This window comes from Ascaphus truei, chromosome 20 (genome assembly GCF_040206685.1).
Source record: "Ascaphus truei isolate aAscTru1 chromosome 20, aAscTru1.hap1, whole genome shotgun sequence".
NCBI lineage: Eukaryota > Metazoa > Chordata > Amphibia > Anura > Ascaphidae > Ascaphus > Ascaphus truei.
Window position 1 is genome coordinate 28146218 of NC_134502.1, and position 71050 is coordinate 28217267.

General features: G+C 50.7%; 2 protein-coding genes across 2 annotated transcripts; both read left to right on the plus strand.

Moving 5' to 3' along the window:
- Positions 1–10315: 10315 nt before the first annotated feature.
- Positions 10316–36888, plus strand: LOC142470834 (voltage-gated potassium channel subunit beta-3). Its single transcript, XM_075577607.1, has 14 exons — positions 10316–10641; positions 11561–11604; positions 15490–15527; positions 17847–17926; positions 18626–18670; positions 25820–25864; positions 26058–26101; positions 27209–27295; positions 30576–30661; positions 33768–33888; positions 34232–34326; positions 34941–35061; positions 35268–35356; positions 35576–36888. Exons 1-14 carry the CDS (start codon positions 10421–10423, stop codon positions 35663–35665), a joined length of 1206 nt encoding a protein of 401 aa, XP_075433722.1. The 5' UTR covers positions 10316–10420; the 3' UTR covers positions 35666–36888.
- Positions 36889–48181: 11293 nt separating this feature from the next.
- On the plus strand, positions 48182–49291 carry LOC142471398 (RING finger protein 227-like). The gene is made up of 2 exons (XM_075578204.1): positions 48182–48507; positions 48839–49291. Exons 1-2 carry the CDS (start codon positions 48216–48218, stop codon positions 48898–48900), a joined length of 354 nt encoding a protein of 117 aa, XP_075434319.1. The 5' UTR covers positions 48182–48215; the 3' UTR covers positions 48901–49291.
- Positions 49292–71050: the final 21759 nt, after the last annotated feature.

Below are 71050 nucleotides of genomic sequence, written 5' to 3' on the forward strand. Positions count from 1 at the left end.
CTGCATTCTCTCTGCAGAGATTCCTTGTGTTACCAGGAAGTGATACTTTGGGAGTTACCGCTCGTTCTCACGTGTGTCCTGGGCACAGAGTTATAGTGACAGATACTTGGTTACAATACATAGTTATATAAGTGAGCAGGGTATACATTATATACAGGACATTGCATGCACAGTAAGAGATAATATATATTATAGGCGTATGTAACAGTTACAGATAATATATATTATAGGCGTATGTAACAGTTAGAGATAATATATATTATAGGTGTATGTAACAGTTACAGATAATATATATTATAGGCGTATGTAACAGTTACAGATAATATATGTTATAGGTGTATGTAACAGTTACAGATAATATATATTATAGGCGTATGTAACAGTTACAGATAATATATATTATAGGCGTATGTAACAGTACCAGATAATATATATTATAGGTGTATGTAACAGTTACAGATAATATATATTATAGGCGTATGTAACAGTTACAGATAATATATGTTATAGGTGTATGTAACAGTTACAGATAATATATATTATAGGCGTATGTAACAGTTACAGATAATATATATTATGAGCGTATGTAACAGTTACAGATAATATATATTATAGGGGTATGTAACAGTTACAGATAATATATATTATAGGCGTATGTAACAGTTACAGATAATATATATTATAGGCGTATGTAACAGTTACAGATAATATATATTATAGGCGTATGTAACAGTTACAGATAATATATATTATAGGTGTATGTAACAGTTACAGATAATATATATTATAGGCGTATGTAACAGTTACAGATAATATATGTTATAGGTGTATGTAACAGTTACAGATAATATATATTATAGGCGTATGTAACAGTTACAGATAATATATATTATAGGCGTATGTAACAGTACCAGATAATATATATTATAGGCGTATGTAACAGTTACAGATAATATATATTATAGGCGTATGTAACAGTTACAGATAATATATGTTATAGGCGTATGTAACAGTTACAGATAATATATATTATAGGCGTGTGTAACAGTTACAGATAATATATATTATAGGCGTGTGTCCCATTTCTCCTCTCTCCCATTTCTCCCCTCTCTCTCCCCTTTTTCTCATCTTTCCCCTTTTTACTTTCTCTTTTCTCTCTCTCCCCTTTCTCCTCTCTCCCTCCTTTCTCCTCTCTCCCTCCTTTCTCCTCTCTCCCATTTCTCCTCTCTCCCCTTTTTCTCATCTTTCCCCTTTTTACTTTCCCTTTTCTCTCTCCCCCTTTCTCCTCTCTCTCCCCCATTTTCTCCTCTTGCCCCTTTTCTCTTATCTCTCTCCCCCTTTCTCCTCTCTTTCTCTTTCCTTTCTCCCTTCTCTATCCCCCCTCTCCCTTCTCTCTCCCCCTCTCCCACCCCCTCCCCCTCTCTCTGCATCCTAAATGAAAATCCCTTCTGAGACCCAAACACAATGTAAAATCTCCCAAACCATGTTATCCTGTAAGACCCTCCAAGCTTTGCGTAACCCTTCGCACTCCCCTCCCCCTTTCACCCCATTTTTTTGTCTCTCCCTTTTCTCTCTTCCCCTCTCTCTGTCTCACTTTCTCTCACCCCTCTTTCTCTCTCTCCTCCCCTCTCTGTCTCACTTTCCCTCACCCCTCTTTCTCTCACCCCCTCTCTCTCACTCTCACCCCTCTTTCTCTCCTCCCCTCTCTGTCTCACTCTCCCTCACCCCTCTCTCTCTCACCTTTCCTCACCCTCTTTCTCTCTCTCTCACCCCTCTATCTCACTTTCCCTCACACCTCTTTCTCTCTCCTCCCCCTCTCTCACTCCTCTTTCTCTCTCCCCTCTCTCTGTCTCACTATCTCTCTTCTCCCCCCTCTCTCTCACTTTCTCTCACCCCTCTTTCTCTCTTCTCCCCTCTCTCTGTCTCACTTTCTCTCACCTCCCCTTCTCTCTATCTCACTTTCTCTCACCCCTCTTTCTCTCTCTCCTCCCCCTCTGTCTCACTTTCTCTCACCTCCCCTTCTCTCTATCTCACTTTCCCTCACCCCCTCTCTCTCCTCCCCCTCTCACACTTTCCCTCACTCCTCTCTCTCTCTCCTCCCCCTCTCTCTGTCTCACTTTCCCTCACCCCTCTTTCTCTCCTCCCCCTCTCTCCGTCTCACTTTCCCTCACCCCTCTTTCTCGCTCTCTCCTCCCCCTCTCTCTGTCTCACTTTCCCTCACCCTTCTTTCTCTCTCCTCTCCCCCCTCTCTCTGTCTCACTTTCCCTCACCCCTCTTTCCCTCTCTCCTCCTCCTCTGTCTCACTTTCCCTCACCCCTCTTTCTCTCTCTCCTCCCCTCTCTCTGTCTCACTTTCTCTCACCCTCTTTCTCTCTCTCCTCCCCTCTCTCTGTCTCACTTTCTCTCACCCTCTTTCTCTCTCTATCTTCCCCCTCTTTCTTTCTCTCTCTTCCCCCTCTCTCTGTCTCACTTTCCCTCCCCCCCTCTCTCCTCCCCCTCTTTCTCTCTCACTTCCCCTCACCCCTCTTTCTCTCCTCTGTCTCCCACCCCTTCCCCACCCCTCTCTCCTTCCTTCCTCTATGTACAGTTATAAGTCCACCTGCAATGGCATCTTTGGGAGTCCCCAGCGCAGGGGGGCCGGCTGGAAACGTAGGGTCCCAGGTCTTGGCCTTGCAGAACCCCTCTCTCCACCTCACTGGAGGGTGTCCCCACAGCATGGAGACTGTGAGTGACCCAGAGTCCTGCGGACGCACGGAGTGTCCTTGACAGAGAAGGGCATGAGATACAGGTAACACAGGCTGACCTTATCCTCTAGGACTGTACACTGACTTCATGCCACTAGGTCTGTACTGTTAAAGAGCCTGTAGGACCTCTATGACCACACATTGAGTGATTTTAACGAGTGTGTAGCCACCGTAATTACATGATACATCTTCCTCTTTCCAGGGGCTGGATTTATATATATATATATATAGCCTCTAGCCATCAAACTTCTAGGACTCCAGCGAATTAGCGAATGTTTACAGCCTCCCTTCTGTTCAAAGCCCAGTGTCCATGAAAGAAAGGCCGTATTGGGCTGAAATTTGGCAGATTCGGGGCAGGCGCACGTCTGAAGGCGCGTGCTAATTTTGGCGCAGATTGGACTAGGAGATTTTGAGAAAACGGACAACAAAGCAATGGCCATTTTGAGCTCATTCCTACTCGCTATTCCAATAAGTGGCTGGCACGGAGAGCTCAGAGCCAAGGCAAAGGTTGGGTTTGGGTCGAAATGTGGCAGGTTTGGGGAAAGGCAAAAGAAAACGTTTTCTTTGGCCAACTTTGGTGCAAATCGGAGCCGACGAATTTTTAGGAAAGGGCCAACAAACGAATGGCATTTTTCAGCATTCACCCCAAAGATAATGTCAGATACAGAGGTTAGATTGCAGAATAGGATGGGACATTGTGGGAAGGGGTTAAGGAAGTTGACAGTCGTGGTGAATGGCGGGTGATCGGAGGTCGGGGGGATCGGAGGCCGGGGGGATCGGAGGCCGGGGGGATTAGAGGTCGGGGGGATTGGAGGTCGGGGGGGATTGGAGCCCGGGAGGGATTGGAGGCCGGGGGGGATTGGAGGCCGGGGGGGATTGGAGGCCGGGGGGGATTGGAGGCCGGGGGGATTGGAGGCCGGGGGGCATCCTAGGCCGGGGGGGATCGTAGGCCGGGGGGATCGTGGGCCGGGGGGATCATAGGCCGGGGGGATCAGAACTTTGCACCAATTTTGTGCAAATTGGATGAGTAATTTGTGTAAAAACAGTGTAAAAAAAAAATCAGTGTATAGATACTCAGCATCATTATACAGGCTGTGTGTTCATTATCAACGATGAGGCTGTATATTTACTTGTTTTAGTCTCTGGTGCCATCTTGTGGTAACTGTCACAAACTACAATTAGTTGTGTAATTATATAATTGCATTTTAATCACATTCAAATTAATTACAGTATTTCCAACAGCATTAATTGGCCTTGTACTCTCTAACTACGCAGTCATCATTAACTATGTATATAAAAAAAATTGAATTCAATTATATGGTCTGGATTTAGTTATTAACCTGTTCATTAATAAATACGGTATGTATTGTATGTCTTTATTTATATAGCGCCATTAATGTACATAGCGCTTTACAGCAGTAATACACAGGGTAATCATATAAATAACAATTAATACAAATAACAGATCAAGGGAATAAGCGCTTCAGACATAAAAGTAACATTTAGGAAGAGGAGTCCCTGCTCCGATGAGCTTACAATCTAATTGGTAGGTAGGGAGAACGTACAGAGACAGTAGGAGGTAGTTCTGGTAAGTGCGTCTGCAGGGGGCCAAGCTTTATGTATCATGTGTATAGTATTATCCACGGTGTTACTCATATGCTTCTTTAAGCAAGTGTGTCTTATGTTGGGTCTTAAAAGTGGATAGAGAGGGTGCTAGTCGGGTATTGAGGGGAAGGGCATTCCAGAGGTGCGGGGCAGTCAGTGAGAAAGGTTTAAGGCGGGAGAGGGCTTTAGATACAAAGGGGGTAGAAAGAAGACATCCTTGAGTGAAACACAAGAGTCGGGATGATGCATAGCGAGAAATTAGGGCTGAGATGTAAGGAGGGGCAGAAGAGTGTAAAGCTTTAAAAGTGAGGCGGAGAATGGAGTGCGAGATGCGGGATTTGATAGGAAGCCAGGAGAGGAATTTCAGCAGGGGAGACGCAGAGACAGATTTAGGAAAGAGTAGAGTGATTCTGGCAGCAGCGTTTAGGATAGATTGTAGAGGACACAGGTGAGAGGCAGGAAGGCCGGACAGTAGGAGGTTACAGTAGTCGAGACGGGAGAGAATGAGGGCCTGAGTCAGAGTTTTAGCAGTCGAGCAAAAAGCGACAGGTTTTAGAAATGTTTTGAATGTGAGGGGCGAATGTGAGAGAGGAGTCGAGTGTGACCCCTAGGCAGCGTGCTTGGGCTACTGGGTGAATGATCGTACTTCCAACAGTAATGTGGAAGGAGGTAGTAGGGCCAGCTTTGGGAGAAGTATGAGGAGCTCTGTTTTAGCCATGTTGAGTTTAAGGCGACGGAGGGCCATCCAGGATGATTTCACAGAGAGACATTCAGAAACTTTGGTCTGTACAGGGGGTGTTAGCAGAAGAGACACTGAAAGTACGATGGGAGAGGTAGGATGAGATCCAGGATAGAGCTTTGTTACGAATACCAAGAGTACGGAGAATGTGCAGGAGAAGAGGGTGGTCCACAGTATCAAAATCAAAATCTGTTTTAAATTGTATTAAGAAGAGTGTGATTAACAGAACAAAATCCAAAATATTGACAAATAAAATCGTTATTTTAATTACAAAGTATATCATTGAGTCTCTTAGTGTGCTGAGTTGATGAGGGGTTCATTAATTAACATTCTGTAGGAATTAATTAAACATTACATATCGTGTGCATTAATAGTTTTAATTAGGATCTAGTATTAACTGGGATTATTTGGTACAGTATTAAGTAATATAAGGTGTTTATATGGTGTCAATGATATATATTTTCCATTTAATTAGACCTCCGCGTATGGCACACCTGTGAGCAGGTGACCTGCAGGCGGGACAAGGGTTAATACACTACTCTCTTGCGCTCCCACTTTCCACCTTCACAAAGGTCCCTCAAATAAACAATACCCCCCCCTCACTCCGTCCCCATATACCACCTGTCACGAACAGCACACTTGTGAGCGCGTCACTTAGATATGCAACAGGGGTTAATACACACGGCTACTCTAGCCAACTCACCTTCTTTCTTCTGTGCAAAGCACCTCCAATTAGTTAATATTAACCCCTTACTTAATTGCAATCATATCTATACGCTTCCACCACCCAATAATGATTTAAAAATATGTAAATTAATATATGCTAGGGTCTCAGATCCCTGTTTATAATAGAAAAAAAAACTATGTACTTAACACACACAAATCTGTTGTAGCAAAATGTGTCCGAAATTGTAAATACTCTCTCCTGAGCGTTCAACAGTTCATTCACAGCCCCAAAGCTTCACTTATTAAAGAATTGCTTAATATGTATACAAATGCAGTGCTTCAGCTGACAGAAAAAGATATTTACAAGAACACGCAATTAGAGCAAATGCAAAACAGTTTCTTAAAATAACAGGATAAAACAGAAATCAATAAAGTGCGTTCCCATATGTCATAGGATTTCCCCAGAGAGGTCACTGGCGTAGAAATATGAGCGTTCACGTGTTTGGTTCCAAAACACACCTCTGTTGAATTCTGATTTCGTAACTCCAGGACAAGCCCTATACACTATGCGTCTCACACTGACACAACATAAGCCCACCACTGTCGTAAGTCAGCTGTTAGGTTGATGGTTTTACGACAAAGGGAACCCCCCCTTCTGACGTTTAAAAAGTTTTACCTCGATATACAAACGCCCACAACTTAATTTCCCCAATACTTAGACACCCGTGAGTCATGTCAATAGATTCAGGCGATTATGACAGACATACCGAGACTAAACTCTTGCTCCTAAATTTGAGTGACAAATGGATATCTGCCCTCGGCCCCTCTTACCCCTGTAGTGTGGGGGTTACGGTTTGGTTTGTCCTTTGGCCACGATGACATATATGTACCTGTTGTTACGCAGAGAAGTTGATCTCGCACGGGTACGCTCATTTCTAATAAAGTCGCCCCTTGGTGGAATACTTCCTTAGCCACGGCCCCCTTGAACCGTGCAGAACCCTGCGGAGAATGCCTTTGAAAGCAGCTCTGGAAGGATCCTGTTTATAACGTTGTCAAGAGAGCCATATATTATATTCCCATTCTCTGGCCAAACAACTGCCCTTACCCTGACACTGTATCAGCCCCGTACAACCCATCTTGTACTTCTAGTAGCCCCAAGTGGTAACCCACCATTGAGGTCCTCGTTGAAGCTCTGGACAGAGCCTGGAAGAGTCTTGACCAATCGTAAACCCAACATGTTGTCTTCTTATAATCAAACTGTAGCTACATTAACCCCAGATAAGCACCAGATTGAGTCAAATAATTAATATCCGTGGTGACATTGTTTAATCGTCGGTAAGTAAAGTCATTAGAGTTGAATAGTCGTTAGCAAGTTGAACACTCCGTGCTAGGGCTGTGGGGCTTAGATCCCTAATTTAAAACACAGTGGGATATTTCATGGGCTAAACGACGTGATACTAACGAGGATGAGAAGTGTGTGCCCCTCTCTCTATCTCTCCCCCTCCCCCCTCTCTAGCTCGCCCCCTCTCTATCTCTCCCCCCTCTTTCTCTCCCCCCTCTTTTTCTCCCCCTCTGTATCTCATTCTCTCTGTCTCACCCCTCTCTCTCCCCCCTCTCTATCTCTCCCTTTCTTTCTCCCCCCCTCTCTATCTCCCCCCTCTCTCCCCCCTCTATCGCTCCATCTCCTTCTCTCTCTGTCTCGTCCCTCTTGCCTCCCCATCTCCCCCCTCTCTTTCTTTCTCTCTCCCTTCCCCCCTCACCCTTTTCTCTCCACTCTCTCTCTCTTGCGCTCTCTCTCCTTCTTCCTTTCACGCTCCCTCTCTACCCATGACTCCTCTCTCCCTTTCTGCCTCCCTCTGTCTTTTCACCCACCCTCCCTCCTACCTCTCCCTCCCTCCTACCTCTCCCTCCCTCCTACCTCTCCCTCTCTCTCCTTCTCGCTCCCCCTCCCTATCCCTTCCCCTCTCCTCCCTCTCTCCCTCCTCCCCGCACTCCTCCCTCTCTCTCTCCTCCCTCTCTCTTCATCTCTCCCTCCTTCCACTCTTTCCCTCTCTCCTCCTCCTTCTCTCTCTCCTCCTTCTCTATCCCCCTCTCCTCCCTTTCTCAACCTCCCTCTCTCCTTCCTCCTCCCTCCCCTTCCTTCCTCTCTCCTCCTCCTCTCTCTTTATCCCCCCCTCTCTCCCCTCCCTTTTTCTCCTCCCCCTCTCTCCCTCTCCTCCTTATCTCCATCTCTCTCCTCCCTCTCTCCTCTCTCCCTTCTCCCTCTCTCTTTTCTCCCTCTCCTCTCTCTCCCTTCTCTCTCTCCTCATTCTCTCTCTCTCCTCCTTCTCTATTCCCCTCTCTCTCCTCCCTTTTTCTCCTCCCTCTCTCTCTCTCCCTTTCTCCTCCTCTCCCTCTCCTCATTATCTCCATCTCTCTCCTCCCTCCCTCTCTCTCTTCTCCCTCTCTCTCTCTCTCCCTCACCTCCCTCCCTCCCTCTCTCTCTTCTCCCTCTCTCTCTCTCCCTCCCTCTCTCTTCTCCCTCTCTCTCCCTCTCTCTTCTTCCTCTCCCTCTCTCTCTCCCTCCCTCACTGCGTCAGAATAAGCTGAGTCAGACTTGTCACAGTGGCTTTGCCTGGTCCTGCAGTCCTCTCTCTGCTGCATTAAATCTCCTCTCGCTCATTCATCTTCCTCTTCCCCACTAACACATCTCTCGTTAGAAAGTTTCCTCCGGAGTTATGTGGTCTTGTAGACCGTCGCTGACTTAACCCCTCTCCTGCCAGAGACCTGCAGAGCGTCGCTCCCTTAACCCCTCTCCCTGCCAGAGACCTGCAGAGCGTCGCTCCCTTAACCCCTCTCCCTGCCAGAGACCTGCAGAGCATCGCTCCCTTAACCCCTCTCCCTGCCAGAGACCTGCAGAGCGTCGCTCCCTTAACCCCTCTCCCTGCCAGAGACCTGCAGAGCATCCCTCCCTTAACCCCTCTCCCTGCCAGAGACTTGCAGAGCATCCCTCCCTTAACCCCTCTCCCTGCTAGACACCTGCAGTGTGTCGCTCCCTTAACCCCTCTCCCTGCCAGAGACCTGCAGAGCGTCGCTCCCTTATCCCCTCTCCCTGCCAGACCTGCAGAGCATCGCTCCCTTAACCCCTCTCCCTGCCAGAGACATGCAGTGTCACTCCCTTAACCCCTCTCCATGGCAGAAACCTGCAGAGCATCGCTCCCTTAACCCCTCTCCCTGCTAGACACCTGCAGTGTGTCGCTCCCTTAACCCCTCTCCCTGCCAGAGACTTGCAGAGCGTCGCTCCCTTAACCCCTCTCCCTGCCAGACACCTGCAGAGCGTCGCTCCCTTAACCCCTCTCCCTGCCAGACACCTGCAGAGCGTCGCTCCCTTAACCCCTCTCCCTTTATAAGCTCCCTATATATATATATATATATACACACACTGTATATACAGTGTAATGAATAGAGCAGGGAGGAGGAGCATGCAGTAGCTGCATCGGTGCAGAGAGAGAAGGGAGGGAGAGGGAAGGAGAGGGAAGGAGAGAGGGGGAGAGGGGGATGTGTGCGACGGGCGCTGAAGGGTACCAGTGATAACTGCAGACCTGTCCCAGCACTGCACACAGCTCCTCTCCTCCTCTGCCTCCATCCCTTACCATTACCTCTCTGCCACGGCCGCCACACTCCTCCACACATTATTATAGTCACCTCCCGCGCTCTCCTTCCCCCTATCCCCCTCTCCCCCTCTCCCCCTCTCTCTCTCTCTCTCTCTCACTCCTCTCTCTCTGACTCTGTCACTCTCTCTCCTTCCCCCTCTCCCCCTCTCTCTGTCTCTCTCTCTCTCTCTGATCCTCTCTGACTCTGTCACTCTCTTCTTCTTCTCATCCCCTCTCTCTTATCTCTCCGTCAGTCTCTCTCCACCCCCCTCTGTCTCACTTACACTGACCTTCATCCTGTTTCCCACCTCTCTTCCCCTCTCTCTCCCTCTCCCCACCTCTCCGTTACATTCTCTTCTTCTCATTTCCTTTCTCTCCTTTTTTACATCCCGCTTTTGCTCTCTCTCCCCCTTTCCCTTATCTCTCCTCACTTTTCTCCCCTCTTCCTTTCATCTCTCTTCCTCATCTCTCATATTTCTCTCCCCCCTCTCTCTCCCTCTTTCCTTCTCTCACCCCCCCCTCCCCCTCTATCCCCTCCCCCTCTATCTCTCTCCCCCTTTCTCCCTCTTCTTCTCTCTCTCTCCCCCCTCCCCCTCTCTCCCATTCTTCCCCTCTCTCTCCCACTCTTCATTTCTCTCCCCCTCTCTCTCCCACCCTTCCCCTCTCTCTCCCACTCTTCCCCTCTCTCTCCCACTCTTCCCCTCTCTCTCCCACTCTTCCGCTCTCTCCCCCTCCCTCTCTCTCCCCCTCCCTCTCTCCCCCACTCTTCCCCTCTCTCTCCCACTCCTCCCCCCTCTCTCTCCCACTCCTCCCCCCTCTCTCTCCCACTCCTCCCCCTCTCTCTCCCACTCCTCCCCTCTCTCTCTCCCACTCCTCCCCTCTCTCTCTCCCACTCTTCCCCCCCTCTCTCTCCCTTTCCCCCTCTCTCGCTCCCTCTCCCTCTCTCTCTCGCCCACTCTTCCCCTCTCTCTCCCTCCCTCCCCCCCCCCTCTCTCTCCACCTCTCTCTCCCTCCCTCCCCCTCTCTCTCCCCATCATGCAAGTTTCATTTGCTTGTACTGAGCAGACATTAAGAAGTAGGAGCAGTGAGGATCGCCTGTGCCCCAATCGCTCCACCGGGGGGCAGAATGGGGGCCCGACCATACAGGGCAAACAGCGCACCCCCCCTACCGGGGCAAAAAACCCAAATCATGCCCTCCCCCTTCTATCTCACCTCCTGCGGGAGTCCACAGGCAAATCTACAGGCATGAAATACAGGTAAGGGGCGGAATGCACGTATATATATGTATGTGGGACTTCTATAGGGTCTGTGTGTCAGCTTGTAGGATAGAGGCCCCCCATATATCCTATTTATACTACAGGACTTTTATAGGGTCTGTGTCTCAGTTTGTAGGATAGAGGCCCCCCCATATATCCTATTTATACTACAGGACTTTTATAGGGTCTGTGTCTCAGTTTGTAGGATAGAGCCCCCCCCCATATATCCTATTTATACTACAGGACTTCTATAGGGTCTGTGTGTCAGTTTGTAGGATAGAGGCCCCCCCCCATATATCCTATTTATACTACAGGACTTCTATAGGGTCTGTGTGTCAGTTTGTAGGATAGAGGCCCCCCCCATATATCCTATTTATACTACAGGACTTCTATAGGGTCTGTGTGTCAGTTTGTAGGATAAAGGCCCCCCCATATATCCTATTTATACTACATGACATTTATAGGGTCTGTGTCTCAGTTTGTAGGATATATACTACAGGACTTTTATAGGGTCTGTGTCTCAGTTTGTAGGATAGAGGCCCCCCATATATCCTATTTATACTACAGGACTTTTATAGGGTCTGTGTCTCAGTTTGTAGGATAGAGGCCCCCCCATATATCCTATTTATACTACAGGACTTTTATAGGGTCTGTGTCTCAGTTTGTAGGATAGAGCCCCCCCCATATATCCTATTTATACTACAGGACTTTTATAGGGTCTGTGACTCAGTTTGTAGGACGGAGCCTTCCCCATATATCCTATTATTATTACAGGACTTTTATAGGGCCTTCCTCTGTGTTTATAGGACAGAGCCTTCCCTCGTACATAACCTCTTCATATACTGTAGGACATTTAATATAGGGGGCTCGCGGGGAGAAGGACATTGCCGTTCACACTTGTTTTTCTTTCTTTCAACAGGAATTTGGGAAAATCAGGATTACGAGTTTCATGTTTGGGGCTGGGTGAGTGTGATATATATATATATTTTAAGTTATGGTGGGTGAAAAGGGCAACAGAAAACCCTCCACCGTTAGCATACAGCCAATAAAGAATATCACTTGTGAGCACATTCACATGTCTTAGACAGGTCTGCACCCCCCGCCTTTCACCATTATCACCCAGCATACAGTGCTCCCACTGCAGCAAGGGATTCTGGGAAATGACATGCAAATGAGCACACAATGTGTCACCTTTTGCCTGGAATATCCATTCACATGGAGCCTATTTAAGATGATGCATCGCCGTTCACACAGCTTTTAAGCACAGCATGGGATTAGCAAAGCAAGTCAAACCACTCACAGACATGTTTCCACCTTGATGGGTATGATCAGTGTGAGGTTGGTGTATAATGGCTTTGCAATATTTCTAGGCTGGGTAGGTTTACCATATACATTTTGTAAGTTATGGTGGGTGAAAAAGGCGACAGAAAACCTTTCACCCACCATAACTTAAAATGTGTTGTGTGTGTGTGTGTGTGTGTGCAATTAGACATACACAATCTTAGCCAGCTCATAGCCCAGACCCACAATATTGTACATGTATTAGTGTCAGTGGGAACGCCGCTGGGAAAGGAACCTCCAATATTCTACAATCAGCAAAGCAGCCCCAATTACTTAGTGTGTTACTCTCTGTGTGTTACTTAGTGTGTTACTCTCTGTGTGTGTGTTACTTAGTGTGTTACTCTCTGTGTGTGTTACTTAGTGTGTTACTCTCTGTGTGTTACTCTCTCTGTGTGTTACTTAGTGTGTTACTCTCTGTGTGTTACTTAGTGTGTTACATAGTGTGTTACTCTCTGTGTGTTACTTAGTGTGTTACTCTCTGTGTGTTACTCTCTGTGTGTTACTCTCTGTGTGTTACTTAGTGTGTTACTCTCTGTGTGTGTTACTTAGTGTGTTACTCTCTGTGTGTTACGCTCTCTGTGTGTTACTTAGTGTGTTACTCTCTCTGTGTGTTACTTAGTGTGTTACTCTCTTTGTGTGTTACTTAGTGTGTTACTCTCTGTGTGTGTTACTTAGTGTGTTACTCTCTCTGTATGTTACTTGGTATGTTACTCTCTTTGTGTGTTACTTAGTGTGTTACTCTCTGTGTGTGTTACTTAGTGTGTTACTCTCTTTGTGTGTTACTTAGTGTGTTACTCTCTCTGTGTGTTACTTAGTGTGTTACTCTCTGTGTGTGTGTTACTCTCTCTGTGTGTGTTACTTAGTGTGTTACTCTCTGTGTGTGTTACTTAGTGTGTTACTCTCTGTGTGTTACTTAGTGTGTTACTCTCTTTGTGTGTTACTTAGTGTGTTACTCTCTGTGTGTGTTACTTAGTGTGTTACTCTCTTTGTGTGTTACTTAGTGTGTTACTCTCTGTGTGTGTTACTTAGTGTGTTACTCTCTCTCTGTGTTACTTGGTATGTTACTCTCTTTGTGTGTTACTTAGTGTGTTACTCTCTGGTGTTACTTAGTGTGTTACTCTCTGTGTGTTACTTAGTGTGTTGCTCTCTCTGTGTGTGTTACTTAGTGTGTTACTCTCTCTGTGTGTTACTTAGTGTGTTACTCTCTTTGTGTGTTACTTAGTGTGTTACTCTCTGTGTGTGTTACTTAGTGTGTTACTCTCTCTGTGTGTTACTTAGTGTGTTACTCTCTTTGTGTGTTACTTAGTGTGTTACTCTCTGTGTGTGTTACTTAGTGTGTTACTCTCTTTGTGTGTTACTTAGTGTGTTACTCTCTCTGTGTGTTACTTAGTGTGTTACTCTCTGTGTGTTACTTAGTGTGTTACTCTCTTTGTGTGTTACTTAGTGTGTTACTCTCTGTGTGTGTTACTTAGTGTGTTACTCTCTTTGTGTGTTACTTAGTGTGTTACTCTCTGTGTGTGTTACTTAGTGTGTTACTCTCTCTGTGTGTTACTTGGTATGTTACTCTCTTTGTGTGTTACTTAGTGTGTTACTCTCTGGTGTTACTTAGTGTGTTACTCTCTGTGTGTTACTTAGTGTGTTGCTCTCTCTGTGTGTGTTACTTAGTGTGTTACTCTCTCTGTGTGTTACTTAGTGTGTTACTCTCTTTGTGTGTTACTTAGTGTGTTACTCTCTGTGTGTGTTACTTAGTGTGTTACTCTCTCTGTGTGTTACTTAGTGTGTTACTCTCTTTGTGTTTTACTTAGTGTGTTACTCTCTGTGTGTGTTACTTAGTGTGTTACTCTCTTTGTGTGTTACTTAGTGTGTTACTCTCTCTGTGTGTTACTTAGTGTGTTACTCTCTGTGTGTTACTTAGTGTGTTACTCTCTTTGTGTGTTACTTAGTGTGTTACTCTCTGTGTGTGTTACTTAGTGTGTTACTCTCTCTGTGTGTTACTTGGTATGTTACTCTCTTTGTGTGTTACTTAGTGTGTTACTCTCTGGTGTTACTTAGTGTGTTACTCTCTGTGTGTTACTTAGTGTGTTGCTCTCTCTGTGTGTGTTACTTAGTGTGTTACTCTCTCTGTGTGTTACTTAGTGTGCTACTCTCTGTGTGTGTTACTTAGTGTGTTACTCTCTGTGTGTGTTACTTAGTGTGTTACTCTCTGTGTGTGTTACTTAGTGTGTTACTCTCTTTGTGTGTTACTTAGTGTGTTACTCTCTCTCTGTGTGTGTTACTTAGTGTGTTACTCTCTGTGTGTGTTACTTAGTGTGTTACTCTCTGTGTGTGTGTTCTGTGTTTGTTCTTCTCATAACGTTGGGTCACTTAGTTAAGCGGTTCGGCCGAACCCGAAGGCCACAGCTGGGAAGGTTTCGGCCGAAGGACCCAACGTTATGAAAAGATAATACACATAGTAATGCGCTAAATCCTTTGTCATGTTGGGTGTGCATTGGGGCGTCTTTGGTTATTGTTGTGTGTGTATATATATGTGTGTGTGTGTATGCAACATTGGGTTATATGTGTGCTACATTGTGTCAAAATCTGTGTGTGTGTGTGTGCAGCATTGTGTCAGTATGTGTGAGTGTATGTAACATTGTGTTAGTGTGTGTGTGTGTGTGTGTGTGTGTGTGTGTGTGTGTGTGTGTGTGTGTGTGTGTGTGTGTGTGTGTGTGTGTGTGTGTAATATTGTGCTACAATGTGTGTGTAACATTGTGTCAAAAAGTGTGAGTGGGTATGTAAATTTTGTGTGTATGTGTGTGTGTGTGTGTGTGTGTGTGTGTGTGTGTGTGTGTGTGTGTGTGTGTGTGTGTGTGTAATATTGTCAACATTATTTTGTGAGTCTGTGTGTAACATTGTGTCAGAATCTGTGGATATGTGTGTGTGAGAGAGTGTAACATTGTGTGAGAGAGTGTAACATTGTGGCAAAATGTGTGCGTGTAAGAGAGTGCAACACTGTGTCAGTGTGTGTAACATTGTTTCAGAATATGTGTTTTTAACATTGTGTCTAAATGTGTGTGTAACATTGTGTGTGAGAGATTGCAACATTGTGTCAGTGTACAGTATGTGTGTAGCATTGTTTCAGAATCTGTGTTTGTAACATTGTGTCTGTTTATCATTGCATCATTGTCTTGTAACACTGTAAAATTGTAGTTATTATTATTAGTGTCTGATTGTGTGTGTGTGTGTGTCACTGTGCGACTGTCTCAATATGTGTATCTCTCTCCTCTCCCTTTCTCTTCTCCTCTCTCTCTCCCTATCTCCCTCTTGCTACTCTCTCTCTCTTCCCCTCTTTATTCCCCTCTCTCCTCTCCCTCTCTTCTCCCTCTCTCCCTCTTTCTACTCTCTCTCTCTTCCCCTCTTTATCCCCTCCCTCCTCTCTATCTCCTCTCTCCCTCTCCTCTTCTCTCTCGCTCCTCCCTATCCCCTCTCTCTTTCTCCTCTCCCCCCACCCCCACCGCTCTCCTGCAGGTACCTGGGTAACTTTTGGCTCCCAGATCACAAATGAGGTAAGAGGGGAAATAATAACGTGTCACGTACGACCCCCCCGCTATCCCGCGACCTGCATACGGGGCAAGGGTTAATACTGACGCCCGCAGACGCACCCACTCTTCACCCCCAGGAAACAAAAATACAAACCGGTGCCAAAATTGTCCAAAGACAGTCTAATTAGAAGTCCAAATGGAGCGATGTGGAGATTTACTTCAATACTTGCTCTTCCAGAATAGTAGATTATCCACGGCCAGATAAGGCCTCGGGCATGGTCAGCGCGCCGTGCTGACCCGTGCTTAGGCGCGCTTGTACTTACCTGTGAGCCCCTACAGCCGCAACGAGAGCGGCTTTAGTAGGGGCTCGCCTACGCTTCCGCAAGCGCGCGCAAGCGAAGGTCTTAGCAGAATTTTACATTTCAGCGCTCGCCGGAGCGCAGGGCCGGTGACGTGAGCGGTTCGCCCAATGAGGGCGAACCAGCTCCGTGACGTCACTGGCCCGCCCGCCGACACGCCGCCGACACGCCGCCGACACGCCCCCGGACGCCAGCAGGTAACATGGCCGAGGCTTAATGCATCAATGTGGAATACAAACAGAAAACATATCATAGTGTATGCCGCTTGTTAATGGAACATGTAACACAAGACAAACAACAGATACACAACAATAAACAAATATAAACAAGGCTGACTATAAAAACGGAGCTATTTAATACAACAATCAGTATAAAATAACAAAATAAAAACAACTAGCAAGCAACCAAAACCCTACTCACAAAAACTTGAGAGTGAAATCGCAGTGGGCCTGTAGTCTCTGAGGATACCAGCTTGTCCTCCCTTTGGCGTCTGGCGGATCCAAACACCGCGTCGACGCTGTCGCACTTCCTGGATCGACGACTCTTCACTGGAGTGCGCCTAGGAGGAACAACCTCCTCCTACTGCTGCTACGGGACAGTGCGCGTAACCACGGGGCCTGCGTGAGTTATTAGTAGCTCGTACACTGAGATCCTACGCGTTTCGTGCGCATGCGCACTTCATCAGGGGATCACAATTGTTTTGTATCACATTTTATGATTACAATTTAGCTTTTAGCGCTAATCACACCAATCTTTTTCTTTTTGTACTTTTTTTTTCACTCTTCACCCCCGCAAAGGTCCCTCAAATGGACAATATCCCGTCTTACAGGATCAAGGATCAATACACAACCCACAAGCTGCCCCACTCTTCACCCCCCGCAAGGGTCCCTCAAACGAGTTATATCTCTCCTCAATCCGTCCCAATATACCACCCTGACTTAGATCTGCAACCAGGGTTAATACACAAGGCTACTCTAGCCACCCCACCTTTCACCTCGTCCAGGAACCAGCGAGTTAATATTAACCCCTACTCAATTGCAAATCAGATCTATCCACTGCCACCACCTGGGGGTATGCAAATATGATAAAATATATCAGATTAATATTTGCCAGGGCCACAGGTCCCTGTCTATTATAGACAAACTATGCACTTTCACACACCAAAATCAGTTGTGGCAAAAATGTCCGAATACGTAAATACTCTCTCCAGAGCGTGTACCAGTTCATTCAGAGCCCAAAGCATTACTTATTAAATGTTTTTATATATATATATATATTTAAAAATGCAGTGCTTAGATGACAGAAAAGGTATTACAAAATACATACAGTTACAATATAAGGCAGAACAGCTTCTTAAATAAAAGGGGCAAACAGAAAATCCTATGCTTTACCAAATGCTATAGGATTTTCCCCAGAGAGGTTACTGGCTCAGAACAGGAGGTCCCACGTGCTTTGCCCAAAGCATGCCCAGACTTAAATACATTCTTTCCTCATGGCACCGGCATAAGCCCACAATTTGTGGAGGAGGCTTTGAAGCTGCTCTACCCAGACCATGCCTATAGAATTTGGTTAAAACAGTCGACACCTTGAGTGGGCTATCCAGGATGGACCCCGTCCCAAATAAGTCCCTTTGAAGTTCAGAGCAGATCAAAGAAACAGCCCTGACCTGTTTCAAACCCAGCATTTTGTATTTTTGTTAAAACAAGTGTAGCTCATTAATCCCTCTTGCACCAAATGGATTAAATGACCTAATATCTCATGATATTATCATGGAAATAATAATAATAATAATCATTTATTTATAATGCCTAATAATAATACGAAAGAAGAGGGGGGAGGAGAGGTAAGGGGGGGGGGAGGGAGAAAGAAGGAGAGGGGTAAAGAGTGGCGGGGGAATAACAGAGGGGTAGTTGTTGGGCAGAGGGGTATCTAGGCTGTCGTCATGCCCCTTCGCCCTTCCTGACCATGTTTTTACCCCCGCCAGGTGGCAGAAAACATGATGAGTCTGGCGTATGAACGCGGCGTGAATCTATTTGATACCGCAGAGGTGTATGCAGGTGGGAGGTAAAGACAGAGGGGGGGAGAGTGCGGAGAGGGGGGAGAATGGAGAGAGGGAGGAGAGTGGAGAGAGGGAGGAGAGTGGAGAGAGGGTGAGAGAGCAAGAGAGTGAGAGGGAGTGAGAGAGGGAGAGGGCGGAAGAGAGAGAGAGGGTGGTGGGAGAGCGAGAGAGGAGAGAGGGAGGAGGGAGGGGAGAGGGGGTTGGAGGAGGAGAGAGAGGGGGTGGAGGACAAGAGGGAAAGAGAGATGGAGAGGGGGAGATAAGAGAGGGTGCAGGAGAGAGAAGGGGTGGCAGAGCAAGAGAGTGAGAGGGAGAGAAAGAGGGCGCTGGGAGAGAGAGAAAGGGGGTGAGACAGAGAACGAGGGGTTGGGGTAGAGAGGGAAGAGTGAGGGAGAGAGGGAGACAAGAGAGTGTGAAGGGGTGGGGTGGGAGGGAAAGAAGAAGGCGTAAGGGGAGAGAGGGTGGGAGATAAAGGGAGGGAAAGGAGGTGGGAGGGAGAGAGAAGGAGGGGGAGGGAGAGAGAGGAGGAGAAGGAGGCAGGAGGGGTGGGGAGAGAGAGAGTCGAGGCTAAGAGAGGAAGGGAGAGAGCAGGAGGGGGGAGAAAAGAGAGGGAAGGGGGAGAGCAGGAAAGGGAGTGAGAGATGAGAGCAGGGTACCCCTTCCACCCCCCATTAACCCCATCCTAACCCCCCATCTCCTCATAGAGCAGAGAGGACCCTGGGAAATATTCTAAAGAAGAAAGAATGGAGGTGAGAAACCTGTCCGTCTGTCTATCACCGTCTGTCTGTCCATCTGTCTATCACCGTCTGTCTGTCCGTCTGTCTATCATCATCTGTCTGTCCGTCTGTCTATCATCCTTCTATCTATCGTCGTCTGTCCGTCTGTCTATCTATCTAACGTCGTCTGTCTGTCTATCTATCATCCTTCTATCTATCGTCGTCTGTCCGTCTGTCCTTCTATCTAACGTCGTCTGTCTGTCTATCTGTCGCTGTCTGTCTATCCGTCTGTCTATCATCCTTCTATCTATTGTCTGTCCGTCTGTCTATCATCCTTTTATCTATCGTCGTTTTCTGTCTGTCTATCATCCTTCTATCTATCGTCGTCTGTCTATCATCCTTCTATCTATCTATCGTTGTCTGTCTGTCTGTCTGTCTGTCTATCATTGTCTTTCCGTCTATCATCCTTCTATCTATCGTTGTCTGTCCGTCTGTCTATCTATCGTCGTCTGTCCGTCTGTCTATCTATCGTCGTATGTCCATCTGTCCATCATCCTTCTATCTATCGTCGTCTGTCTGTCTATCATCCTTCTATCTATCGTCGTCTGTCCGTCTGTCTATCATCCTTCTATCTATCGTCGTCTGTCTATCATCCTCCTATCTATTGTCGTCTGTCCGTCTGTCTATCATCCTTCTATCTATCGTCGTCTGTCTGTCTATCATCCTTCTATCTATCGTTGTTTGTCTGTCTATCATCCTTCTATCTATCGTCGTCTGTCTGTCCGTCTGTCTATCATCCTTCTATCTATCGTCGTCTGTCTATCATCCTCCTATCTATTGTCGTCTGTCCGTCTGTCTATCATCCTTCTATCTATCGTCGTCTGTCTGTCTATCATCCTTCTATCTATCGTCGTCTGTCTATCATCCTTCTATCTATCGTCGTCTGTCTGTCCGTCTGTCTATCATCCTTCTATCTATCGTCGTCTGTCCGTCTATCTATCATCCTATCTATCGTCGTCTGTCCATCTGTCTATCATCGTCCATCTGTCTGTCTATGTCCGTCTATCTATCGTCGTCTGTCTATCATCCTTCTATGTATCATCGTCTGTCCGTCTGTCTGTCTATGTCCGTCTGTCTGTCTATCTGTCGTCCGTCTGTCTATCACCGTCTGTCTGTCCGTCTGTCTATCATCCTATCTATCGTCGTCTGTCCGTCTGTCTATCATCGTCTGTCCGTCTGTCTATCATCCTTCTATCTATCGTCGTCTGTCCGTCTGTCTATCATCCTTCTATCTATCGTCGTCTGTCCGTCTGTCTATCTATCGTCGTCTGTCCGTCTGTCTGTCTATCATCCTTCTATCTATCATCGTCTGTCCGTCTGTCTATCATCCTTCTATCTATCGTCGTCTGTCCGTCTGTCTGTCCGTCTGTCTATCATCCTTCTATCTATTGTCGTCTGTCTGTCTGTCTATCATCCTTCTATCTATCGTCATCTGTCTGTCTGTCTATCATCCTTCCATCTATCGTCGTCTGTCTGTCTGTCTATCATCCTTCTATGTATCGTCGTCTGTCTGTCTATCTATCATCTTCTATCTATCGTTGTCTGTCCGTCTGTCTATCATCCTTCTATCTATCGTTGTCTGTCCGTCTGTCTATCATCCTTCTATCTATCGTTGTCTGTCCGTCTGTCTATCATCCTTCTATCTATTGTCGTCTTTCCGTCTGTCTATCATCCTTCTATCTATCGTTGTCTGTCCGTCTATCATCCTCCTATCTATCGTCGTCTGTCTGTCTGTCTGTCTGTCTATCATCCTTCTATCTATCGTCGTCTGTCCGTCTGTCTATCTATCGTCGTCCGTCTGTCTATCGTCCTTCTATCTATCGTCGTTTGTCCGTCTGTCTATCTATTGTCGTCTGTCCGTCTGTCTGTCTGTCTGTCTATCATCCTTCTATCTATCATCGTCTGTCCGTCTGTCTATCGTCGTTCTATCTATCGTCGTCTGTCCGTCTGTCTATCTATCGTCGTCTGTCCGTCTGTCTGTCTATCATCCTTCTATCTATCATCGTCTGTCCGTCTATCATCCTTCTATCTATCGTCGTCTGTCTGTCTATCATCCGTCTATCTATCGTCGTCTGTCCGTCTGTCTATCGTCGTCCGTCTGTCCGTCTGTCTATCATCCTTCTATCTATCATCGTCCGTCCGTCTGTCTGTCTATCGTCCTTCTATCTATCGTCGTCTGTCCGTCTGTCTGTCTATCATCCTTCTATCTATCATTGTCCGTCTGTCTGTCTGTCTATGTCCGTCTGTCTATCATCCTTCTATCTATCGTCGTCCGTCCGTCTGTCTATCACCGTCTGTCTGTCTATCATCCTTCTATCTATCGTCGTCCGTCCGTCTGTCTATCATCCTTCTATCTATCATCGTCTGTCCGTCTGTCTGTCTATGTCCGTCTGTCTGTCTATCTATCGTCTGTCCGTCTGTCTATCATCCTTCTATCTATCGTCGTCTGTCCGTCTGTCTATCATCGTCTGTCTGTCCGTCTGTCTATCATCGTCTGTCTGTCTATCATCCTTCTATCTATCATTGTCTGGTCCGTCTGTCTATCATCCTTCTATCTATCGTCGTCTGTCTGTCCGTCTGTCTATCTATCATCGTCTGTCCGTCTGTCTGTCTATGTCCGTCTGTCTGTCTATCTATCGTCTGTCCGTCTGTCTATCATCCTTCTATCTATCGTCGTCTGTCCGTCTGTCTATCATCGTCTGTCTGTCCGTCTGTCTATCATCGTCTGTCTGTCTATCATCCTTCTATCTATCATTGTCTGTCCGTCTGTCTATCATCCTTCTATCTTGTCTATCTATCGTCGTCTGTCCGTCTGTCTATCTATCGTCGTCTGTCCGTCTGTCTATCATCCTTTTATCTATCATCGTCTGTCTGTCTATCATCGTCCATCTGTCTGTCTATGTCCGTCTGTCTATCATCCGTCTGTCTGTCCTCTATCTATAGTCCGTCTTTTGTCTGTCAGTCTGTCTATGCATGCATCTGCCTGTGTATAGTTCTATCTCTGTGTGTGTGTGTGTGTGTGTGTGTATATATGTATGTAAGTATATGTGGGATGCGGGGGGGGGGGGGTATATATATTCTGTGTATCTCTCTATCTCTGATGTTCTCTTTTCTCTGTGTAGTATATATGTGTGTGTGTGTGTGTGTGTGTGTGTATATATATATATATCTACTATATATTTCTGAAAGCACTGTATGTCTGCGTCCCTAGCGGCAATCTCATTGGTCCCTTGGCCTGCCCACCCCCGCACCTCTCATTGGCCTGAGGCGGAGTGACGGGCCAAAGGACACACAGGGAGACACACACACACACACACACACACACACACACACACACACACACACACACACAACACACACACACACACACACACACACACACACACACACACACACACACACACCTCTCTCTCTGTCCTCTCCCCCCCCCCCCTCATCACACTCACCTCCCTCTCCCTCAACTCCCTCCCCGGCGCGGGGACAGGCAGTGGGCAGGGCAGCCTGCCGCTGCCTCCACTCACCTCCCGCTCCCTCCACTCACCTCCCGCTCCCTCCACTCACCTCCCCTCACTTCCCGCTCACCTCCCGCTCACCTCCCTGGCGCGGGACAGGCATTGGCCCAGGGCAGCCAACCGCTGCCACGCGGCACCTAAGATGGCGGCGGAAGGAAGGACCCCATTCCTCCCTCGCGGACTAACTAACATGGCGGCGGCCAGAAGGAGAGGTGAGTGTGTGTGTGTGAGTGAGTGAGTGAGTGTGTGTGTGTGTGTGTGTGTGTCACAGCGTGACAGTGTGTGTGTGTGTGTGTGTGTGGGACACTGTGTGTGTGTCTGTGTGCGTGTGTGTGTTACACTGTGTCTCAGACACTGTAGAGTGGGGACCGGAGCTACACATGGGGGGGGGTGGGGGGTGGGGGGGTCAGGAGCGGAGAAAGATACAGGGGAGTGGAGAGGAGGGACCCGTCAATTTAAAGCAAACCAACCCCCCTCCTGTCCACTGCCCCCCCCCTCCTGTCCACTGCCCCCCCCTCCTTTCCACTGCCCCCCCTCCTGTCCACTGCCCCCCCCCTCCTGTCCACTGCCCCCCCCCCTCCTGTCCACTGCCCCCCCCCTCCTGTCCACTGCCCCCCCCCTCCTGTCCACTGCCCCCCCTCCTGTCCACTGCCCCCCCCCTCCTGTCCACTGCCCCCCCCCTCCTGTCCACTATCCCCCCCTCCTGTCCACTGTCACCCCCCCTCCTGTCCACTCTCCCCCCCCTGTCCACTCTCCCCCCCCTCCCATCCCCTCCTGTCCACTGCCTTTCACCTGTCCCCCCCCCCTGTCCACTCTCCCCCCTCCTGTCCACTCTCCCCCCCCCTCCTGTCCACTCTCCCCCCCCTCCATCCTGTCCACTGTCCTTTCCACTGTCCCCCCCCACCCGCCCACTGTCCCCCCCCCACCCGCCCACTGTCCCCCCCCTCCCCCCGCCCCACTGTCTTCTCCTCCTGTCCACTGTCCCCCCCCTCCTTTTCCCCCGTCCCCCTCCCCCCTTTCCCCCCCCTCTCCCCCCCCTTTTCCTAGCGCTAAATGTAACTCACGGCCAACGCCGGCTCTCCCCCCCCGCTCCCCTTTCTCCCCCCCGCTCCCCTTTCTCCCCCCCCCGCTCCCCTTTCTCCCCCCCCCCGCTCCCCTTTCTCCCCCCCCCGCTCCCCTTTCTCCCCCCCCCCGCTCCCCTTTCTCCCCCCCGCCTCCCCTTTCTTCCCCCCGCTCCCCTTTCTCCCCCCCCCGCTCCCCTTTCTCCCCCCCCCGCTCCCTTTCTCCCCCCCCCCCCGCTCCCCTTTCTCCCCCCCCCCCCGCTCCCCTTTCTCCCCCCCGCTCCCCTTTCTCCCCCCCCGCTCCCCTTTCTCCCCCCCGCTCCCCTTTCTCCCCCCCGCTCCCCTTTCTCCCCCCCCGCTCCCCTTTCTCCCCCCCCGCTCCTCTTTCTCCCCCCCGCTCCCCTTGCTCCCCCCCGCTCCCCTTGCTCCCCCCCGCTCCCTTTCTCCCCCCCGCTCCCTTTCTCCCCCCCCGCTCCCCTTTCTCCCCCCCCGCTCCCCTTTCTCCCCCCCCGCTCCCCTTTCTCCCCCCCCGCTCCCCTTTCCCTCCCCCCCCGCTCCCCTTTCTCCCCCCTCCGCTCCCCTTTCTCCCCCCTCCGCTCCCCTTTCACCCCCCCGCTCCCCTTTCTCCCCCCCCCGCTCCCCTTTCTCCCCCCCCGCTCCCCTTTCTCCCCCCCCGCTCCCTTTCTCCCCCCCCCCCGCTCCCCTTTCTCCCCCCCCCGCTCCCCTTTCTCCCCCCCGCTCCCCTTTCTCCCCCCCGCTCCCCTTTCTCCCCCCCGCTCCCCCTTTCTCCCCCCCGCTCCCCTTTCTCCCCCCCGCTCCCTTTCTCCCCCCCCGCTCCCCTTTCTCCCCCCCGCTCCCCTTTCTCCCCCCGCTCCCCTTTCTCCCCCCCCTCCTCCCTTCTCCCCCCTCCTCCCCTTCTCCCCCCTCCTCCCTTCTCCCCCCTCCTCCCTCCTCCCTCCTCCCTCCTCCTCCCTTCTCCCCCCTCCTCCCTCCTCCCCTTTCCCTCCTCCCTCCTCCCCTTTCCCTCCTCCTCCTCCCCCTCCTCCCTCCCTCCCCCCTCCTCCCCTTTCCCTCCCCTTTCCCTCCCCCCTCCTCCCCTTTCCCTCCCCCCCTCCCCCTCCCCTTTCCCTCCCCTCCTCCCCTTTCCCTCCCCCCTCCCCCTCCCCCCCTTTCCCTCCCCCCTTTCCCTCCTCCCCCCTCCTCCCCTTTCCCTCCCCCCCCCTCCTCCCCTTTCCCTCCCCCCTCCCCCTCCTCCCCTTTCCCTCCCCCCTCCCCCCTCCTCCCCTTTCCCTCCCCTCCTCCCCCCTCCTCCCCTTTCCCTCCCCCCTCCCCCTCCTCCCCTTTCCCTCCCCCCTCCCCTTTCCTCCCCCCTCCCCTTTCCATACCCCCTCCCCCCCTCCCCTTTCCCTCCCCCTCCTCCCCTTTCCCTCCTCCCCCTTTCCCTCCCCCTCCTCCCCTTTCCCTCCCCCCCTCCTCCCCTCCCACCCCCTTCCCCCCTCCCACCCCCTTCCCCTCTCCCACACCCTTCCCCCCTCCCACACCCTACCCCCTTCCCCCCCTCCACCCCCTTCCCCCCCTTCCCACCAATCTTCGCCTTCCTGTCCGCCTTCCTGCCTCTGCTTTTGCGCCCACCAGCCTCTGCCTTTCACCCGCCCTTACTCCGCCTGCCTCTGCCTTTCACCCACCGCCTCACAGCCGCTGCATGCACTCAACAGACTCCCGCCACACTCGACACATACCTGCCGCCACACACACCTGCTGCCTCCCGCCCCTACGCACCGACATCACTGACCCACCGCCTCACACCCTAGCAGGACCCCCACTCACAGACAGCACTCACAACCCACGCGCCACCTGCCGCCTCACACCCTAGCAGGACCCCCTCTCACAGACAGCACTCACAACCCACGCGCCACCTGCCGCCTCACACCCTAGCAGGACCCACACTCACAGACAGCACTCACAACCCACGCGCCACCTGCCGCCTCACACCCTAGCAGGACCCCCACTCACAGACAGCACTCACAACCCACGCGCCACCCGCCGCCTCACACCCTAGCAGGACACACGCCTCACATTTTTACATCTGTTATGTCACCAAAATATACATTGTACTGTGGTGTGTTTACAATAAACCATTTTTAAACAACATCGTATTACATTTTATTCCATCTTTCTTTTCAACATTATTATCCAACCTTTACAACAAATACTCACCTATTGTTCCACCATTATAAATAATACTACCTATTACGCATTTACATCCCGGGCAACGCCGGTCTCTCAGCTAGTATATAAATAAATAAACAGATAGAGCACAGATGCAGTCCAAGCAAAAGAGTCAAATCATCGTGTGCATGTTCCATAAGACAAGTATATATAACAGATTGCTTCCCAGCAGGGAAAGCAGAGGAACGGCACTCAGTACTGTAGTGTGTAGCAAAAAGATTGTATTCAGACAACATGACAGCACGTGTGTGCAAACCAACGCTTCGGGCCACTGAGGAGCTTCTTCAGGGTTATTCTGATGTTCTCTTCTCTCTCTGTAGACGTTCCAGTTATGTGGTAACAACCAAAATCTACTGGGGAGGACAGTAAGTGACACACACCCACTCTCTAATCTGCAAAGCTGACACTCTATTCTCTAACCCGCAGAGCTGACACTCTATTTATTACCTGTAACCTGCTGATCTGATAATGTATTCTCTAACCCGCATAGCTGACAATCTATTAGCTGCCTACCTTACCTCTCTCCTTCTCCCTCTAACTCTCGGCCTCTTCTTGCAGAGCAGAGACTGAACGGGGACTCTCTCGCAAACATATAATTGAAGGTGAGTCTCGCACTCTCGCCCCATTATTATCTGGGTATATCTCTTCCTCTCTTTGTCTATCTCTTCCCTCTCTCCCCACACTCACCTCTCTATTCCTCTCTCTCCCACCTCTGCCCCCTCTCCCCCAGCCCTCCCTCTCTTCTCCTCACTCTTCATCTTTCTCCATCCCTTTCATAGCTTCCCTCCCTCCTCTCCCCTCTGTCTCTCTAACCCTCTCCCTTCCCCATCTATTATTAGATCGGCCCCAGCTATTTCTCAGTCTTTCCCTTCCTCTCATTTTCCCTCTCCTGTCTTTCTCACTTCCCCCCTCACTCACTCCTTTCTCCCTCACTCTCTCCCCCTTCCTCGCACTTCTCCTCTCTTCCCTTTTCATCTCGCTCCCCCTCTCCCCTTCTCTCCCTCTTCCCCTCTCTCTCCCCTTCTCCCTCCCCCCTCTTCCCTTCTCTCTCCCCCTCTCCCCTTCTCCCCTCTTTTCCTTTCTCCTCTCTCTCCTATTCCCCTATCTCTTCCCTTCCCCCTCTCTCCCCTTCTCCTCCCCCTCTCCCCTTCTCTCTCCCCCCTCTCCCCTTCTCCTCTCTCTCCCCCTCCTCCCCTACTCCTCTCTCTTCCCTTCCCCCTCTCTCCCCTTCTCTCCCCCCCTCTCCCCTTCTCTCCCCCCTCTCCCCTTCTCTCCCCCCTCTCCCCCTTGCATCCTCTCTCCCCCTCTTCCCTACTCCTCTATCTCGCCTTCTCTCCCCCCCTTGCATTCTCTCTCCCCCTCTTCCCTACTCCTCTATCTCGCCCCTTCCCCCTCTCTCCCCTTCTCTCCCCCGCTCTCCCCCCTCTCCCCTTCTCCTCTCTCTCTTCCCTTCTCCTCGCTCTCCCCCTCTTCCCTACTCCTCTATCTCGCCCCTTCCCCCCTCTCCCCTTCTCCCCCCCTCACCCCTTCTCCTCTGTCTCTTCCCTTCCCCTCTCTCTCCTTCTCCTCACCCCCTTCTCCTCTCTCTCTTCCCTTCCCCTCTCTCTCCTTCTCCTCTCACTCTTCCCTTCCCCCCTCTCTCCCCCTCTCCCCTACTCTCCCTCCCCCCTCCCTTTCTCACTCTCTCTCCCCCACTCTGTCTCTCCCAGGCCTTAGAGGGTCTCTGGAACGATTGCAGTTGGAGTATGTGGATATTGTGTTTGCAAATCGAATGGATGCAAACAGTCCAATGGAGGGTGAGTATACCTCCTCCTCCCTCTATCTCTTTCCATCCCCTCTCCCCTCTCCCTCCATCTCTCCCCTCTCCCTCATCTCTCCATCTCTCCCCTGTCTCCCCCTCCTTCCCTTCTTCCCTCCCACTCCTCCTCTCAACTCTCTCTCTTTCTCCCCCTCTCTCTCTCTGTCTCTCTCTTCCTCTCTGTATATACAGGTGATAGATAGCTGTCTCTCCTCTCTCTGTATATACAGGTGATTGCTCAGTCTCTCCTCTCTCTGTATATACAGGTGATATCTCAGTCTCTCCTCTCTCTGTATATACAGGTGATAGATATCTCAGTCTCTCCTCTCTCTGTATATACAGGTGATAGATAGCTCAGTCTCTCCTCTCTCTGTATATACAGGTGATAGATATCTCAGTCTCTCCTCTCTCTGTATATACAGGTGATAGATAGCTCAGTCTCTCCTCTCTCTGTATATACAGGTGATAGATAGCTCAGTCTCTCCTCTCTCTGTATATACAGGTGATAGATAGCTCAGTCTCTCCTCTCTCTGTATATACAGGTGATAGATTGCTCAGTCTCCCCTCTCTCTGTATATACAGGTGATAGATAGCTCAGTCTCTCCTCTCTCTGTATATACAGGTGATAGATAGCTCAGTCTCCCCTCTCTCTGTATATACAGGTGAGTGATAGCTCAGTCTCTCCTCTCTCTGTATATACAGGTGATAGATAGCTCAGTCTCTCCTCTCTCTGTATATACAGGTGATAGATAGCTCAGTCTCCCCTCTCTCTGTATATACAGGTGAGTGATAGCTCAGTCTCTCCTCTCTCTGTATATACAGGGGATAGATAGCTCAGTCTCTCCTCTCTCTGTATATATAGATGAGAGATAGCTCAGTCTCTCCTCTCTCTGTATATACAGGTGATAGATATCTCAGTCTCTCCTCTCTCTGTATATACAGGTGATAGATAGCTCAGTCTCTCCTCTCTCTGTATATACAGGTGATAGATAGCTCAGTCTCTCCTCTCTCTGTATATACAGGTGATATATAGCTCAGTCTCGCCTCTCTCTGTACATACAGGTGATAGCTCAGTCTCTCCTCTCTCTGTATATACAGGTGATAGATAGCTCAGTCTCTCCTCTCTCTGTATATACAGGTGATAGATAGCTCAGTCTCTCCTCTCTCTGTATATACAGGTGATAGATAGCTCAGTCTCTCCTCTCTCTGTATATACAGGTGATAGATATCTCAGTCTCTCCTGTCTCTGTATATACAGGTGATTTATATCTCAGTCTCTCCTCTCTCTGTATATACAGGTGATAGATAGCTCAGTCTCTCCCCTCTCTCTGTATATACAGGTGATAGATAGCTCAGTCTCTCCTCACTCTGTATATACAGGTGATAGATAGCTCAGCCTCTCCTCTCTCTGTATATACAGGTGATAGATAGCTCAGTCTCCTCTCTCTGTACTGTATATACAGGTGATCTATAGCTCAGTCTCCTCTCTTTGTATATACAGGTGATATATAGCTAAGTCTCTCCCCTCTCTGTATATACAGGTGATAGCTTAGTCTCTCCTCTCTCTGTATATACAGGTGATAGATATCTCAGTCTCTCCCCTCTCTGTATATACAGGTGATAGATAGCTCAGTCTCTCCTCTCTCTGTATATACAGGTGATAGATATCTCAGTCTCCTCTCTCTGTATATACAGGTGATAGATATGTCAGTCTCTCCTCTCTCTGTATATACAAGTGATAGATATCTCAGTCTCCTCACTCTGTATATACAGGTGATATATAGCTCAGTCTCTCCTCTCTCTGTATATACAGGTGATAGATAGCTCAGTCTCCCCTCTCTGTATATACAGGTGATAGATATCTCAGTCTCTCCCCTCTCTGTATATACAGGTGATAGAAAGCTCAGTCTCTCCTCTCTCTGTATATACAGGTGATAGATAGCTCAGTCTCTCCTCTCTCTGTATATACAGGTGATAGCTCAGTCTCTCCTCTCTCTGTATATACAGGTGATAGATAGCTCAGTCTCTCCTCTCTCTGTATATACAGGTGATAGATAGCTCAGTCTCTCCCCTCTCTGTATATACAGGTGATAGATAGCTCAGTCTCTCCTCTCTCTGTATATACAGGTGATAGCTCAGTCTCTCCTCTTTCTGTATATACAGGTGATATATAGCTCAGTCTCTCCTCTCTCTGTATATACAGGTGATAGATAGCTCAGTCTCCCCTCTCTGTATATACAGGTGATAGAAAGCTCAGTCTCTCCTCTCTCTGTATATACAGGTGATAGATAGCTCAGTCTCTCCTCTCTCTGTATATACAGGTGATAGATAGCTCAGTATCCTCTCTCTGTATATACAGGTGATATATAGCTCAGTCTCTCCCCTCTCTGTATATACAGGTGATAGCTCAGTCACTCCTCTCTCTGTATATACAGGTGATAGATATCTCAGTCTCCTCTCTCTGTATATACAGGTGATAGCTCAGTCTCCCCTCTCTCTGTATATACAGGTGATAGCTCAGTCTCTCCTCTCTCTGCATATACAGGTGATATATAGCTCAGTCTCTCCCCGCTCTCTTTATATACAGGTGATAGCTCAGTCTCTCCCCTCTCTGTATATACAGGTGATAGCTCAGTCTCTCCCCTCTCTGTATACTGTATACTGGTGATATATAGCTCAGTCTCTCCCCTCTCTGTATATACAGGTGCTATATAGCTCAGTCTCTCCCCTCTCTGTATACAGTATACAGATGATATATAGCTCAGTCTCTCCTCTCTCTGTATATACAGGTGATAGATAGCTCAGTCTCTCCTCTCTCTGTATATACAGGTGATAGATATCTCAGTCTCTCCTCTCTGTATATACAGGTGGTAGCTCAGTCTCTCCTCTCTCTGTATATACAGGTGATAGCTCAGTCTCTCCTCTCTCTGTATATACAGGTGATAGCTCAGTCTCTCCCCTCTCTGTATATACAAGTGATATATAGCTCAGTCTCTCCTCTCTGTATATACAGGTGATAGCTCAGTCTCTCCCCTCTCTGTATATACAAGTGATATATAGCTCAGTCTCCCCTCTCTGTATATACAGGTGATAGCTCAGTCTCTCCCCTCTCTGTATATACAGGTGATAGATAGCTCAGTCTCTCCTCTCTCTGTATATACAGGTGATAGCTCAGTCTCTCCTCTCTCTGTATATACAGGTGATAGATAGCTCAGTCTCCCCTCCCGTTCACTGCTCCTAATCCATCACTACATGTCTTCCTTGTCCTCACTCTTCAGAGATCGTCAGAGCCATGACGTTTGTCATTAACCAGGGGATGGCGATGTACTGGGGGACGTCACGCTGGAGTGCTATGGAAATCATGGTAAATTATAATCTGCACAGAGTCAGTCTGCAGCAGGGAAAGGCTAACAGAGAGAGATTATATAGGTCAATGTCAGTCTGCAGCAGGGAAAGGTTTAGAGAGAGAGATTATAATAGGCTCAATGTCTGTCTTCAACAGGATGAGAGAGAGAGAGAGAGAGATTATAAAGTGCTCAATGTCAGTCTGCAGCAGGGAAAGGCTTAAAGAGAGAGATTCGATAGAGCAAGGAAAGGCTGAGAGAGAGTTTATATAGAAGTCAGCCTGCAGCAGGGAAAAAAACGAGAGAGAGATTATATGGGTCAATGTCAGTCTGCCGCAGGGAGCGCCTGAGAGAGAGTTTATATTGAAGTCAGCCTGTAGCGGGGAAAAAACAGAGAGAGAGAGAGATTATACAGAGGTCAGTGTCAGTCTGCAGCAGGGAAAGGCTCTGAGAGAGAGAGAGATTATAAAAATATAAATTTCCTTCTGCAGCAGGGAAATATTCAGAGAGAGAGATTATAGAGAGGTCAGTGTCAGTCTGCAGCAGGGAAAGATTCAGAGAGAGAGATTATAGAGAGGTCAGTGTCAGTCTGCAGCAGGGAAAGATTCAGATAGAGAGATTATAGAGAGCTCAGTGTCAGTCTGCAGCAGGGAAAGATTCAGAGAGAGAGATTATAGAGAGGTCAGTGTCAGTCTGCAGCAGGGAAAGATTCAGAGAGAGAGATATAGAGAGGTCAGTGTCAGTCTGCAGCAGGGAAAGATTCAGAGAGAGAGATTATAGAGAGGTCAGTGTCAGTCTGCAGCAGGGAAAGATTCAGAGAGAGAGATTATAGAGAGGTCAGTGTCAGTCTGCAGCAGGGAAAGATTCAGAGAGAGAGATTATAGAGAGGTCAGTGTCAGTCTGCAGCAGGGAAAGGCTTATAGAGATTCCATAGAAACCAGTGTCAGTCTGAAGCAGGGAAAGGCTTAGGCCGAGTCCCCACTGCTCGCGTCTGCGCGCGCTACAGTGTGGCAGCGCAGACACAGTACGGCCCTCTATGGAGCCGGCCCCAGTAACTACCTGCGCGCGCCTGCAGGAAGTGCGATGCGTGACCGCCTTTGCCAAAAGACAAGAAATTTGCCTTTTTTGCGCGGCCGCCGAGCATTTGCCACATCACGGCGGCGTTTCAGTCGATGAGGGTGAACCAGCCACGTGATACCATGGCCGCGCCCCACGCCGCGCCTCCCCCTTGTGAGTTGCCTGGAGTCCGTCAGATCGCGCTGATGCAGGGAACGAGCACCACTAGACAGCCCGTCACGCGTGCGATGTGTACACCGGGGCCGTAACCTTATAGAGAGATGATTATATAGAGCTCAGTGTCAGTCTGCAGCAGGGAAAGGCTCAGAGAGAGCGAGATTATATAGAGCTCAGTGTCAGTCTGCAGCAGGGAAAGACTCAGAGAGAGATTATATAGAGCTCAGTGTCAGTCTGCAGCAGGGAAAGGCTCAGAGAGAGATTATATAGAGCTCAGTTTCAGTCTGCCGTCGCCGGAACTGTAAGGGCGACCTAAGAAGGAGAGATTGAGGGATGTTATAGAGCTCAGTGTCAGTCTGCAGCAGGGAAAGGCTGAGAGAGAGAGAGACAGAGATTATATAGAGGTCAGTGTCAGTCTGCAGCAGGGAAAGGCTGAGAGACAGAGATTTAGATTATATAGAGGTCAGTGTCAGTCAGCAGTGGGGAGAGGCTCAGAGAGAGAGAGACAGAGATTATATAGAGGTCAGTGTCAGTCAGCAGCGGGGAAAGGCTGAGAGAGACAGAGAGACAGAGATTATATAGAGGTCAGTATCAGTCAGCAGCGGGGAAAGGCTGAGAGAGAGACAGAGATTACATAGAGGTCAGTGCCAGTCTGCAGCGGGGAAAGGCTCAGAGAGAGAGACAGAGATTATATAGAGGTCAGTGTCAGTCAGCAGCGGGGAAAGGCTGAGAGACAGAGAGACAGAGATTACATAGAGGTCAGTGTCAGTCTGCAGCGGGGAAAGGCTCAGAGAGAGAGACAGAGATTATAAAGAGCTCAGTGTCTACAGCAGGGGTGCGCAAACTTTTTCCCCTGCTCCCCCCCGTCCCCGTCTGCTCCCCCTCCCTGCTCGCGCCCCCCCTCCTTACCTTGGCTCCGGCGTTTCTGACGTAACAATGCCATGTGAAGTCGCGTGACGCCAGAAGCCGCCGGAGACAACGTAAGGGAACTCACCTCTGCTTGCGCACGATCCCCGGGATTTAATTTAAATGCTTTCGGGAAGAGCGCAGGGCCTCTGTAAATCCGCGCCCCCCCCCCAGAAAATCTTGCGTGCCCCCAGTTTCCACACCCCTGGTCTACAGTAGGGAAAGGCTAAGAAGGAGAGAGTGAGTGAGAGAGATGGGTTAGAGAGTTTATTATCTGTCTGCACCTGGGAAATACTCAGGGAGAGAGAGGTAAGAGAGGTCGATGGCAGTCTACTGGAAGAATTGAACAGTGTGAGAGTGGTTGGAGAGCATGCAGCAGGAAAAAACACAGGGGGAGATGGATTAGAGAGGTTGGTGTCAGTCTGCATTGGGGAGAAGGTAAGGTAGAGACAGGTGAGAGAGGTCAATGTCAGTCGGCAGCAGAGAAAGGGACAGGGATAGAGCGTTTAGAGAGCCTAGGTTCTGTCTGCAAAAAGGAACATTGAGAGAGCTCAATGTCAGCCTGAAGCAGGGAAAGTTTTAGGGAGAAAGGGGCCAGATAATGCAATGCCAATCTGCAGGAGGGCCAGGCTACGGGTGGGGGTTAGTTTAGAGAGCAGAAGGGATATGTTCCAGGAGATAGAGAGAGCTCAGTGTCAATGAAAAATTGGAGAGATTAGAGAGCTTGAGGCCAATCTGTAGATGGGAACAGATCAGGGAGAGAGAGGTGAGAGAGCTCAACCTCATTCTGCAGCAGTTCAAAAGACAGGGAGCGAGAGGTATGAGAGCTCAAGGTTAGTCTGCACCTGGGAAAGGGTAAGCACCACAGTTCCACTCAGAAACACACAAAGGGACAACCCTGTTTTATGAACAGAATATGGAAAGGTGGTGAGAGATGGCTCTCTGTGTGTGTTTCTAACCTCGATCCTTCTCCTCTCCCCCCTACAGGAGGCGTATTCCGTGGCCCGCCAGTTTAACCTGATTCCTCCCGTGTGTGAGCAGGCAGAATACCACCTCTTTCAGCGGGAGAAGGTGGAGACTCAACTACCTGAGCTGTATCACAAGATAGGTGAGTGATGGGCTCACCATGGGGAACAGGCATGGTTGACCACTATCTCCTCTCAAACTCAGTCACTCTTACTCTTTCTCTCTTTTTCCCCCTCCCTTCATAACATTGCATGTACAGTATCTCCTTTTTCTTTCTCTCCTCGTGTATCTCATCATTTCTCTCCTTCGCTGTCCCTTTTTTCACTCTTTGCTTTCTCACGGCCTCTTTCTCTCTCCACCGATCAGTCTCTTCCTGTCGTAACAATTGTTCTCACTGTCTTCTTCGTCTTCTTCTTCTTCTTCCCCTGCATGTTCTCCTCTCTCTTACTCTCTTGTTTCTCACTTCCTCTCCTTCTATCGCTAAGGTGTTGGTTCCATGACATGGTCTCCACTGGCCTGCGGTCTCATCACTGGAAAATATGCAGAGACCGTTCCAGAAAACTCAAGAGCATCCTTCAAGGTAACGTTCCTGAGAGAGAGGGAGAAAGAGACCCCTGAGCTTAAACACAATACAGAGAGACACCTTGTCTCCAAACACGGAAAGTTGCTCACTTTACAGGGAGCAGGTTTAGAACGCCAGTCCTAAAGAGGGCGTCTAAAATCCCAAACCGAGACGCCACCCACTTAAATCGACACACCATCAGTCTGCAGCTTGGGCCGGCTGAGGGAGAGATGGGTTAGAGAGCTCAATGTCAGTCTGTAGCTGGGAAAGGTTGGGGAAAAAAAGAGATGGGTTAGAGAGCTCAATGTCAGTCTGTAGCAGGGAAAGGTTGGAGGGGAAAAAGATATGGTTAGAGAGCTCAATGTCAGTCTGTAGCCGCAAAAGGTTGGGGGGGAAAAAGAGATGGTTAGAGAGCTCAATGTCAGTCTGTAGCCGGGAATGGTTGGGGAAAAAAAGGAGATGGGTTAGAGAGCACAATGTCAGTCTGTAGCATGGAAAAACAAGAGATGGGTAAAGAGCTCAATGTCAATTTGCAGCGGGGAAAGGTTGGGGAAAGAGATGGGTTTGAAAGCTCAACGTCAATCTGCAGCAGGGACAGCACCAGGTAAAGAAGTGCCGCTCTTGTGTTCCAGGGCTACCACTGGCTGAAGGAAAAAGCGGTGAGTGCGGAGGGGAAGAAGCAGCACTCGAAGGTAAAGGACCTACACCCCATCGCTGAGCGTCTCAACTGCACCGTCGCCCAACTGGCCATTGGTAAGAGGAGACATCGTCCTGTCACTACACCTTCGCTTGTGATTCCTGCGCTCCCCCCTCCCCCCCCCCACACACACATCCACCCTGCTCGGAAGCCCCCCCCTCTCTGCTGTGAGTGCACTCACCCACACAGCTCTGTCACTGCACCCCTACCGTGCGGAATCCTCTGCTACTCAAGTGGGTAAACACTGCCTCTCGTTCTCCAGCCTGGTGTCTGCGCAGCGAGGGCGTCAGTTCTGTGCTTCTGGGGGTCTCCAACTGCGAGCAGCTCCTGGAGAACTTGGGATCTATTCAGGTGAGGGGGATCCCCTCGTTTCGCCTCTGTCGCCCTGCAGGGGGAGGAGAACGTGGTCCCATAGCTCCCTCCTCTCTCTCTTCTCTCCTCTCTCTTCTCTCCTCTCTCTTCTCTCCTCTCTCTTCTCTCCTCTCTCCTCTGTCCTCTCTCTTCTCTCCTCTCTCTCCTCTATCCTCTCTCTCCTCTCCGTCTCCTCTCTCTCTCTCTCTCTCTCCACAGGTTCTGGCCCAGTTGACGCCTCAGATCGTAACTGAAATTGACCAGATTCTCTGCAACAAACCCAACATAAAGAAGGATTCCCGGGCGTGAGGGGTCTGCTCCTGGCACTCCGGGGGAACATCAAGGTGTCCCCATCCCCAGGGGACCTGTGACATCTCGCTAGCCTGGTGCATGCTCTGGTCCCCCCTCTGGCAGTGCTGGGAGAGTGGGAGGAGAAACACTACCCAGCAATAAGGAGAGGAACATCGCCTGCTTAATACTACGGGGACGTCACGCGCATTGCTCCATGTCACTCTGCGGGGGAGGGGGAGGCTCATAGCTCCCTTCTGTCTGTGTCACTGTGTCACCCTGCGGGGGAGGGACAGACTCATAGCTCCCTTCTGTCTGTGTCACTGTGTCACCCTGCGGGGGAGGGACAGGCTCATAGCTCCCTTCTGTCTGTGTCACTGTGTCACCCTGCGGGGGGAGGGGCAGACTCATAGCTCCCTTCTGTCTGTGTCACTGTGTCACCCTGCGGGGGAGGGACAGGCTCATAGCTCCCTTCTGTCTGTGTCACTGTGTCACCCTGCGGGGGGAGGGACAGACTCATAGCTCCCTTCTGTCTGTGTCACCCTGCGGGGGGAGGGACAGTCTCATAGCTCCCTTCTGTCTGTGTCACTGTGTCACCCTGCGGGGGGAGGGGCAGACTCATAGCTCCCTTCTGTCTGTGTCACTGTGTCACCCTGCGGGGGAGGGACAGACTCATAGCTCCCTTCTGTCTGTGTCACCCTGCGGGGGGAGGGGGAGGCTCATAGCTCCCTTCTCTCTGTGTCACTGTGTCACCCTGCGGGGGGAGGGACAGGCTCATAGCTCCCTTCTGTCTGTGTCACTGTGTCACTCTGCGGGGGGAGGGACAGACACATAGCTTCCTTCTGTCTGTGTCACTGTGTCACCCTGCGGGGGGAGGGACAGACTCATAGCTCCCTTCTGTCTGTGTCACTGTGTCACCCTGCGGGGGAGGGACAGTCTCATAGCTCCCTTCTGTCTGTGTCACTGTGTCACACTGCGGGGGGAGGGACAGACTCCATGTCCCATAGCTCACTTCTATTCCTAACCCTGATGTGCAGTTGGCAGTATTCTAGAGGTGACATTGTTGTTCATGTCATTGGTAAGAAAAGGACATCTCGATAACCGCAGCTATTTTCACTGCTAAACTGCATGTTCAACTCTAGAAAACATGACGCCAGAACTTTATTTATAGGAATAAATCTTTTAATGCCTGACTACGTTATATATTACTGCAAGAGTGTGTTAATAAAACAATAGGACTTTTATAGGGTCTGTGTCTCCCTTTATAGGACAGAGGCTCCCTTGTAAATTCCATTTATACTATGAGACTTTTATATAATCTGTTCGATCCCAAAGCTGGAAATTCCCACTCAGTGCAAAAAAAAAAATGAATATAGAAGTGAAGTTTATAGTTTAAACACAAGAGGGCAGCACAGGCTAAGCATAAGATCCTGATCGCTATACAGATAGATACACAGATAGATACACAGATAGATAGATAGATAGATACATAGATAGATAGATACACAGATAGATAGATACACAGATAGATAGATACATAGATAGATAGACAGATAGATAGATAGATAGATAGATAGATAGATAGATAGATAGATAGATAGATAGATAGATAGATAGATAGATAGATAGATAGATAGATAGATAGATAGATAGATAGATACAGTAGAGGCAACTCTTATTCGAACAAAAACCAGTGGCAATTCCCCAAAAAACCCAGGAAACACCCAGGTACATTCTGAATACATGCCTTAAACTTTCCTTAAACTAGCCCCAGCATTTCTGCATTGATTAATGGCCTATCAGACTAACAGCGGGGGTCCCTGGCAGTCCCATTCAAACTGAATTGGACTGCCAGGGATCCCTGCTGTGTTAATCCTATGGGTCGTTAGTCAATGCAGAAATGCCTTAAACGTGCCTCAAACTAGCCCAGAACATACCCAGCACACACCCAGCACACACCCAGCACACACCCAGCACATACCCAGCACACACCCAGCACACACCCAGCACACACCCAGCACACACCCAGCACACACCCAGCACATACCCATCACACACCCAGCACGCACCCAGCACGCACCCAGCACGCACCCAGCACGCACCCAGCACGCACCCAGCACGCACCCAGCACGCACCCAGCACGCACCCAGCACGCACCCAGCACGCACCCAGCACGCACCCAGCACATACCCAGCACATACCCAGCACACACCCAGCACACACCCATCACATACCCATCACATACCCAGCACATACCCAGCACACACCCAGCACACACCCAGCACACACCCAGCACACACCCAGCACACACCCAGCACATACCCAGCACACACCCAGCACACACCCAGCACATACCCATCACATACCCAGCACATACCCAGCACACACCCAGCACACACCCAGCACACACCCAGCACACACCCAGCACACACCCAGCACATACCCAGCACACACCCAGCACATACCCAGAATGTAACCGGCTAGTTTACGGCAAATGTTAGAATAAATGTTGCCTCTACTGTACACAGATAGATAGATACACAGATTTATTTATTTATAAAATATTTTACCAGGAAGAATAAATACATTGAGAGTTACCTCTCGTTTTCACGTATGTCCTGGGCACAGAGTAAAACAAAATAATACATGGTTACAAATACAGTTACATAAATGAACAGGGTATACATTATATACAAGACATTGCATGCACAGTTAAAGAAAATATATATTATGAGCGTATGAAACAGTTACAGACCAGATTACAATGTGAGACAGCCTTAGATTTGAAAGAACTTAAGCTGGTGGTGGATGTGAGAGTCTCTGGTAGGTTGTTCCAGTTTTGGGGTGCACGGAAGGAGAAGGAGGAACGTCCGGATACTTTGTTGAGTCTTGGGACCATGAATAGTCTTTTGGAGTCTGATCTCAGGTGATAGGTACTGCATGTGGTAGGGGTGAGGAGCTTGTTCAGGTAGCTGGGTAGCTTGCCCAGAAAGTATTTGAGGGTGAGACAGGAAAGGTGAACTTTGCGCCTAGACTCTAGTGATGACCAATCTAGTTCTTTGAGCATTTCGCAGTGATGTGTGTTGTAGTTGCATTGGAGAACAAAACGACAAATTGAATTGTAGAGGGTGTCAAGTTTGCTAAGGTGGGTTTGAGGAGCCGAGCCATATACTATGTCTCCATAGTCAATAATTGGCATTAGCATCTGCTGTGCAATACGCTTTCTGACCAGGAGACTTAGGGAGGATTTGTTCCTGTAAAGTACCCCTAGTTTGGCATAGGTCTTGGTTGTCAGGGTATCAATGTGCATCCCGAATGTTAAGTGGGAGTCAAACCATAAGCCCAGGTATTTAAAACTAGTGACAGGTGTTAGGGTGGTGGTAGCGTTGGTTCTAATCAGGAGCTCAGTCACTGGAAGCTTTACAAATTTAGTCTTGGTCCCAAATACCATTGTTACAGTCTTGTCAGTGTTTAAAAACAGTTTGTTTTGGGAAATCCAGTTTTCGAGTCTCAAAAAGTCAGACTGAAGTATGTGTTGAAGGTCAGAGAGGCTATGGCTGTGTGCATACAGGATTGTGTCATCTGCATACATGTGTATTGAGGCTTCCTTACAAGCTGTGGGAAGATCATTAATGAACACTGAGAAGAGTAGGGGCCCCAGAACAGAGCCTTGCGGGACACCACAGGTGATATCCAGGGGGTTGGAGTTAGAGCCTGAGATGGACACATGTTGGGATCTTCCTGATAGGTAGGACTGAAACCAGTTTAAAGCATGTTTCCCTATTCCAGAGCTCTGGAGTTTGTTAAGCAGGATAACATGATCAACTGTGTCAAAAGCCTTTGCAATATCTAGGAATACTGCACCAGTGAGTTGACCCCGTTCCATTCTACACTGGATTTCATTGCAAACTTTTAGCAGGGTAGTTACAGTGGAGTGTTTGGGACGAAACCCAGACTGGAATTGGCTAGGGAAATTTGTCTTGGTGTAGAAATCGCTTAATTGGGAATGGACACATTTTTCCATAACTTTGGATAGAATTGGGAGAAGTGAGATTGGCCTGTAGTTTGAGACAGTGTTTTTGTCCCCACTTTTGAAGATTGGGACAACTCTGGCAGTTTTCCAGGTCTTAGGGATATGGCCTGCAGACAGGATAGAGTTGACTATGGACGCAATTGGTTTGGCAATGGCTGGGGCACCAAGTCGTAGGAACCTAGATTGTAGTAAGTTGGGTCCACATTGGCTGCTTAGTTTTAGTTTGAGGAGCGCTTGTGTAATCTCCTCTTCAGATACTGGGCTAAATTGAAAATTGTGGGCAGTGTTGGGAGGGGGTGGGACTGTAGGGATACTCCCAGGATGAGATTCATGTTTGGGGTTTGTGCTGCGTTTCGCTAATAAGTTAGTGGCACACCCCACAAAGTAATCATTGAATGCATTTGCAATGTCAGTGGGGTTTGTCAGAGTAATATCCCCCTTAGTGATATTACTTGGTTGTTGATGGTTAGGAGCCTGGAATATATTGTTGATAACCTTCCAGAAGTTAGCTGGGTTTGATGTATTGTGGTGGAGATTGTCAGAGTAATATTGTGCTTTTGCATACCTTGTTTGCCTTGTGCACACGTTCCGCAGGCATCTGTAGTGATTGAGATCCTTGGTAGTGCCAGTTACTTTGTAGCTTTTCCACAAGGCATCCCTGAACTGGTAGAGTGCTATAAGGTCAGGTGTAACCCATGGAAGGTGGGCACCCCGTACCCTTATTCTGCGTAGTGGAGCATGGGTATCACAGAGTTTTAAGAACTCGGATTGGAAATAGTCGAGCGCAGAATCAGGGTCGGGAATTAAATCGATTCTGTGCCATGGGCAGTTGGTAAGGTCATCCAGAAACTGTTGTGGGTTAAAGTTTTTAAATGTTCTAGTGAGGAGAACTTTAGGGCTTGAATGGGGCGGTTTAATTTTCCTTACACAGTACACTATTGCATGGTCACTGAAAATATCAGAAAGGATGCCAGAGGATTGGATTCTGCTGCGGTTTGAGGAGAGAATCCAGTCTAGCAAGGAATGGTTATGCGATTCCAGGTTTATCCGTGTGGGTTGGGAAATGAGTTGCGATAGGTTAAGTGACTTGAGTTGTATTTGGATTTTGTGGTTTTTAGGGTCAAGCCAATTGAAGTTGAAATCCCCTAGAACTAGCAGCTCACTCTTCTCATTCAGAGAGGAAATGGAGCCAAGAAATTAGATAGATACATAGATACACAGATAGATACATAGATAGATACACAGATAGATACATAGATAGATACACGGATAGATACACGGATAGATACTATACACAGATAGATACTGTACACAGATAAATAGACAGTCAGAGAAAGACATTCAGTCAAAGAAAGACAGTCAGATACATACAGACAGTCACATACAGACACAAAGGCAGACACAGAAAGGCAAACACAGAAAGATAAAGACAGACACACAGATATACACACACACATACAAACACACACAGACAGACATATACACAGGCAGACAGAGATAGACAGACACACACATACAGACAGACACATATACACAGGAAGACACACACAGACAGACAGACACATATACACAGGCAGACAGAGATAGACAGACACACAGACAGACACACACATACAGACAGGAAGACACACACAGACAGACATATACACAGGCAGACAGAGTTAGACAGACACATAAACACAGGCAGACAGAGATAGACAGACACACACAAACACAGGCAGACAGAGATAGACAGACACACAGACAAGACACACACATAAACACAGGCAGACAGAGATACAGACAGACACACACATACGATGGCAGACACACGTAGACACAAACAGGCAGACACAGACATACACTCAGGCAGATACACAGACATATATAGATAGATACACACATAGATATACCCAAATACATAGATATAGTTAGTTAGATATATACACAGATAGCTATATACACATAAATAGATATAGATACGCAGATAGATGGACATAGGTAGATATAGATACACAGATAGATGGACATAGATAGATATAGGTACATAGATGGACATAGGTACATAGATAGATATACACAGATAGCTGCTTCGTCTTGCAGGACAGAGTGCAGATATATGCACGAAATTGCTGGTAAGCAGGAGGCAGAACTGCCGCCGGGTCTGATGAACCGCGGGGTACTCAGTGTCCCGAATATAATTATTCAACGTTGTGTTCTTAGCAGTTACAGAACTGGCAGCTCTCATGTCCCTGTTACAGCGCGTTTAATATGTAACTCCCTTGCTGTGCTGGGGTAAGCATGCATAGCGCTGACAGCGCGTGAATCAGCCTCCTAGCTCCCCCCTCGTTTCCGGGTTGCATGGTGTAATGGCGTCACACAACAACGTACGTTTTGCGTCCAATGACGCTTCTCCGGGGTCCAAGAGGCTGATTCACATGCTTACCCTAAGCACAGCAAGGGAGTTACATATTAAACGCGCTGTAACAGGGACATGAGAGCTGCCAGTTCTGTAACTACTAAGAACTACTTCGAAACGCATAGGAGGTTGATCTCCTCCGTTTGTTGGATTGTTTTCACATCAATAAATATCTATTTTTGTTATCCTGGGACACACTTCATTGGACTGCGCCACTTTTCTTCTTTTCTCTACACCTCCACATATCTAATCCACGCGTACCCATTTTTTTTAAATCACCTTCCAAAAGGTGCACAAGAGTCTCATTAACCCGCCTGGCAGGCCCATGATATTGGGGGTGAAGTCGATGACGTTGGGTCGTGTCCAGGTATGTGGACCATTTTTTACAGCCTTATGTGGTCCAACTTGGTTCATATCGTAGAGACACACTCCACGTCCTCTTCTCCATCGAGTGGAAGTCAACCTACAGGTGGGCCACCTGTGATGTAGACTCATTGTACACATGCATTGAGCATTGTAATGGTCTTGGGGCAATTGAGCCCTTGTTGAATGGCGATAATACCATATTGCCAGCCCAACGTATGTTTCTTCTCCCAATCATCAATTATATTTTAAGTTATAATTGCTTTCTGTTCGGTGAGACCTTTTATCTCCAGAGCTCTGGCACGGCCATGGGTACCAGGTTCTCCCCCCCAGCTAGGCTAACCTCTTCATTTATTGGGAAGCCAATCACATCTGGAGCAGTGCACGGCTGGGGTTTGGGCTTGGCATACTATGGCCGGTACATCGATGATATATGGCTCAGACGTAACTGCTCATAAGATTCTACATTTGAGGTTCAATCACGTCGGCTGATGACACACTTTCCCAGGAAGGGCTATGATTCAGATTTAGGCCAAGGTTCATATGATAAAGTGAGGGCCATCGAGAGATCAGAACGTTTGGGCCAAGTCCGAAAATAAACATCGTGCTGGAGGTGGTACGACTGGCAATGTGCAATATGGCAGGAACCCAATCACGAGTTCCTCACTGAATATAATGGTTACTCCAGCAAGATATCCCAGGTCCTTAATCGACATTGGAACGTCTTGTTGGGTGACCCACATCTCAATAAACAGCTCACGAAACCAGCACCGGTAGTGTTCCCTAGGGCCATGAATAGTAAGAACAAAGTGGCACCTATCAAACTCAGGGAACATGACACATCGGTGAATTGTCATCGTTCAATCTATGGTAATCACAGATTTGGCAGGACAAGCCGTCTCATGTGCAAACATATTATTATCCAAGGATTCAGTCTCTTCCTTCTCAAATGGGTCCACATATACTGTTAAAAGCTCAATTAACTGTCTTACAGCTTACGTCGTGCCGGCTTTGTCTAGTGCCTGCAATATCCAATACATTGGAAGAACGAAACCATCCTTAGGCGTCAGATTCCTTGGGCACCGTCGCGCCATTTTGAAAGGCGTCCTCACGCACAGTGTCCCACGGCATTTTTCAGCCGTACATTCCAAGGATCCAGCAGGTCTCTGTATCGTGGGAACTGAATCTGTCTCAGCCTCCAAGCTAGGAGGAGACAGGTTGAAGACACTGTGTAGCCGAGAGTCATATTGGATATATTGTTTAGACACACTTGCCTCGTCGGAACTTAATGAATGTATAGACACCAGTATACTGGTATAGCTTAATCCCTCATCTCCCTCTGGTACCACGTCCATTGCATCTGCTGGTCTCTTATTTATCCTGTCATTGCTAGTTAACTCATCTCAGCTGTCTTTCAACGTATTGTATTCATACCATCTAGTATACCTATTTCATGGCATTAACCACCGGTCATTTCCAGGTTTCAATCAACTCCATCACACTGTCTCATTCTGTACTGGTTTGCATATAAGTTATGTATTCTTATCATATATTATATGCAAGTCTCCATATAGGCACTTTATCCACAGTTAATCATTGTGGATGCATGCAAACTCTATTAATATCTACTGCACATTGCTTTATATGAACTACTGCATTATTTTATGCCCGGCTTTGCCCGGGGAATGTGATATTTAATACATCTCCCTCCCCCCCACCCCACCCCCCCCCCCCCGCTCCCGGCACATCTCCCCGCTCCTCCCCGCCAACCCCCCCTGCTGCTTGATGTAGTGCGGGGTGAGATTTGTCTGTGTGTGTATATGTGTGTGTGTGTCTGTCTGTGTATTTGTCTCCCCCTGCTGCCGGAACATGTCTTCTCTCTCAACCCTATCCCCACTTCTCTCTCCTCCCTATATCCACTACTCTCTCCTCCCTATCTCCACGTCTCTCTCTTCCCTATCTCCACTACTCTCTCCTCCCTATCTCCACGTCTCTCTCCTCCCTATCTCCACTTCTCTCTCCTCCCTATTTCCACTACTCTCTCCTCCCTATCTCCACATCTTTCTCCTTCCTATCTCCACTTCTCTCTCCTCCCTATCTCCACTACTTTCACCTTCCTATCTCCACGTCTCTCTCTCCTCCCTATCCCCACTTCTCTCTCCACCCTATCCCAACTTCTCTCTCCTCCCTATATCCACTACTCTCTCCTCCCTATCTCCACGTCTCTCTCCTCCCTATCTCCACTTCTCTCTCCTCCCTATCTCCACTACTCTCTCCTCCCTATCTCCACATCTTTCTCCTCCCTATCTCTACTTCTCTCTCCTCCCTATCTCCACTACTTTCTCCTTCCTATCTCCACGTCTCTCCTCCCTATCCCCACTTCTCTCTCAACCCTATCCCCACTTCTCTCTCCTCCCTATATCCACGTCTCTCTCCTCCCTATCTCCACGTCTCTCTCCTCCCTATCTCCACTTCTCTCTCCTCCCTATCTCCACTTCTCTCTCCTCCCTATCTCCACGTCTCTCCTCCCTATCTCCACTTCTCTCTCCTCCCTATTTCCACTACTCTCTCCTCCCTATCTCCATATCTCTCTCCACCTCTCTCCTCCCTATCCCCACTTCTCTCTCTCCTCACTCCACCTCCCTCTCCTCCCTATCTCCACCTTCCTCTCCTCCCTATCTCCACTTCTCTCTCCTCCCTATCTCCACTTCTATCTCCTCCCTATCCCCACATCTCTCTCCTCCCTACTGTATCTCCACTTCTCTCTCCTCCCTATCTCCACTTCTCTCTCTCCTCCCTATCTCCACTTCTCTCTCTCCTTCCTATCCCCACTTCTCTCTCCTCACTATCTCCACCTCCCTCTCCTCCCTATCTCCACCTCCCTCTCCTCCCTATCTCCACTTCTCTCTCCTCCCTATCTCCACTTCTCTCTCCTCCCTATCCCCACATCTCTCTCCTCCCTATCTCCACTTCTCTCTCCTCCCTATCTCCACCTCTCTCCTCCCTATCCCCACATCTCTTCCTCCCTATCCCCCCATCTCTCTCCTCCCAATCCCAATTTCTCTCTCTCCTCCCTATCCCCACTTCCCTCTCTCCTCCCTATCTCCACCTCCCTCTCTTCCCTATCCCCACTTCTCTCTCCTCACTATCCCCACTTCTCTCTCCTCCCTATCTCACTTCTCTCTCCTCCCTATCCCCACTTCCCTCTCCTCCCTATCTCCACTTCTCTCTCCTTATTCCTTCTCTCCCCTCCCTATCCCCACTTCTCTCTCCTCCCTATCTCACTTCTCTCTCCTCCCTATCCCCACTTCCCTCTCCTCCCTATCTCCACTTCTCTCTCCTCCCTATCCCCACTTCTCGCTCTCCTCCCTATCCCCACTTATCTCTCCTCCCTATCTCACTTCTCTCTCCTCCCTATCTCCACTTCCCTCTCCTCCCTATCCCCACTTCTCTCTCCTCCCTATCCCCACTTATCTCTCCTCCCTATCTCACTTCTCTCCCCTCCATATCTCACTTCTCTCTCCTCCCTATCCCCACATCTCTCTCCTCCCTATCCCCACTTCTCTCTCCTATCCCCACTTCTCTCTCCTCCCAATCCCCATTTCTCTCTCCTCCCTATCTCCACTTCTCTCTCTCCTCCCTATCCCCACATCTCTCTCCTCCCTATCCCCACATCTCTCTCCTTCCTATCCCCACATCTCTCTCCTCCCTATCCCCACATCTCTCTCCTCCCTATCGCCACTTCTCTCTCCTCCCAATCCCCATTTCTCTCTCTTCCCTATCTCCACTTCTCTCTCCTCCCTATCCCCACATCTCTCTCCTCCCTATCCCCACATTTCTCTCCTCCCTATCCCCACATCTCTCTCCTCCCAATCCCCATTTCTCTCTCCTCCCTATCCCCACTTCCCTCTCTCCTCACTATCTCCACCTCCCTCTCCTCCCTCTCCACCTCCCTCTCCTCCCTATCCCCACTTCTCTCTCCTCCCTATCCCCACTTCCCTCTCCTCCCTATCTCCACTTCTCTCTCCTTATTCCTTCTCTCCTCCCTATCCCCACTTCTCTCTCCTCCCCATCCTCACCTCTCTCTCTCTTCCTCTCCCCTCCCTTGCCCGATAAGGAAATCATTTCCCTGGGGCTATCCCCCTCCTCCATGTGCGGGAATCCAGGAATCCGGGAATCTGGATGTGTACGGTCCATGTTTGGTGGCGGAAATATGATGTCACCTCCCCCCCCTCTCCCCGTCCTGTGACTCACCAAAACATGACCTCATTATCCCAATCACAAGCTGACTGTCACGTCCTAAACCTTTCTACCTGCCAGAGACCTGCAGACCGTTGCTCCCTTAACCCCTCTCCTTGTTGAGCATCTCTCCCTTAACCCCTCTCCCTGCCAGAGACCTGCAGAGCATCGCTCCCTTACCCTTCTCCCTGCCAGAGACCTGCAGAGCATCGCTCCCTTATCACCTCTCCCTGCCAGGGATCTGCAGAGCATCGCTCCCTTACCCTTCTCCCTGCCAGAGATCTGCAGAGCATCGCTTCCTCATCCCCTCTCCCTGCCAGAGACCTGCAGAGCGTCGCTCCCTTATCACCTCTCCCTGCCAGGGATCTGCAGAGCATCGCTCCCTTAACCCCTCTCCCTGCCAGAGATCTGCAGAGCATCGCTCCCTCCTCCCCTCTCACTGCCAGGGATCTGCAGAGCATCGCTTCCTCATCCCCTCTCCCTGCCAGAGACCTGCAGAGCGTCGCTCCCTTATCACCTCTCCCTGCCAGGAATCTGCAGAGCATCGCTCCCTTAACCCCTCCCCCTGCCAGAGATCTGCAGAGCATCGCTTCCTCATCCCCTCTCCCTGCCAGAGACCTGCAGAGCGTCGCTCCCTTACCCCCTCTCCCTGCCAGGGATCTGCAGAGCATCGCTCCCTTAACCCCTCCCCCTGCCAGAGATCTGCAGAGCATCGCTCCCTTAACCCCTCCCCCTGCCAGAGATCTGCAGAGCATCGCTTCCTCATCCCCTCTCCCTGCCAGAGAAATGCAGAGCGTCGCTCCTTTATCCCTTCTCCTGCCAGAGACCTGCAGAGCATCTCTCCCTTAACCCCTCTCCCTGCCAGAGACTTGTAGAGCATCGCTCCTTTCACTGTTCTCCTGACAAGAAACCTGCAGAGCATCGCTCCCTTAACCCCTCTCCTGCCCTAATACACTGATAATAAAAAATAATATGATAATGTATTGATATTTATTAATTGATAATATATGGCTAAAATAATAATAATAATAATATAATAATTGGAATAATATATTAATAATATGATACTAATAAACTTTATAGAATGATAATAATATATTGATAATAATATGATGATGATAATGACATTGATAATAATATGATGATGATAATGACATTAATAATAATAATAATAATAATAATAATAATAATAATAATATGATAATATGATAATAAACTTTATAGAATGATAACATAATAATAATAATAATAATGACATTTAATATTAATAATAATATGATAATATAGTGATAATAATATAATGATAATAATACTGGATTGATAATATATGAAACATAGTAACAATAAAATAATAATATAGTGCTGTCATAGTAACAACCCCTCTCTTCTGATTGGCTCTCGTCAGTCACATGGTGTCCGGATAGGGGGGTGGTGACAGCCCGTCCCACCCCTCGCTTCCGGTGTGGGCGGGGCCTGCCGGCACTATATAAGCCGCGGCCTCTCCCACGCTCGCTTCATTCTACTCTCACTCTCTCACCATGATGCAGGAGGAGGAGGAAGAGTGCGGTATCTGTTGCCAGAGCTACGGGCCGGGCCGCAGCGCGCGCTCGCTGAGCGCGTGCCGGCACGTGGTGTGCGCCCGCTGCCTGCTCAGCCTGGCAGACAAGAAGGGGGGAGCAGTCACGTGCCCCTTCTGCCGCGCGCCCTCGCCGTTGCCCAGCGACGAGGAGGAGGAGGACGCTGCCGGCGACGTCACGTCGAAGGGGGCGGGCCCCGCCAAGTGGCTAAAACAGCTGTGCCGGAGAGCAAAGGCGGGCTCTCGTCGCCAAGGTAACGGATGGGGCTTTGATTGACAGGTCGTGGCTCTATATGTAGACATGCAGTGCGCGGGTCCAATGTGCCATGTGGGGGCGGGGCTTGGCAGGTGATGGACAGTCTACCCTGGTGATGTCATCAGATTCTAGTGACTTCACCAGGGAGCCTCCATCTGTGTGTGTGATGACATCACTGGGATAAAATGACGTCACATGGGTGATTGGCGACCACTCCTCTAGACCCCCTCATGTTCTGTTTCCCCCTCCCTGATCAATGACCTCATAGTGGTTGTGATGACCTCACTGTTGACCTTGCTGACCTCGCTCTCTTGCATCTCTCCTCTCAGGATCATCGCTGGTGCACAATGACATCAGAGACCTGGCCCTGATGAACTCATACTTCATGTGACCCCCGAGTGACCACCGCCCATCCGTCTCAAAGGATTCTGGGAAAGTGAGAGGGGGGGGGGGGAGACCCCCGTGCTCCCACTGCAAAGACCAGCCCCATGCTGGGAATGACTTGGTCCTACGGCCTCATCTCTGCTGCCTAGCGACCCGCTTCAACGATCGGATTTGCCCGTCCCAAAGGATGCCGGGACACCTTTCCCACTGCAAAGATCAGCAGCTGCTTCCACGTGAACGTGGGAGACCTCATCGTATGACCTCACAGGGCCACTGACTAATGCACCTTATTTATGGATATTTATATATGTATATATTTATGCACCTCTCGGCTCCTCTGTTCTGATTGGCTGTTTGGTTAATTATTGTTGTGTAAATTAAATGGGATTTCATACAAATACACATGTATGTGTTATATATGTGTATGTATACCCCTAGGAATGGTACATGGCCTAACACCCCTAGGGCAGGCACAAGGGGATACAGAACATGACACTACTGCCTCCGCTGTGTATACATGCCATGGTGTAGTAGTGTGTGTGTGTGTGAGGTTGGCACTGCCTGTTCTGTGCTGTGTATACATGGTGTGTGTGAGGGGGAGGTTGGCACTGCTACTGTCCGTGCTGTGTATGCATGGTGTGTGGGAGGGGGAGGCTGGCACTGCCCGCTCTGTGCTGTGTATACATGGTGTGTGTGAGGGGGCGCCTGGTGCTGCCCGTGCTGTGCTGTGTATACATGGTGTGTGTGTGAGGGGGAGGTTGGCACTGCTACTGCCCGTGCTGTGTATGCATGGTGTGTGGGAGGGGGAGGCTGGCACTGCCCGCTCTGTGCTGTGTATACATGGTGTGTGGGAGGGGGAGGGTGTGTGGGAGGCTGGCACTGCCTGCGCTGTGTATACATGGCATGGTGTGTGTGAGGGGGAGGCTGGCACTGCCCGCGCTGTGTATACATGGCATGGTGTGTGTGAGGGGGAGGCTGGCACTGCCCGCGCTGTGTATACATGGCATGGTGTGTGTGGGAGGGGAAGGCTGGCACTGCCCGCGCTGTGTATACATGGCATGGTGTGTGTGAGGGGGAGGCTGGCACTGCCCGCGCTGTGTATACATGGCATGGTGTGTGTGAGGGGGAGGCTGGCACTGCCCGCGCTGTGTATACATGGCATGGTGTGTGTGGGAGGGGGAGGCTGGCACTGCCCGCGCTGTGTATACATGTCATGGTGTGTGTGTGAGGGGGAGGCTGGCGCTGCCCGCGCTGTGTATACATGGCATGGTGTGTGAGGGGGAGGCTGGCACTGCCCGCGCTGTGTATACATGGCATGGTGTGTGTGAGGGGGAGGCTGGCACTGCCCGCGCTGTGTATACATGGCATGGTGTAGCAGTGAGGGGGAGGCTGGCATACATGGCATGGTGTAGCAGTGAGGGGGAGGCTGGCACTGCCCGCGCTGTGTATACATGGCATGGTGTGTGTGTGAGGGGGAGGCTGGCACTGCCCGCGCTGTGTATACATGGCATGGTGTGTGTGAGGGGGAGGCTGGCACTGCCCGCGCTGTGTATACATGGCATGGTGTGTGTGTGAGGGGGAGGCTGGCACTGCCCGCGCTGTGTATACATGGCATGGTGTAGCAGTGGGGGAGGCTGGCACTGCCCGCGCTGTGTATACATGGCATGGTGTGTGTGTGAGGGGGAGGCTGGCACTGCCCGCGCTGTGTATACATGGCATGGTGTGTGTGAGGGGGAGGCTGGCACTGCCCGCGCTGTGTATACATGGCATGGTGTGTGTGTGAGGGGGAGGCTGGCACTGCCCGCGCTGTGTATACATGGCATGGTGTAGCAGTGGGGGAGGCTGGCACTGCCCGCGCTGTGTATACATGGCATGGTGTGTGTGTGAGGGGGAGGCTGGCACTGCCCGCGCTGTGTATACATGGCATGGTGTGTGTGAGGGGGAGGCTGGCACTGCCCGCGCTGTGTATACATGGCATGGTGTGTGTGTGAGGGGGAGGCTGGCACTGCCCGTGCTGTGTATACATGGCATGGTGTGTGTGTGAGGGGGAGGCTGGCACTGCCCGCGCTGTGTATACATGGCATGGTGTGTGTGAGGGGGAGGCTGGCACTGCCCGTGCTGTGTATACATGGCATGGTGTAGCAGTGAGTGAGGGGGAGGCTGGCACTGCCCGCGCTGTGTATACATGGCATGGTGTAGCAGTGAGTGAGGGGGAGGCTGGCCCTGCCCGCGCTGTGTATACATGGCATGGTGTAGCAGTGAGGGGGAGGCTGGCACTGCCCGCGCTGTGTATACATGGCATGGTGTAGCAGTGAGGGGGAGGCTGGCGCTGCCCGCGCTGTGTATACATGGCATGGTGTAGCAGTGAGGAGGAGGCTGGCGCTGCCCACGCTGTGTATACATGGCATGGTGTAGTAGTGAGGGGGAGGCTGGCACTGCCCGCGCTGTGTATACATGGCATGGTGTAGCAGTGAGGGGGAGGCTGGCACTGCCCGCGCTGTGTATACATGGCATGGTGTAGCAGTGAGGGGGAGGCTGGCGCTGCCCGCGCTGTGTATACATGGCATGGTGTAGCAGTGAGGGGGAGGCTGGCGCTGCCCGCGCTGTGTATACATGGCATGGTGTAGCAGTGAGGAGGAGGCTGGCGCTGCCCGCGCTGTGTATACATGGCATGGTGTAGCAGTGAGGGGGAGGCTGGCACTGCCCGCGCTGTGTATACATGGCATGGTGTAGCAGTGAGGGGGAGGCTGGCACTGCCCGCACTGTGTATACATGGCATGGTGTAGCAGTGAGGGGGAGGCTGGCACTGCCCGCGCTGTGTATACATGGCATGGTGTAGCAGTGAGTGGAGGCTGGCACTGCCCGCGCTGTGTATACATGGCATGGTGTAGCAGTGAGGGGGAGGCTGGCACTGCCCACGCTGTGTATACATGGCATGGTGTAGCAGTGAGGGGGAGGCTGGCACTGCCCGCGCTGTGTATACATGGCATGGTGTAGCAGTGAGGGGGAGGCTGGCGCTGCCCGCGCTGTGTATACATGGCATGGTGTAGCAGTGAGGGGGAGGCTGGCGCTGCCCGCGCTGTGTATACATGGCATGGTGTAGCAGTGAGGGGGAGGCTGGCGCTGCCCGCGCTGTGTATACATGGCATGGTGTAGCAGTGAGGGGGAGGCTGGCGCTGCCCGCGCTGTGTATACATGGCATGGTGTAGCAGTGAGGGGGAGGCTGGCACTGCCCGCGCTGTGTATACATGGCATGGTGTAGCAGTGAGGGGGAGGCTGGCACTGCCCGCGTTGTGTATACATGGCATGGTGTAGCAGTGAGTGAGGGAGAGGCTGGCACTGCCCGCGCTGTGTATACATGCCATGGTGTAGCAGTGAGGGGGAGGCTGGCACTGCCCGCGCTGTGTATACATGGCATGGTGTAGCAGTGAGGGGGAGGCTGGCACTGCCAGCGCTGTGTATACATGGCATGGTGTAGCAGTGAGGGGGAGGCTGGCACTGCCAGCGCTGTGTATACATGGCATGGTGTAGTAGTGAGGGGGAGGCTGGCACTGCCCGCGCTGTGTATACATGGCATGGTGTAGCAGTGAGGGGGAGGCTGGCACTGCCCGCGCTGTGTATACATGGCATGGTGTAGCAGTGAGGGGGAGGCTGGCACTGCCCGCGCTGTGTATACATGGCATGGTGTAGCAGTGAGGGGGAGGCTGGCGCTGCCCGCGCTGTGTATACATGGCATGGTGTAGCAGGGAGGGGGAGGCTGGCACTGCCTGCGCTGTGTATACATGGCATGGTGTAGTAGGGAGGGGGAGGCTGGCGCTGCCCGCGCTGTGTATACATGGCATGGTGTAGTAGTGAGGGGGAGGCTGGCACTGCCCGCGCTGTGTATACATGGCATGGTGTAGCAGGGAGGGGGAGGCTGGCACTGCCCGCGCTGTGTATACATGGCATGGTGTAGTAGTGAGTGAGGGGGAGGCTGGCACTGCCCGCGCTGTGTATACATGGCATGGTGTAGTAGTGAGGGGAGGCTGGCACTGCCCACGCTGTGTATACATGGCATGGTGTGTGAGGGGGAGGCTGGCACTGCCCGCGCTGTGTATACATGGCATGGTGTGTGTGAGGGGGAGGCTGGCACTGCCCGCGCTGTGTATACATGGCATGGTATAGCAGTGAGGGGGAGGCTGGCATACATGGCATGGTGTAGCAGTGAGGGGGAAGCTGGCACTGCCCGCGCTGTGTATACATGGCATGGTGTGTGAGGGGGAGGCTGGCACTGCCCGCGCTGTGTATACATGGCATGGTGTGTGTGAGGGGGAGGCTGGCACTGCCCGCGCTGTGTATACATGGCATGGTGTGTGTGTGAGGGGGAGGCTGGCACTGCCCGCGCTGTGTATACATGGCATGGTGTAGCAGTGAGGGGGAGGCTGGCACTGCCCGCGCTGTGTATACATGGCATGGTGTGTGTGTGAGGGGGAGGCTGGCACTGCCCGCGCTGTGTATACATGGCATGGTGTGTGTGAGGGGGAGGCTGGCACTGCCCGCGCTGTGTATACATGGCATGGTGTGTGTGTGAGGGGGAGGCTGGCACTGCCCGCGCTGTGTATACATGGCATGGTGTGTGTGAGGGGGAGGCTGGCACTGCCCGTGCTGTGTATACATGGCATGGTGTAGCAGTGAGTGAGGGGGAGGCTGGCACTGCCCGCGCTGTGTATACATGGCATGGTGTAGCAGTGAGTGAGGGGGAGGCTGGCCCTGCCCGCGCTGTGTATACATGGCATGGTGTAGCAGTGAGGGGGAGGCTGGCACTGCCCGCGCTGTGTATACATGGCATGGTGTAGCAGTGAGGGGGAGGCTGGCGCTGCCCGCGCTGTGTATACATGGCATGGTGTAGCAGTGAGGAGGAGGCTGGCGCTGCCCACGCTGTGTATACATGGCATGGTGTAGTAGTGAGGGGGAGGCTGGCACTGCCCGCGCTGTGTATACATGGCATGGTGTAGCAGTGAGGGGGAGGCTGGCACTGCCCGCGCTGTGTATATATGGCATGGTGTAGCAGTGAGGGGGAGGCTGGCACTGCCCGCGCTGTGTATATATGGCATGGTGTAGCAGTGAGGGGGAGGCTGGCGCTGCCCGCGCTGTGTATACATGGCATGGTGTAGCAGTGAGGGGGAGGCTGGCGCTGCCCGCGCTGTGTATACATGGCATGGTGTAGCAGTGAGGAGGAGGCTGGCGCTGCCCGCGCTGTGTATACATGGCATGGTGTAGCAGTGAGGGGGAGGCTGGCACTGCCCGCGCTGTGTATACATGGCATGGTGTAGCAGTGAGGGGGAGGCTGGCACTGCCCGCACTGTGTATACATGGCATGGTGTAGCAGTGAGGGGGAGGCTGGCACTGCCCGCGCTGTGTATACATGGCATGGTGTAGCAGTGAGTGGAGGCTGGCACTGCCCGCGCTGTGTATACATAGCATGGTGTAGCAGTGAGGGGGAGGCTGGCACTGCCCACGCTGTGTATACATGGCATGGTGTAGCAGTGAGGGGGAGGCTGGCACTGCCCGCGCTGTGTATACATGGCATGGTGTAGCAGTGAGGGGGAGGCTGGCGCTGCCCGCGCTGTGTATACATGGCATGGTGTAGTAGTGAGGGGGAGGCTGGCGCTGCCCGCGCTGTGTATACATGGCATGGTGTAGCAGTGAGGGGGAGGCTGGCGCTGCCCGCGCTGTGTATACATGGCATGGTGTAGCAGTGAGGGGGAGGCTGGCACTGCCCGCGCTGTGTATACATGGCATGGTGTAGTAGTGAGGGGGAGGCTGGCGCTGCCCGCGCTGTGTATACATGGCATGGTGTAGTAGTGAGGGGGAGGCTGGCGCTGCCCGCGCTGTGTATACATGGCATGGTGTAGCAGTGAGTGAGGGAGAGGCTGGCACTGCCCGCGCTGTGTATACATGCCATGGTGTAGCAGTGAGGGGGAGGCTGGCACTGCCCGCGCTGTGTATACATGGCATGGTGTAGCAGTGAGGGGGAGGCTGGCACTGCCAGCGCTGTGAATACATGGCATGGTGTAGCAGTGAGGGGGAGGCTGGCACTGCCAGCGCTGTGTATACATGGCATGGTGTAGTAGTGAGGGGGAGGCTGGCACTGCCCGCGCTGTGTATACATGGCATGGTGTAGCAGTGAGGGGGAGGCTGGCACTGCCCGCGCTGTGTATACATGGCATGGTGTAGCAGTGAGGGGGAGGCTGGCACTGCCCGCGCTGTGTATACATGGCATGGTGTAGCAGTGAGGGGGAGGCTGGCGCTGCCCGCGCTGTGTATACATGGCATGGTGTAGCAGTGAGGGGGAGGCTGGCACTGCCCGCGCTGTGTATACATGGCATGGTGTAGTAGTGAGGGGGAGGCTGGCGCTGCCCGCGCTGTGTATACATGGCATGGTGTAGTAGTGAGGGGGAGGCTGGCGCTGCCCGCGCTGTGTATACATGGCATGGTGTAGCAGTGAGTGAGGGAGAGGCTGGCACTGCCCGCGCTGTGTATACATGCCATGGTGTAGCAGTGAGGGGGAGGCTGGCACTGCCCGCGCTGTGTATACATGGCATGGTGTAGCAGTGAGGGGGAGGCTGGCACTGCCAGCGCTGTGAATACATGGCATGGTGTAGCAGTGAGGGGGAGGCTGGCACTGCCAGCGCTGTGTATACATGGCATGGTGTAGTAGTGAGGGGGAGGCTGGCACTGCCCGCGCTGTGTATACATGGCATGGTGTAGCAGTGAGGGGGAGGCTGGCACTGCCCGCGCTGTGTATACATGGCATGGTGTAGCAGTGAGGGGGAGGCTGGCACTGCCCGCGCTGTGTATACATGGCATGGTGTAGCAGTGAGGGGGAGGCTGGCGCTGCCCGCGCTGTGTATACATGGCATGGTGTAGCAGTGAGGGGGAGGCTGGCACTGCCCGCGCTGTGTATACATGGCATGGTGTAGTAGTGAGGGGGAGGCTGGCGCTGCCCGCGCTGTGTATACATGGCATGGTGTAGTAGTGAGGGGGAGGCTGGCGCTGCCCGCGCTGTGTATACATGGCATGGTGTAGCAGTGAGTGAGGGAGAGGCTGGCACTGCCCGCGCTGTGTATACATGCCATGGTGTAGCAGTGAGGGGGAGGCTGGCACTGCCCGCGCTGTGTATACATGGCATGGTGTAGCAGTGAGGGGGAGGCTGGCACTGCCAGCGCTGTGAATACATGGCATGGTGTAGCAGTGAGGGGGAGGCTGGCACTGCCAGCGCTGTGTATACATGGCATGGTGTAGTAGTGAGGGGGAGGCTGGCACTGCCCGCGCTGTGTATACATGGCATGGTGTAGCAGTGAGGGGGAGGCTGGCACTGCCCGCGCTGTGTATACATGGCATGGTGTAGCAGTGAGGGGGAGGCTGGCACTGCCCGCGCTGTGTATACATGGCATGGTGTAGCAGTGAGGGGGAGGCTGGCGCTGCCCGCGCTGTGTATACATGGCATGGTGTATAAGTGAGGAGGAGGCTGGCGCTGCCCACGCTGTGTATACATGGCATGGTGTAGTAGTGAGGGGGAGGCTGGCACTGCCCGCGCTGTGTATACATGGCATGGTGTAGCAGTGAGTGGAGGCTGGCACTGCCCGCGCTGTGTATACATGGCATGGTGTAGCAGTGAGGGGGAGGCTGGCACTGCCCGCGCTGTGTATACATGGCATGGTGTAGCAGTGAGGGGGAGGCTGGCACTGCCCGCGCTGTGTATACATGGCATGGTGTAGCAGTGAGGGGGAGGCTGGCGCTGCCCGCGCTGTGTATACATGGCATGGTGTAGCAGTGAGGGGGAGGCTGGCGCTGCCCGCGCTGTGTATACATGGCATGGTGTAGTAGTGAGGGGGAGGCTGGCACTGCCCGCGCTGTGTATACATGGCATGGTGTAGCAGTGAGGGGGAGGCTGGCGCTGCCCGCGCTGTGTATACATGGCATGGTGTAGCAGTGAGGGGGAGGCTGGCGCTGCCCGCGCTGTGTATACATGGCATGGTGTAGCAGTGAGGGGGAGGCTGGCACTGCCCGCGCTGTGTATACATGGCATGGTGTAGCAGTGAGGGGGAGGCTGGCACTGCCCGCGTTGTGTATACATGGCATGGTGTAGCAGTGAGTGAGGGAGAGGCTGGCACTGCCCGCGCTGTGTATACATGCCATGGTGTAGCAGTGAGGGGGAGGCTGGCACTGCCAGCGCTGTGTATACATGGCATGGTGTAGCAGTGAGGGGGAGGCTGGCACTGCCAGCGCTGTGTATACATGGCATGGTGTAGCAGTGAGGGGGAGGCTGGCACTGCCCACGCTGTGTATACATGCATGGTGTAGCAGTGAGGGGGAGGCTGGCACTGCCCGCGCTGTGTATACATGGCATGGTGTAGCAGTGAGGGGGAGGCTGGCACTGCCCACGCTGTGTATACATGGCATGGTGTAGCAGTGAGGGGGAGGCTGGCACTGCCCGCGCTGTGTATACATGGCATGGTGTAGCAGTGAGGGGGAGGCTGGCACTGCCCGCGCTGTGTATACATTGCATGGTGTGTGTGAGGGGGAGGCTGGCACTGCCCGCGCTGTGTATACATGGCATGGTGTAGCAGGGAGGGGGAGGCTGGCACTGCCCGCGCTGTGTATACATGGCATGGTGTAGCAGGGAGGGGGAGGCTGGCGGTGCCGCTGGGACCTCACAGATAATTAAACACAGGGATAAAGCAGTTTGGAAGCAATTAGCGGGTAATTGAATAATTGTCTCCCGCAGGGACAGAGTGACAGCGGTGACACACGCAGGCTGCGCAGGGACAGAGTGACAGCGGTGACACACTCAGGCTGCACCGACAAGGGACATCTAACTGATAATGAGCAGGCCGCGCTACATAATGACTGAGTATCTATCTATACACTGAAAAGGAACACGCAGAGCTGCATAATGGTGCTGAGTATCTGTTAACACTGAGAATGAACATATCAAACTGTATAATGATGCTGAGAATCTACACTATAGAGTAGGGGTACTCAAGCCCCTCAACAGGTCAGGTTTTCACGATAACCCAGCTTCAGCACAAGGGTTTAATCAGTACCTGCTTCAGCACAGGTGGCTCAACCAGTCCCTTCTTCAGCACAGGGGGCCCAATCAGTCCCAGCGTCAGTACAGGTGGCACAGTCTCTGCTTCAGCACAGCTGGCCCAACCAGTCCCAGCTTCAGCACAGGGGGCTCAATCAGTCCCTGCTTCAGCACAGGTGGCTCAATCAGCACAGATGGCTCAACCTGTCCCTGCTTCAGCACAGGGGGCTCAATCAGTCCCAGCTTCAGCACAGGGGGGATCAATCAGTCCCAGCTTCAGCACAGGGGGAATCAATCAGTCCCAGCTTCAGCACAGGTGGCTCAATTACTCCCTGCTTCAGCACAGGGGGCTCAATCAGTCCCAGCTTCAGCACAGGGGGAATCAATCAGTCACAGCTTCAGCACAGGTGGCTCAATTACTCCCTGCTTCAGCACATGTGGCTCAATCAGCACAGGTGGCTCAACCAGTCCCTGCTTCAGCACAGGGGGCTCAATCAGTCCATGCTTCAGCACGGGGGGGGATCAATCAGTCCCAGCTTCAGCACAGGGGAGATCAATCAGTCCCAGCTTCAGCACAGGGGAGATCAATCAGTCCCAGCTTCAGCACAGGGGGAATCAATCAGTCCCTGCTTCAGCACAGGGGAGATCAATCAGTCCCAGCTTCAGCACAGGGGAGATCAATCAGTCCCAGCTTCAGCACAGGGGGAATCAATCAGTCCCTGCTTCAGCACAGGTGGCTCAATTACTCCCTGCTTCAGCACAGGTGGCTCAATCAGCGGCTCAGTCTATGACTGAGCCCCAGATTGAGCCACCTGTGCTGAAGCTGAGATATCCTGAATACCTGACCTGTGTGTTGGGGGCTTGAGGACTGGAGTTGAGCACCGCGTGGTACAGATACTCGGTACCATTTACAACCCATTGTATCTCTGTACACTGAGGAGGTGCACGCTGCTGATTCTGCACAGGGAGCTCAAGCATGGACTGATTGGGCCCTCTGTGCTGAAGCAGGGGCTGACTGAGCCACCTGTGCTGAAGCAGGGGCTGACTGAGCCACCTGTGCTGAAGCAGGGGCTGACTGAGCCACCTGTGCTGAAGCAGGGGCTGACTGAGCCACCTGTGCTGAAGCAGGGACTGATTGAGCCACCTGTGCTGAAGCTGGGATATCAAGAAAACTTGATCTGTTGGGGGGCTTGAGGACTGGAGCGAAATAACACAAATATATATATACACACACAATACAGTGTGAGCTTAATAAGACTGTGTATATAAAGGTATACTGACTCTATACGCTGATAATGAACACGCTGCGCTGTATAATGATGCTGAGTATCTCTATACACCGATAATGATCACACAGCGCTGTATAATGATGCAGAGTATCTATACACTGATAATGATCACGCTGCGCTGTATAATGATGCTGAGTATCTCTATACACCGATAATGATCACACAGCGCTGTATAATGATGCAGAGTATCTATACACTGATAATGATCACGCTTCGCTGTATAATGATGCAGAGTATCTCTATACACACTGAATATGAACACGCCGCGCTGTATAATGATGCTGAGTATCTCTATACACACTGAATATTAGCACGCCGTGCTGTATAATGATGCTGAGTATCTCTATACACACTGAATATGAACACCCTGATAACACACGGGGTTAATGTTTCCGGCGGGCAGAGTGGGAGCGCAGGAGGAGTTCCCGGGGGGCGGAAGGGGGGGAGCGTTTATTTTGTTTTGTCACTTGTCGAAATAGCTTTCCCTACGGGACGGAAACCGCGCCAGCAGCGGGATGGGGGGGGGGGGGGGGGGGGGCGAGAGAGGGGGGTGATGGGATAATCGCTCCAATTACTTCATTTTGTGAAACATGTTGAGGCCTGGCGTTCTGCATCCCCGGCGAACATTAATTAGAGAAGCAAGAAAGGGAGGTGGAGGCTGGCACTGCCGCTGCCCGCGCTGTACCTGTGCTGTGTATACATGGTGTAGTAGTGTGTGTGAGGGGGAGGCTGGCACTGCCGCTGCCCGTGCTGTACCTGTGCTGTGTATACATGGTGTAGTAGTGTGTGTGAGGGGGAGGCTGCCGCTGCCCACGCTGTACCTGTGCTGTGTATACATGGTGTAGTAGTGTGTGAGGGGGAGGCTGGCACTGCCCGCGCTGTACCTGTGCTGTGTGTACATGGTGTAGTAGTGTGTGTGAGGGGGAGGCTGGCACTGCCCGCGCTGTACCTGTGCTGTGTATACATGGTGTAGTAGTGTGTGAGGGGGAGGCTGGCACTGCCCGCGCTGTACCTGTGCTGTGTATACATGGTGTAGTAGTGTGTGTGTGAGGGGGAGGCTGGCACTGCCGCTGCCTGCGCTGTACCTGTGCTGTGTATACATGGTGTAGTAGTGTGTGTGAGGGGGAGGCTGCCGCTGCCCACGCTGTACCTGTGCTGTGTATACATGGTGTAGTAGTGTGTGTGAGTGGGAGGCTGGCACTGCCGCTGCCCGCGCTGTACCTGTGCTGTGTATACATGGTGTAGTAGTGTGTGAGGGGGAGGTTGGCGCTGCTGCTGCCCGCGCTGTACCTGTGCTGTGTATACATGGTGTAGTAGTGTGTGTGAGGGGGAGGCTGGCACTGCCGCTGCCCGCGCTGTACCTGTGCTGTGTATACATGGTGTAGTAGTGTGTGTGAGGGGGAGGCTGGCACTGCCGCTGCCCGCGCTGTACCTGTGCTGTGTATACATGGTGTAGTAGTGTGTGTGAGGGGGAGGCTGGCACTGCCGCTGCCCGCGCTGTACCTGTGCTGTGTATACATGGTGTAGTAGTGTGTGTGAGGGGGAGGCTGCCGCTGCCCACGCTGTACCTGTGCTGTGTATACATTGTGTAGTAGTGTGTGTGAGGGGGAGGCTGGCACTGCCGCTGCCTGCGCTGTACCTGTGCTGTGTATACATGGTGTAGTAGTGTGTGTGAGGGGGAGGCTGGCACTGCCGCTGCCCGCGCTGTACCTGTGCTGTGTATACATGGTGTAGTAGTGTGTGTGAGGGGGAGGCTGCCGCTGCCCACGCTGTACCTGTGCTGTGTATACATTGTGTAGTAGTGTGTGTGAGGGGGAGGCTGGCACTGCCGCTGCCTGCGCTGTACCTGTGCTGTGTATACATGGTGTAGTAGTGTGTGTGAGGGGGAGGCTGGCACTGCCGCTGCCCGCGCTGTACCTGTGCTGTGTATACATGGTGTAGTAGTGTGTGTGAGGGGGAGGCTGGCACTGCCCGCGCTGTACCTGTGCTGTGTATACATTGTGTAGTAGTGTGTGTGAGGGGGAGGCTGGCACTGCCCGCGCTGTACCTGTGCTGTGTATACATGGTGTAGTAGTGTGTGTGAGGGGGAGGCTGGTACTGCCGCTGCCCGCGCTGTACCTGTGCTGTGTATACATGGTGTAGTAGTGTGTGTGAGGGGGAGGCTGGCACTGCCGCTGCCCGCGCTGTACCTGTGCTGTGTATACATGGTGTAGTAGTGTGTGTGAGGGGGAGGCTGGCACTGCCCGCGCTGTACCTGTGCTGTGTATACATGGTGTAGTAGTGTGTGTGAGCGGGAGGCTGCCGCTGCCCGCGCTGTACCTGTGCTGTGTATACATGGTGTAGTAGTGTGTGTGAGGGGGAGGCTGGCACTGCCGCTGCCCGCGCTGTACCTGTGCTGTGTATACATGGTGTAGTAGTGTGTGTGAGGGGGAGGCTGGCACTGCCGCTGCCCGCGCTGTACCTGTGCTGTGTATACATGGTGTAGTAGTGTGTGTGAGGGGAGGCTGGCACTGCCGCTGCCCGCGCTGTACCTGTGCTGTGTATACATGGTGTAGTAGTGTGTGTGAGGGGGAGGCTGGCACTGCCGCTGCCCGCGCTCTACCTGTGCTGTGTATACATGGTGTAGTAGTGTGTGTGAGGGGGAGGCTGGCACTGCCCGCGCTGTACCTGTGCTGTGTATAAATGGTGTAGTAGTGTGTGAGGGGGAGGCTGGCACTGCCGCTGCCCGCGCTGTACCTGTGCTGTGTATACATGGTGTAGGAGTGTGTGTGAGGGGGAGGCTGGCACTGCTTGCGCTGTACCTGTGCTGTGTATACATGGTGTAGTAGTGTGTGTGAGGGGGAGGCTGGCACTGCCGCTGCCCGTGCTGTACCTGTGCTGTGTATACATGGTGTAGTAGTGTGTGTGGGGGGGAGGCTGGCACTGCCCGTGCTGCACCTGTGCTGTGTATACATGGTGTAGTAGTGTATGTGAGGGGGAGGCTGGCACTGCCGCTGCCCGCGCTGTGTATACATGGTGTAGTAGTGTGTGTGGGGGGGGGGGGGGGAGGCTGGCACTGCCCGTGCTGTACCTGTGCTGTGTATACATGGTGTAGTAGTGTGTGTGAGGGGGAGGCTGGCACTGCCGCTGCCCGCGCTGTACCTGTGCTGTGTATACATGGTGTAGTAGTGTGTGTGAGGGGGAGGCTGGCACTGCCCGCGCTGTACCTGTGCTGTGTATAAATGGTGTAGTAGTGTGTGAGGGGGAGGCTGGCACTGCCGCTGCCCGCGCTGTACCTGTGCTGTGTATACATGGTGTAGGAGTGTGTGTGAGGGGGAGGCTGGCACTGCTTGCGCTGTACCTGTGCTGTGTATACATGGTGTAGTAGTGTGTGTGAGGGGGAGGCTGGCACTGCCGCTGCCCGTGCTGTACCTGTGCTGTGTATACATGGTGTAGTAGTGTGTGTGGGGGGGAGGCTGGCACTGCCCGTGCTGTACCTGTGCTGTGTATACATGGTGTAGTAGTGTGTGTGAGGGGGAGGCTGGCACTGCCGCTGCCCGCGCTGTGTATACATGGTGTAGTAGTGTGTGTGGGGGGGGGGGGGGGAGGCTGGCACTGCCCGTGCTGTACCTGTGCTGTGTATACATGGTGTAGTAGTGTGTGTGAGGGGGAGGCTGGCACTGCCTGCGCTGTACCTGTGCTGTGTATACATGGTGTAGTAGTGTGTGTGAGGGGGAGGATGGCACTGCCCGCGCTGTACCTGTGCTGTGTATACATGGTGTAGTAGTGTGTGTGAGGTGGAGGCTGGCACTGCCGCTGCCCGCGCTGTACCTGTGCTGTGTATACATGGTGTAGTAGTGTGTGTGAATGGGAGGCTGGCACTGCCGCTGCCCGCGCTGTACCTGTGCTGTGTATACATGGTGTAGTAGTGTGTGTGAGGGGGAGGCTGGCACTGCCCACGCTGTACCTGTGCTGTGTATACATGGTGTAGTAGTGTGTGAGGGGGAGGCTGGCACTCCCGCTGCCCGTGCTGTACCTGTGCTGTGTATACATGGTGTAGTAGTGTGTGTGGGGGGGAGGCTGGCACTGCCCGTGCTGTACCTGTGCTGTGTATACATGGTGTAGTAGTGTGTGTGAGGGGGAGGCTGGTACTGCCCGCGCTGTGTATACATGGTGTAGTAGTGTAAGTGAGGGGGAGGCTGGCACTGCCGCTGCCCGCACTGTACCTGTGCTGTGTATACATGGTGTAGTAGTGTGTGAGGGGGAGGCTGGCACTGCCGCTGCCCGCGCTGTACCTGTGCTGTGTATACATGGTGTAGTAGTGTGTGAGAGGGGGAGGCTGGCACTGCCCGCGCTGTACCTGTGCTGTGTATACATGGTGTAGTAGTGTGTGTGAGGGGGAGGCTGCCGCTGCCCGCGCTGTACCTATGCTGTGTATACATGGTGTAGTAGTGTGGGTGAGGCTGGCACTGCCCGCGCTGTACCTGTGCTGTGTATACATGGCATGGTGTAGTAGTGTGTGAGGGGGAGGCTGGCACCGCTGCTGCCCGCGCTGTACCTGTGCTGTGTATACATGGTGTAGTAGTGTGTGAGGGTGAGGCTGGCACTGCCCGCGCTGTACCTGTGCTGTGTATACATCGTGTAGTAGTGTGTGTGAGGGGGAGGCTGGCACTGCCGCTGCCCGCGCTGTACCTGTGCTGTGTATACATGGTGTAGTAGTGTGTGTGTGAGGGGGAGGCTGGCACTGCCGCTGCCCGCGCTGTACCTGTGCTGTGTATACATGGTGTAGTAGTGTGTGTGAATGGGAGGCTGGCACTGCCGCTGCCCGTGCTGTACCTGTGCTGTGTATACATGGTGTAGTAGTGTGTGTGGGGGGAGGCTGGCACTGCCCGTGCTCTACCTATGCTGTGTATACACAGTGTAGTAGTGTGTGTGAGGGGGAGGCTGGCACTGCCGCTGCCCGCGCTGTACCTGTGCTGTGTATACATGGTGTAGTAGTGTGTGTGAGGGGGAGGCTGGCACTGCCCACGCTGTACCTGTGCTGTGTATACATGGTGTAGTAGTGTGTGAGGGGGAGGCTGGCACTCCCGCTGCCCGTGCTGTACCTGTGCTGTGTATACATGGTGTAGTAGTGTGTGTGGGGGGGAGGCTGGCACTGCCCGTGCTGTACCTGTGCTGTGTATACATGGTGTAGTAGTGTGTGTGAGGGGGAGGCTGGTACTGCCCGCGCTGTGTATACATGGTGTAGTAGTGTAAGTGAGGGGGAGGCTGGCACTGCCGCTGCCCGCACTGTACCTGTGCTGTGTATACATGGTGTAGTAGTGTGTGAGGGGGAGGCTGGCACTGCCGCTGCCCGCGCTGTACCTGTGCTGTGTATACATGGTGTAGTAGTGTGTGTGAGGGGGAGGCTGGCACTGCCGCTGCCCGCGCTGTACCTGTGCTGTGTATACATGGTGTAGTAGTGTGTGTGTGAGAGGGGGAGGCTGGCACTGCCCGCGCTGTACCTGTGCTGTGTATACATGGTGTAGTAGTGTGTGTGAGGGGGAGGCTGCCGCTGCCCGCGCTGTACCTATGCTGTGTATACATGGTGTAGTAGTGTGGGTGAGGCTGGCACTGCCCGCGCTGTACCTGTGCTGTGTATACATGGCATGGTGTAGTAGTGTGTGAGGGGGAGGCTGGCACCGCTGCTGCCCGCGCTGTACCTGTGCTGTGTATACATGGTGTAGTAGTGTGTGTGAGGGGGAGGCTGGCACTGCCCGCGCTGTACCTGTGCTGTGTATACATCGTGTAGTAGTGTGTGTGAGGGGGAGGCTGGCACTGCCGCTGCCCGCGCTGTACCTGTGCTGTGTATACATGGTGTAGTAGTGTGTGTGTGAGGGGGAGGCTGGCACTGCCGCTGCCCGCGCTGTACCTGTGCTGTGTATACATGGTGTAGTAGTGTTTGTGTGAGGCAGGGAAAAGGGAGACCAAAAAGCGCACCAGCACAAACGGAGCAGGAAGAAACCAGAACAAAAAAATGATTAAAAGGGCACTTTAATGTGGCAAAAGACCCATCCAATGCATTTCGAACGTCGCAGCGTTCTTTTTCAAGGATAAAACACAATGTGATAACATCCATTATATACCCTCTTACCTGTGGGCCATTTCGCGCCAAAAATCAGAACCTGATGACGTCATAACAGAGCGACTCAGTGCCGATCTAAGGGCAAAAGGAAGTACCAAAGGCAGTGTGGCCATTTTGGATGTGGGCAAACATAGGAACACAATAACAAAGCTTTATTGACCATTCCAGCAGAACAAAATACATTGCTGCTAACTGGACAAGCATATTTAAACGAAATAAAGCTATATTAAACTAAACTAATGCTTAATAAAGGGTACTATTATATCAAGGAAAAACATGAACAAGGTGGATTAAAAAACTAGCTGTGTTGCAACTAAGTTATATACAAAAAAAAGTTAAAAATAACAACCTCTAGACATGATTAAAAAAAATGTGCAAGAAAAGTAAATTTAAAGACATATTACACATTCATACTGCATAACACAGATTGTGTACCTAAATCATAGGAACCAGGGAAATACAACCATTATAAAATATGAAGTATTATCCACAAGATACATCAAAGAACAATTTAAGCTTACATATTAGCATAATATTTGCATGATAAGGCTTAGGTTCAAAGGTTATAATGACAAGAATATAATGTCCAATATAATGACAATTGTCTTATTTAATCTGTATTACCAACTAATTACACCATAATACGTCTATCACAAAAATGTTTACAAAAAATGTGTTAGTTGCCAGTCAATGTTCAAGCCCATAGGGAAGCGCGTTTGGAGAGTGAAGATCCAATACGCCTCCCTACGGTCCAGAAGGTTGATATGATCACCTCCTCTAGATTTAGAAATAACTGATTCAATCCCCAAAAAGGAAAAATTATTAATTCCTCCCTGACCACATTCAGTGAAATGTTTTGAGACTGGATGATTAGTGTCTCTCAATTTTATGAGCCTTAAATGCTCTAACATCCTGACCTTAAGGGCTCTAGTCGTCCTCCCCACATACCTCTTGCCACAACCACATGTTATTAGATAAATCACAAATTGACTTTTACAATTTATAAAACTGTTAATCTTAAATTCCTTATTTGGTAATATATTCACACCATGTGGCGGTGGCAAGGCAAACTGGAAAAAACTTTTGGCAGGCTTCATGTGTTTACATGCACTACAAGAGCCACATTTGAAGGAACCCCTAGTGATAAAAGTTTTTTTGAGACCAGAAGATTTGAGTTCACTTGGTGAAACATGAGATCCAATTGTTCTCGCTCTACGATATACAAAAGTAGGACCAGAATCCACATATTTTTTAAGGACAGGGTCCATGGATAAGACATTCCAATGTTTTGAAATTATAGAGTTTACTTTTCCACTTTGTTTACTAAATTGTGAAATAAAAAGAGGACATTTGTTTTTTAATTCTGTCAGTCCATGTGAGTCCTGTTTAATACCAATTGTCCTAACATTGTTAGCAAGGCGAGAATCTCCAATTGGATGTGTGGGCAACAATGATGCTCTCTCTGTATGTAATGCATTTTCAAATGCAATTGCTAAATGTGATTTGGGATATCCCCTTTCCAAAAATCTCCCTGTAAGCTCCTCAGACTGAGAAAGGAAACCACTCATAGTGGAACAATTCCTTCTCAGTCTGAGGAACTGTCCCCTTGGTATGGCCTTTATGACATGGGATGGGTGGCAGCTGTCCGCCCTAAGAAAGGTGTTCCTGGCATTTTGCTTCCTATAAACATCCGTTTGGATTTTTTTGTCTATGTCTACAAATAATTGTAGATCCAGAAATTCAATGTGATGGAAATGAAAATTTAATGTAAATCTTAGATTATAAAGATTATTATTAAGATAAGATACAAAAGTGTGAAGTGTAGTGACATCCCCCCTCCAAATAATAATTAGGTCGTCCACAAATCTTTTATAAAAAACAATATTGTGACGAAATAAATTAGTGCTCGAATAAATAAAAAGTGCTTCCCACCATCCCATAAATAAGTTCGCAAAAGAAGGAGCAAAACTTGTACCCATAGCAGTGCCAATAAGTTGCAAATAAAACTTACCATTAAATGTGAAAAAGTTGTGCGTGAGTAAAAAGTGTATAGCGTCCAAAATAAAAGCCGATTGAAAAATTGATATTTCTGGTATCTCAATAAATTGGCGGACCGCTGCCAAACCATGGTCATGTTGTATAACAGAATACAGAGAGGTAACATCAAGTGTTACCCACAGGTAATCATTACCCCATTTAACATTTTTGATCTGATCAAGAAGATCACCAGAGTCCCGTATAAATGAGGGCAATTTCCTAACAAATGGCTGAAGAAAACCATTAACATATCTTGACAGACCATCTCCCAAAGATCCAATACTAGAGACAATGGGACGACCTGGAGGGTCGACCAATGTCTTGTGGATCTTTGGGAGATGGTGGAAGATAGGAATAATGGGATGAGATGGAATAATGAATTTAACCTCGTCCTTCGACAGAACTTCCATAATAACACCTGAGTCAACCAGTTCTACAAGGAACTCCAAGAATTGCGGTGTGGGGTCGGCGGATAGTACACGATAGGACCGGCCATCATCCAGTTGGCGTAATGCCTCCCTGATGTAACCGTCTCTGCCCTGCACCACCACCGCACCCCCCTTGTCCGCACTCTTAATGACCAATGCAGAATTATTTTTCAAAGATTTTAAAGCTAAACGTTCACTTTGATTCAAATTGTCATGATCTATATAGGATAGGGAAAATCCCTGAGCTAGAAGACGAAGGTCTCTTATAACCAGATTTTCAAACATAGTCAGAAATTGACCCTAGACATGAGTGGGGTAGAACACAGAACTCCTTTTTAGGCCTGAATTCCATTCAGAAAATGTAGGAATATTAACATCATCAACCGTCTGTTCAGATAAAAGATCATTCATATCTTGCAGGGTACAAAAATCATTAAATGTATGTAAAGCAATAGATACCGGAGGAACAGAGTCGGATGAGGGGACATCACTCTCGGTAGCGTGTGATGGCCCCCCATCTAAATCCTCATCTCCGGTCGACCTAGTAACATTTGGAATAAAATTGTCAAAAAACTTTTTCAAGGATAATTTCCGAACAAACTTATACACATCAATAGTGGTTTCGAACAAATTAAAGTTCATTGAAGGTGAAAATTTTAGGCCTATATCCAGTAGTGACAACTCTGTAGGAGAGAGAGCAGTTCCTGAAATATTTATAACATTAGATATATCATTCAAAACTTCTTCCTTTTGGAGGCGGACCTGTAGCCCCCTCCTCCTCCCCCCCCTCCTCCCTCTTCTGATTCTCTTGTGTCCTTTTGAAATAAAGGGAAAGATTTTGGTTGTTGCTGTTGCTGTCTCTGTTGATTAACATTTTGATAAGAAAAAGCATCCTGGGACCTAGGTGGTTGACCCCAAAAGGTGCGTCCACCCCTCCCTCGCCCCCTGGATGGAGCTCCACGACCACGATGATCATCATTCTCAAATGTATTGACAAAAGATACAGAATGAGAGGTAGAGGCAGTTTCTGCATCTGAAACATCAGATTCGCCACTCTGATAATCCACATTCTTAGATTTTAAAATGGACTTATTGGGAGTAGATTTAAACTGAATGAATGATTTATCTTTGTTATTTGATCTTTCCTGAATAGAATTTATCCTCTGCCAATGGTAAACCTGGTTCTTTTCATAGTCATATCTGTCCCGATCATATTTACTTTGTTTTTTAGACATAATACCACATTCCACATTTTTTACCGTTTTGGAGAGAATAACATCAAATTCCTTAAAGCCCTTTAAACCTTTGAAACTGTATAGGTTTTTTTGCAGTTCTGTGATTTGAATATCAAGCTGATCTTTCTCCTTCATTTTCTGAAACACTATTAACTCCATCAAACGAAAAGAGCAGTCATTGAGGGCTGTCACCCATCTATTTTCAAAATCCACATCCGGAAAACCAAAGGAGGGGGCTTTTTTAACCCTTAGTCCTCTTGGGATCCTTTTACATTTAGCATAGTTCTCCAGGCTTATAATGTCCCACCATAAGCGGTTCTTATGAATCAATAAACTTTCCAATTTTTGAAAGTGGATTTTGAGATCAGAGATGTCAGTGGTATCCAAATCCACAATGTTATCAAACACACGTAAAGCTTGTTTTTTTCTCTGTGTATCATCACAAGTGTTGAAAAAATAAGTATCTGAAATATCTTCTAATTCATCCATATTATCCCCTGGTTCCTCCATACCAATATAATGGAACACAAAGGGGGTACTGAAGCCACAAAAAAGTAACTATAAAAGTGTATAAAAAGCAAAAATATAAAAATTAGGGATCTTCCTTTTAAATTCAAAGATTAAGCTCCAAAAAACCTATGCATGTGCGGCTCCAACCTGTATATATTGCAATATGGAAAATAGCTGAAGCGCTCAAATGCAGGTATATCTCAAAATGATAATAAGCCAGACCACTGTACCAGGGTACTAACAATTGATATAGTACCTATTGTGTCATATAATGGGTACTATCCTCCTGAAGACAGGTGGTGTGTGGTGCAACCCACTCACCATTTGTCTCATCGGCAGGTTCCCCTGAAAAATATGCAAATACTCACATCCTGGTAGGGCAGGCAGGCAGGCTGTGCAGCTACTCAATGCAATACAGGGAAAAGGGAGACCAAAAAGCGCACCAGCACAAACGGAGCAGGAAGAAACCAGAACAAAAAAATGATTAAAAGGGCACTTTAATGTGGCAAAAGACCCATCCAATGCATTTCGAACGTCGCAGCGTGCTGTACCTGTGCCCGTGCTGTACCTGTGCTGTGTATACATGGTGTAGTAGTGTGTGTGAGGGGGAGGCTGGCACTGCCTGCGCTGTACCTGTGCTGTGTATACATGGTGTAGTAGTGTGTGTGAGGGGGAGGATGGCACTGCCCGCGCTGTACCTGTGCTGTGTATACATGGTGTAGTAGTGTGTGTGAGGTGGAGGCTGGCACTGCCGCTGCCCGCGCTGTACCTGTGCTGTGTATACATGGTGTAGTAGTGTGTGTGAATGGGAGGCTGGCACTGCCGCTGCCCGTGCTGTACCTGTGCTGTGTATACATGGTGTAGTAGTGTGTGTGGGGGGAGGCTGGCACTGCCCGTGCTCTACCTATGCTGTGTATACACAGTGTAGTAGTGTGTGTGAGGGGGAGGCTGGCACTGCCGCTGCCCGCGCTGTACCTGTGCTGTGTATACATGGTGTAGTAGTGTGTGTGAGGGGGAGGCTGGCACTGCCCGCACTGTACCTCTGCTGTGTATACATGGTGTAGTAGTGTGTGTGAGGGGGAGGCTGGCACTGCCCGCGCTGTACCTGTGCTGTGTATACATGGTGTAGTAGTGTGTGAGGGGGAGGCTGGCACTCCCGCTGCCCGTGCTGTACCTGTGCTGTGTATACATGGTGTAGTAGTGTGTGTGGGGGGGAGGCTGGCACTGCCCGTGCTGTACCTGTGCTGTGTATACATGGTGTAGTAGTGTGTGTGAGGGGGAGGCTGGTACTGCCCGCGCTGTACCTGTGCTGTGTATACATGGTGTAGTAGTGTAAGTGAGGGGGAGGCTGGCACTGCCGCTGCCCGCGCTGTACCTGTGCTGTGTATACATGGTGTAGTGTGTGTGAGGGGGAGGCTGGCACTGCCCGCGCTGTACCTGTGCTGTGAATACATGGTGTAGTAGTGTGTGTGAGGGGGAGGC

Excerpts from the sequence above, each read along its gene's own strand:
- LOC142470834 (XM_075577607.1), top strand. The coding sequence starts at position 10,421 with ATGCAAGTTTCATTTGCTTGTACTGAGCAGACATTAAGAAGTAGGAGC. Across the intron at positions 10,642-11,560 it reads TCTACAGGCATGAAATACAG|GAATTTGGGAAAATCAGGAT; the intron begins GTAAGGGGCGGA and ends TTCTTTCAACAG. Across the intron at positions 30,662-33,767 it reads GGAGTGCTATGGAAATCATG|GAGGCGTATTCCGTGGCCCG; the intron begins GTAAATTATAAT and ends TCCCCCCTACAG.
- LOC142471398 (XM_075578204.1), top strand. The coding sequence starts at position 48,216 with ATGATGCAGGAGGAGGAGGAAGAGTGCGGTATCTGTTGCCAGAGCTAC. Across the intron at positions 48,508-48,838 it reads GGCGGGCTCTCGTCGCCAAG|GATCATCGCTGGTGCACAAT; the intron begins GTAACGGATGGG and ends CTCTCCTCTCAG.